The sequence below is a fragment of the Apodemus sylvaticus genome, chromosome 6, assembly GCF_947179515.1.
Source record: "Apodemus sylvaticus chromosome 6, mApoSyl1.1, whole genome shotgun sequence".
NCBI lineage: Eukaryota > Metazoa > Chordata > Mammalia > Rodentia > Muridae > Apodemus > Apodemus sylvaticus.
Genome location: NC_067477.1, coordinates 56459008 through 56531096, shown reverse-complemented (window position 1 = coordinate 56531096; position 72089 = coordinate 56459008). Strand labels below are relative to the sequence as shown.

General features: G+C 36.9%; 1 pseudogene; it reads left to right on the top strand.

Moving 5' to 3' along the window:
• The first annotated feature begins 29053 nt into the window (after positions 1–29053).
• LOC127687916 (RNA-binding protein EWS-like) lies at positions 29054–70726 on the top strand (annotated as a pseudogene).
• Positions 70727–72089: the final 1363 nt, after the last annotated feature.

The window sequence follows — 72089 nt, the reverse complement described above, 5'->3', positions numbered from 1 at the left end:
TATTTTTGCATCACTGCATCCCTAAAGAAAACTTGTAAGTGGTCCTGATGCATGAATTCCTCATTCTGATACTGTAGTATGCACATACTGTTTAACAGTGAGAGCGCTTAGCTCTATTTCCTTTGGTTTTATGTTCTTGGAAGTCTATCAATGTAGGTTTCAATACTATAGCTATTTCAATATAAATACTGCACAGATTTATTGATTTCCTATATCTGGAAACAATTTTCTAATGTTTGAAATAACAATTGTTTAAATTTAATTGTTAACACATCTGGGCTTCTGTGGATTATATATGATTGTGCTTGTGATACTGTTGATAAATTAATTTTTTCACTTCTAGATATTAATCTCAATATGTTTTATCTGTTAATACCTTATCTATTCTCTATAGTAGTGCATATTAATTATAGTATTAATTATTTTTCTGTTGCTATCATAAAACACCTTGGAAAGGACAACTTATAGCAGGAAGAGCTTATTTGATTTTACAGTTGCAGAGAATCATAATGGTTAGGGAGGCCCATTAGACAGCCCCAGGTTCAGGAGGAGGAGCAGGGAGCTCAGACCTGACATCCTCAACTACAAGCGTGACAAAACCCGAGAGAACTGGGAATGGGTGGGGATTTATATAGTGTCAAAGCTTGCCACAACCACAAGCTTCCTCTGGCAGAGTCACATCTCCTTAGCCATCAACCACAGACCTCTATGGGGATCATTTCTCATCAAACCACCACAATAATATTTTATTATTTTTTACATAAGTGAATAGTTTAATGAGAATATCTATATTTTTCCAGAATGTGCCACGGCAACCATATTTTTTCCAATCATTCTTCCATTTTTCTTTTTCTTTTTCTTTTTTTTTCTGAATTGGAATAGGAAAGGAATAGTAAGTTGTAAAAACACACTGCTTTGTTTGGAACCGTTGTCATCCACAGATTTGTTCTGGCATTAAACTCCCAGAACCCACATGGTAGAAGGAAAGAGCTGACTTCACTGAGCTCTCCTCTCATCTACATACATACAAACATCCTGCTATAAGCATGACTGCATACAAACACACACATATATACACACAAAAAATGAGTAAATATGTTAACAAAGAAATGTAAAACTTTCTTTGTGAACTTTATGTTCACTTTAAAATCTAGCAGAATATCTTAGTTAACTTCTAAAGTGTGTTAAAATCCCACCATTTATTTTCTGTGCTAGGTGAATGGTGGGGCCTTCGAGAGTCCACTGTGAAATAAGGAATTTACTAGAAGTTGTTAACTCCACTGACTGACAGACAGACAGACAGACAGACAGAGCTGAGAGTATCATGGGAATTCCAAGGAGTATTCAGACCTCACTGCCAGAGACAAACAGGACAGGGTCTCTAAAAGAAATCAGAGCTCTTGTGACAGAATGAGCCTCTTCTTATGGTTGTCTGGGGGAAGGGGTGGGTTTCAAGCAAATGTCTGCAGTTAGGCTCTGTGATTCCCACACAAGAGGCAGGAGAAAGAATGAAAAGAGGATGCATGGCTTTGAGGTACACTTGCGCTCTAGGTGAGGTATTTTTGTACCAGGACTGTCTATTAGCTAAGGACTTCCCCACACTGTCTAAGTAGGCTGCCTGTCGGTATCTCTAAAAGTAGAAAGGCTCCTGCTTGAGTGGCAACTAGATTGTAAATATTTTTTCCCCTTACAGTAGCTTGTTAAAACAGAAGTGCCTGGTCTGGGCTACATCTCATTGTCACCTCAGACTTTGACACTGAAATTTGGAGCTTGCAGGTGTGTCCATATTTTTGCTGAGTCAGTTATGTTAATGTATAACACACTTCATTAGAATACCTTAGTAAGAACATTACTTATTCTGACTGCGCACAAAAAATTTAAAGTTAGAGTGCTTAATCATAGCATATTTCACTGAGGTTAAATTATCAATTCTTTTTGAGTACTTTTCCACTTTTAAATTCATTGTAGTACTTCTCTCCCATATTCATATTGATAATTTAGTAATTTTATGTTTCATAATTTATCCCAGCATGTCTCAGTTGCAGGTCCATATTGATAATTTATTCCTACATTTCATGATTATGGGTTCACATTAATATATTCAGTGAGTTAATATTAAGATACTCAGGTTTTAAACTTGAAAATATTTCCTATCTTAATGCAACCTGAATACCATAGACATTTACATTCATGCAACACCTTCTAGAATGCAAAAATAAAAAATAAAACTCTTTCCATCTTTATTGATGCAACTTCCAACTGAAATCTTCATCATTTAGATAACTTTCTAGCTACATTCCTTTTATTAAATATTATATGAATAGTTAATATCCATGGAAGTCAGTAAATTTTGCTAATATAATTTAAACTAGTAAAATTCAGGATAAAAAATAACTTTTTTCCATTTACTTCCACTAGCATGAATGTTAAACAACTACCTCACTAATTGTCTTATATTCTGTGTAGAAATCTTTTATTTATTTATTTATTTTTTCTGTGTAGAAATCTTATAAGAAAAAGTTAAGAACAAGTAAACTTCTAAATAATCACTCAATTATTTTTGTAAATAACCAATTTTAATATAAAACCTTCATTGAGAAAATATTTTATTGGTTATTTTATTTATTTAGACTTCAAATTTTAGCCCCCTGCTAAGTTTTCCCATAGAATAATTAGATATCAGATGATCAGCTTAAGATTACATGAATTTAAATTACATATAACTCTTGAGAATATTTCATTCAATGCATATTGCTTCAGACATCAGCATAAACATCTAACTTATTTCCTACCTTTATTGAGATAGAATTAAAGAATAAATATTGCATTTACTCAGGGTATACAGCATGACTTGTACATCTATATTAGCAAATGATTTGGGTGATGAAATTGAGTAATATAGTGTATGAAATTTACCTATATAATAATTAATAACTATGCAGTTATATGTGTGTGTATGTGTGTGTGAATGAGTGTGTGTACATGTATGTATGTGTGCACAAGCACATTTGAATGGTTAGACACTTAAGATATATTTTCTCATACATAAATATCAATGTTTATCACAGCAGTATTCACAACAATCTTGTTATAAAATTTATTAAAGTCCCATAAATGTATGGATGGATAAAAAAAAATGGGAACAATATGAACAATATGCGTGGAACTGGAGATTGTTGTATTAAGCATAAGAAAGCACACTCTAAAAAACAACTGCTTCAAGGTTTCTTCAAATATGGAATTTAAATTTGAAATTTATACGATGAAATAGAAATGAAATTGTGGGAGGGGGAAGAAAATCGTTTCGGAGTGGCAGACAGGAAAAGGTAATGAACAGTTTAACATTACTATACAAGAATATTACATACATAAATGCAACTGAACACTCAAATTCCATCAAAGTTGAGATATTAAATATGTTCATTGTAACAGAAGTTTCTCTTATGAGCCTATTCCAGCAGTTATTTAATTGTTCTTTAAATAACTATCATAAAGGTTAATATATATATACATACATATATATTTGCTTGTATATTATATATATATAATATACAATAATATTAATATATATATAGTTTTTGGGGGGAATGTCGCATCATGCACCCCAAACATACTAATTTCCCTGTCATTCCTTCAGACTGCACCCACAAAAAAAATTTTAAATTAAATTAAACAAAAGAAAAATTTAAAAGCTCAATTTATACTCTCAGCATGGTCAAACTCTTAGTGGCCTACTCCATAAATAGAATCTTACTTAATCCATAAGTAGAATGAATATCTGAGTTCCTCCTCTGTAGCACGTATGCCAGAAGCCATCAATTGTGGAGAGCTAACATTAGCATCCTCTTCACACTTTTTGCCTTTCAAGTAAATGAGCATAAAAACTTACCTGCTTTTTCTGTTCAAATTTCTTTCTGCAACAATGAATCCCTGGATTTAACGGTGCACAGGTCAGTGTTTAATTTTTTAAAGTGTCTGAGTAGTATAAAATAGTTTGAATACAACAGTAATATATCTACTTTCTCCTTGATAAACATTGCATCTGATTCTGGTTTGACTTGCCTTAATGTAAAGTTTATAAATTTTTTAGTCTAGTCATTTTGTGAGTATTTGTGTTCCTATCTTTTGGACCAACACTTGGGTTTTATGTAATAAAATCAGCAATCTTTTTCCAAAATATACATAATATAAGGTTCATTAATACTCCTTTATTTCTGTTCTTCCATACGGTGACCAGCCTTGAATGCTGTTAATCTTTGAGTCATGTTCATGACTATGGTATTACATGTGAGCTTAGGTTGTATTTCCCTAATCAGTAAATTCTCTTATGATCAGACACAGATTTTTATAATTCGTAGCCATTTGCTTATTTTTATTATTAATCTTTGTATATTTTCATGTATCAAACATTTGTTCAAAACTTTTCTCATTTGTATCAGATTGTTTTCCATTACTTATTGATTGATATGTACATTTCAGTATCTTTTAATTGTCTTTTATCATATACAACAAGCAAATATGTTTTCCCAAATCATGGATTTTAATTTCTAAACTGGACTATCAATGAAAGCAAACTTTACTATTTACACTTTGTAGATTCTATTATTTTGTATTTGAGAGGTTATTTATGAATTTATTTCATCTGTCTGCATATTTGGGCATGCCATGCTCTACATGTGGAGGGCAGAGGAGCATCATAGACTCCAACTCAGCTTGTCAGCCTTGCCCAGCCTTGCCCAGGAAGCACTCTCACACACGGAACCAGCTCAATGGCCAATGCTTAGTGATTTGTGTGTCAGTGGATGGGTCAAGTCCCTTCTAATTCAATTTTACACAGGTTAGAAATTACATACTATCCAATTTAATTCTCTTAAAATGATTAGGATTATGTTATGACCTTAACATTTCCTATGCCATTCATCGTTTTTAGAACTACTGTTTGCACTGTGCATGTTTTACAGACATTTTGTGGAGCACTTTCTTCTAAGGTAGTGTCAAAATCTATTCTGTTTATAGCTGAAATGTTTAGTCATAAACCTTTGAGTCTCCTCTCTCCACTTTTCAAGTCCTGAGATTATAGATGAGCACTGATATGCCTAATTTACACAGTGCTGGAGAACAAATCCAAACTTTATCTTTAAATATAGTGCCTGATAATATTTGATTGTTTCTATTTCTTTTCATTTGTTTCATCTTAATTTTATTCTCTCTCTCTCTTTCTCTCTCTCTTTGTGTGTGTGTGTGTGTGTATGTGTGCACGTGTGTGTGTGTGTGCACGTGCGCACGTGTGTGTGTCTGTGTGTCTGTATGTGTGTGTGTGTGTGTGTATTAAGTGCCCATAATTGAAGTACCCACAAAAGCCAAAGTGTTGGGTCCCTTAGAACTAAAGTTACAGGTAATTGTAAGCCATTATACCTGGGTACTGGAAACAAAAATCAGAATCCTCTGAAGGGCTCATAACTACTGTGACATCTTCCTAGTCCCCATTTGCATCATTTCTATATTCCTTTGATTTTGTAGTACTATTTCCATGTTTCCCTATGCTTTGAGTAAGCAAAATGTCTCTTTAGAAATTAGATATTTTTATTTGCATTTAAAAAAATTTAGAGCTGTAGTGTGTAATGCAGTAACAAGGCTACATATACCTCATTTGAATAAACAAATTACTTTTATATAAAATCACTATTTAGCCTTTTATAGACAGAAACAAGGCAATCCAATTTTAAATTTAGGGTAAAAATCATATTATAATCACATAGAAGATGGAATTTAAGGCAGTAGAACATAGAAATCAAGAAAATGAAAGATTATCAAATATATGTTTTTAATTCATCATTAAGCAAGTTAATATAGTGAGAATTAGAACCATAAACATCAATAATCAGAGTTTTCCAAGGCATTTGAGGAATAGGAATAATGGGAATCACTAAAAGGTGATGAGTAGTGGACTTAAGAAAAATGAAGTTAAAAATTGTATTCAGATCAGATGGATTGCTCTTGCATTACTGGTCGACAAGCCTTTGAGATATGAGTAAATGAGATAAATTTAAATTGAGAAGCCAGAAAATGAAATTAATTTTGAAGGTGTAACTGGTCATGGCTTTTGGATACACTCAGTAGGAAGCATGAAATAGCGATTTCTTTTCATTTTGTGCAGATATTCACATAATACAAAAAAATCACTGATATTCTAAAAATCTTCATTTAGAAATACATAAAATCTTTATCATAATGGAAAAGAAAATAGGAGAAGGGCAAAACAATTTTTGGGTGGAGGGAGTCAGTCATAGAGTGCATATGACTTGAACGCAGAAGTGCGAAGCTGGGATTAGGGATGGAAAAAGCCAGAGGAAAGTGGGCCTGCTTTGGTTGTTGTTTGTTTATTTGTTTTGTTTTGCTTTGCTTTGTTTTTTGTAACAAATTCTCAATTACTTGATTTCACTAATGAAGACTCTGGTGCTAGATGCTGTGGTAAAAACCTGCCAGCTCAGAGAGACAGAAAAAGCACCCAGCTGACCTCCCCTCCACAACTGATGTCCCAAAAGGCCTCTCTTTTTCTCCATGACACCATAAAAACCTCTCAAACTGAATGTCCCTCTCTTCCTGTGGGTCTCTCTATCAACCCTCCTGACTTCTTCTTCTCTATGATTTTCTGTATGTTTTCTCTGTTCTCTGTAAACTGATTGCTCGCTACCCTACGGTTTATTTTATTTAATTCCATTTACAATAAGCAGAAAGACTGTGGATTAAAGATGTGCGTTAGGGCTAAGCCCACCACAATTAGAAACAGGTTTTTTTCCAGTAAACAACACAATCTCAGGGTTCACAGTGTCATCAAATATCCTGCAACAAGGCCCAGTGGAGGTTGGGGGAGGGGAAGTGAAAGAAAAGGAAAGAAAGAAGTGTGGCAGGAGGACCAGTGAAGATGAATTTCTGAAAATACTACAAGGAAACTTCCTATTCTCTATGCAAATTTTAAACTAATAAAATGAAATACTCATAGTAGAAGCAAATTGAACTATTCAAGAATAATGACATGACACCTCACAGATCAAACATTTCACTCCCAGATAAATATTTCCAAACTGGCTAGTGATTACTCCACTCCATTTTCACTTGTTTCCTCTGGTTTCTGTCTTAAGCAGCCTTTTGCTTGCCCCAACTCCCTAATGCATTCAGAAAAAGGAGTCTCAAGTTAACCTGTCAAATTCAATTAGCTAGTGCAAGCTGTCCATGTTGATATTTGCTGTAATTAATTGAGAAAACCAGCGTAAAGTCATCTTTAGAGTGCTTTGTATATGAGTGGAAAGTCTCACGAGATCCTCTGGTTAGTTCCAAGTACATGGAGGTCTGTGATGGGATGTCAGACATAGAAGTAATTTATAGGCATACTCTATACTGCATTATCCAAAATTCCAAACATCAAGTTTGTCCTAAAGAACCATGGTTGGAAAACACTGATAGTAGACTATGTAAGCAGATTGTTGGGTAGTTGGAGAGTTGGATACTTAGCTAGTTGGGTTGACTTTCTCTACTCATTTATCTCAATAAGTGTTTCTGGTTTTGCTTGTCACCTTGTTCCCACCTATTTTTAAAGACAATTATCCAACTTTCTGTAATACAATGAAAAAATGGCTTAAACAACTTATGTTGTAATTATATGATAATGGCATAAGATAATGAAAATAATACATTCTTTCACAAGTGGGAGGCAATATTGTCAATTAATTTTTTTTCTTGTCCACAAAATTAAGTAACACTGTTTTATCATGCATAGATTCATTAACACAAGTTTTCATAACAGGATGCATTGGAAAGTAGACTGCAAACATAGACTACAGCATCATTAATTAGAGCCTCATGCTTTTACCAATCAAGTATTCATCTTCATCAGTGAGAATTTTGTTGCTGTAGCAGAATTCTTCAGCCTCCTTCCCTTGAGAATATAAATGGTCCTGAGTTAACTGTCTAAAATTTAAACTAATCACCACTAGATGGTAGCCTTGTCAGGCACCGTTGATTCACATAAGCATTTCCTAGGGCTATAGTGATGGAGGTATATGGATTATACTCACAATAATTTCAGACACAGAGAAGAAGTTAGTAATGCCAGCAATTTATTTTTGAATTAATAAATATTAATAACTTGCTGAATATCAGTTATGATAGCAACCTAAACTTAGTTTAATAGTCATAAAAATTTTGTTTTTGCATTTTTAATTAATTTTGATATTTTGATACTTAGTTGGTCACATAGCAGCATGTTTAATTTTATTTATCACAGAAGATTGATTTAGACTTACTTATAATTCCATACTTTATCATAAGTTAACTGTTCACCTTATTCAAGTTTCTACTCAATTCTTGGTATTGTATGTTTCAAGTGTTTCTATCAATTTGTCTTAAGATTTTGTTTTTTTTTTAATTACATGTATTTGTATGGGGGCATTGTGTTGTAAGTAGAAGCAAGGACTTGGATCCTCTGGAACTGAAGTTACAGGTGTTTGTAAGCCTTCTGATATAAGTGCTAAGAACTGAACTGGGGTTCTCTTCAAGATCAGTACACACTTTATTTTCAAATTCTCTTATAAAGGCAGATGTTTTTCATGTAGTGTTTTCTGATTATAGTTTTCCTGCCCATTCTTCAAGATCTTCTTCACCTTCTATCCCATCTAAATTTATACCCTTTCTGTCTCTCCTTAGAAAAGAAACGGTCTTCTAAATAATAATAATAAAAATAAGTGAAAACAAAACCACACACACACACTGGAATAGAACAAAACAAACACAATAAAAGAATAAAAAAAAGAAACATGTATATAAAGACATTTGTGTAGAGTCTACCCTCTTAAGCACTGAGCCATCTCTCCAACTTATTCTTCCTATATCTTGCTTGTCAAAACTCTGTGTACATACATGTTTGGAAATACAAATCTCTACATAAGACTTTTCACCATAGTTACCCAAAACACTGATTTCATACTGTTATTGAATCAGTGCTTACATCTCATTGCCATAAAATACAAAAAATTCTACAAACAAAATGATTGAATTCATAGAATAAGAACTTCTCATTAGATTCTGCAGAGGATTCAAAAATGGACAACTCAATGGACACAGAAATGGATGATTCAATAGATAGATAAATGAATCTGAAATGGATGACTCTCTACTCAAACATGTACATAATTACCATATCTTTTTGGGACCTTAATAATGCTGCCTTTGAATATCTAAGTTTACAGCATATAAGCCTTATTAAAAATTTTAAAATCTTTGACAATTATATCTGAAAATTAACATGAATAAATCAGAATTTAAAAATGGATTCTAGTATTTCAACATCACTTTATTTTAAAATTAAAATAATATACCAATATGTTTAAATATCAAAAACTCATAAAAAGGAACATCACAGTGTATCATTATTTCTTTTTCTTCCTAGCATAGACCTAAAGAAAGCTGTTATTAGGTTTTCTCTTTCTTATTACATCTAAAACAGATACAAATGAACATATATATCTTAAAAATATTTCAATGTGGGAACAGCTAATTCTATTTATTATATTTTTGTACAGACAAAATTTTGTATCTTTAGCATTAAATACTCATTGGTTAATCATATATGTGTATGTATACACATATTTTGTACATGTTCAAATTTTATGAAGAGCATCTTTATTTATATTTTCTTTTATCAAAAATAGTTTTTGCCACACAAAGATCCAGCAAAGAAGGAAAACTTCAAACTCATTTCCCTTATGAATATTGATGTAAAACTCGTCTATAAAATTCTCAAAAACTGAATCCAAGGACACATCAAAATGATAATCAATTATGATCCCTGGGATACAGGGATGGTTCAATATATGGAAATCTGTCAACAGGCTGAGAAAAAAATTAGGGTAATAACACCCTTCACAATAGTCACAAATTATATAAAATACCTTGGTGTGACTTTAACTAAGCAAGTGAAAGATCTGTATGACAAGAACTTCAAGACTCTGAAGAAAGAAATCAAAGGTCTCAGCAGATGGAAAGATCTCCCATGCTCGTGGACTGGCATGATTAATATAGTAAAAATGGCCATCTTGCCAAAAGCAATCTACAGATTCAATGCAATTCCCATGAAAATTCCAACTCAATTCTTCATAGAGTTAGAAAGAGCAATTTGCAAATTCATCTGGAATAACAAAATACCCAGGATATGGAAAAGTATTTTCAAAAATAAAAGAACTTCTGGCAGAATCACCATCCCTGACCTCAAGCTTCTCTACAGAGCAATCGTGATTAAAAACGGAATGGTATTGGTACAGTGACAGGCTGGTAGATAAATGGAATAGAACTGAAGACCTAGAAATGAACGCATACACATATGTCCACTTGATCTTTGACAAAGGAGTTAAAACCATTCACTGGGGAAAAGGCACCATTTTTAACAAATTGTGCTGGTTCAACTGGTATTAGCATGTAGAAGAATGCAAATCGATCCATTCTTATCTCCTTGTACAAAGCTCAAGTCCAAGTTGATCAAGAAGCTCCACAGAAAATCAGATACACTGGAACTAATAAAAAAATAAAGTGGGTAAGTGCCTCAAGCACATGGGCACAGGGGAAATTTTCCTGAATAGAGCACTAATAGCTTAAACTCTAAGATCAAGAATTGATAAATGGGACCTCATAAAATTGCAAAGCTTCTGTAAGTCAAAAGACTCTGTCAATAGGACAAAGTGGCAACCATCAAATTTGGAAAAGTTCTTTACCAACCCTACATCTGATAGAGGACTAATATTAAATATATACAAAGAACTCAAGAAGTTAGACTAACCCAATTAAATAACCCAATTAAAAATGGGGCACAGAGCTAAATAAAGAATTCTCAACTGAGGAATACTGAATGGCTGAGAAGCACCTAGACAAATGTTCAGCATCCTTAGTCATCAGGGAAATGCAAATCAAACCAACCTTGAGACTCAACCTCACATCAGTCAGAATGACTAAGATCAAAATTCAAATGACAGCAGATGCTTTCAAGGATGTGGAGAAACAGGAACACTGATTTCATAGTAGCTGTATAAGCTAGCAGTCCCATCAGCAATGGAAGAGTGTTCCCTTTTCTTTGCATCCTACGCAGCATAAGCTGTCGTCATTTATTATACTGAGCTTAATCATTCTTATGGGTGTAAAATAAAATCTCAAAGTAGTTTTGATTTGCTTTTCCCTGATGGCTAAGGATGATAGACATTTCTATAAGTGTTTTCAATCTTTTGAGTTTTGTTTTTGGAGAATTCTGTTTAGATCTATACCTTATTTTGTAATTCTGTTGCTTTCTTAGTATCTAAGTTTTTTAATAATTTTAAGTATTTGGGATATTAGCACTCTACAGACTCTGTAGTTGGTACAAATCTTAACCTATTCTCTAAGTTGGCACTCTTTCTTAATGGTGGTGTCCTTTGCCATACAGGAACTATTTAGTTTCATGAGATCCCATTTATAAATGGTTGCTCTCAGTGCTTGTACTGTTTCCTGTTCAGAAAAGTCTTTTCCTATAGCAGTAAGTTACATTTATTGAACATTTTCTCTTCTATCAAATTCAGTGTATCTTGCATTTGAGGTCTTTGATCTAGTTCAATTTAATTTTATCTAGGATGTTAAGTATAAATCGTATTTGAATTTTTCTACAGGCAGTCACTCAGTTTGACCGGCACCATTTGCTGAAGATGTTGCCTTTTTTTGCAGTTAAGAATTTCTGGTTGCTTTATCAAAAATCTTGTATCTATAGGTATGTGAACTTATTTCTAGATCTTCAATTCTATTCCATTGATCAACATTTCTTATTAATCATTTTATTCATTTAAATTTCAAATGATATCCCATTCCTGGTTTCCCCTCTGCAAACTCCTGATCTCTTGATCCCTCCTTTTTGACTCTATTAGGATGCTCCTCCACCTACTCACCCACTCCTACCTCATGGCTGGAGCATCCCCCTATGCTGGGGCATCAACCCTCCACAAGAACAAGGGCCTTCCCTCACACTGATGCCAGATAAGGCCATAGTTTGCTCTACATGTAGCTGGAGCCATGGATTACTCCATGTAAACTCGGGTTGGTGGTTTAATCCCTGGGAGCTCAGGGTGGTTTGGTTAGTTGGTATTGTTCTTCCTATGGGGTTGCAATCCCCTTCAGCTCCTTTAGTCCTCCTCCTGGCTCTTCTATTGGGGTCTCTGGAGCATTGCTGTCTGCAGATTGGATGGATCCCTAGGTAGGGTGGTCTCTGGATGGCATTTCTTTCAGTCTCTGTTCGACCTTTTGTCCCTATTTTTCCTTTGAACAGGAACATTTATGGGTAAAATTTTGAGATGAGTGGATGGCTTCATCCCTCAACTTGGGACATGCCTATCTACTGGAGGTGGCCTTCTATCTCCTCTTTGTTGAGAATTTCAGCTAATGGGTCCTGGTTCTTTTAGGTCCTGGGAACATCTGGTCTTTTTTTATTTTTTTTATTTTTTATTATTTTTATTTTTGTGGGAGGGTAGGAGTTGGGAGACTTTTAATGACTACTTCTATCTCCTTAGTGTTTATGGGACTGTTTAGTTGGTTTATCTGACCCTGATTTAGCTTTGGTACCTGTTATCTATCTAGAAAATCACCCATTTCATCTAGATTTTTCAGTTTTATATATTAACTCAATATGTAACTCAGTAGTCTATAAGATTCTTCATATGTAAAACTTCATTAGATACTTAGATTTCATTTATTTCCTCAAGTATATAATTAAATATCTAAATCCTATTCAGCAAATAGCCCATTTTCTCTAGTAAATTTAAAAGGCGTATTTACTGAATATTAAATTTGAATTTGTTTGAGGTCTGGGATACTGATTCCCCCAGAGGTTCTTTTACTGTTGAGAATAATTTTAGCAATCCTGGGTTTTTTGTTATTCCAGATGAATTTGAGAATTGCTCTTTATAACTCTATGAAGAACTGAGTTGGGATTTTGATGGGGATTGCATTAAATCTGTAGATTGCTTTTGGAAAGATGTTTATTTTATTAACATAATTAGTCTTCAAATTTCAGAAATAGCAGAACTGTGTGCTTAAATTCAGTAGTATAAGTCTAAGATTAGACTTAGTTAATCCAAGAACTATATTAATCCAAGAACATGGAAGATTTTTCCATTTACTGAGGTTTTCTTCGATTGCCTTCTTCAGAGAACTGAAGTTCTTCTCATACAGATCTTTCACTTGTTTGGTTAGAGTCACACACCAAGATACTTTATATTGTTTGTGGCTAATGTGAAGGGTGTCATTTCCCTAATTTCTTTCTCAGCCTGCTTATCCTTTGAGTATAGGAAGGCTACTGATTTGCTTGAGTTGATTTTATAACCAGCCACTTTGCTGAAGTTGTTTATCAGCTGTAGGAGTTCTCTGGTGGAGTTTTTTTGGGTCACTTAAGTATACTATCATATCATCTGCAAATAGTGATAATTTGACTTCTTCCTTTAATGTAAACAAAGAATATAGAAAATAACAAATTAAAAAAAGAAATTATGCTGCAAAAAGATTGCTTATGCTTTTCCATGTTGCATGGATTCCTTAGTCTTATACTACTGAATTTAAGCACACAGTTCTGCTATTTCTGAAATTTGAAGACTAATAAATTCTGATATATAGAATGTATCTCGGGAACATCTAATACTTTGTAGTTTTAGCTATTAAAATAGGTTTTTAAATTATCTTAGAATTATAAATATCATGTACTATTATTGTATTTACTAACCTTCTTATTTCCCAAGGAGGCAAGCTGAAATTCCAAGAGTTAACAGATCCCAGGCAATTTTTATAATTTTAACTTCACTTAGAAATAAATGAAGATAACTCAAAAACACACAAGGCCTTATGGGATGTGAACTATGAAAGTTATTAAGCTACTGTTTTATCATTGTCCTACTTCTTGTTGTAAACAGATCATTTTAGAATCAACTGAATAAAAAGCAAAGTTGCAACCAAATAAAATTTTATAGTAATGTGAGCTAAAATAAGTGCAAAATTCAAAACTAAGCATTGATTCAAATAAGAACCTCATATACTGTAAAATAGTTATGTATAAATACATATTTATAACTAATAACATTGATAAAAACAGATCTTCATAGAATTTCTAAAGAGTAATAACCATGCAGTCTATATTCAGAAAGTGGATGAAAGGCTCGGGTTTTGTATTGTTTTTTGTTCTGTTTGTTTATATGTTTTATTTTTGGTTTTTGTTTTAATCTGAGGATAAAATACATAGCACTTTAAATGTCTCAAATTTGAACATTTGCAGAAATAAAATGAGTTACATGCAAATTTGGAGTGAAGAATTCAAGGAGCGTAAAATTTAAACTTTTCCATGGCTTGACAACTTTTCATGATAAAATTCAAGGTACTATCTCTAGAAATGTGTTTTTTAATCTTTGAAAATGTAGAAATATTGAATTTAATATCCTTAGTAAATGTATCTAAACTGCAAATACTGTATGGCTTAAAGTTTATGGAATCCATTCAATTTTGACAATAAAAATCAAGAATATCCCTAAATGTCAGTACACGTGGTTACAGAAGTGATGGTTGTACCACTGAGTTTCTATGATGCATTAATCTGTTCAACTGATTCCTTTTCTAGAATAGTCAATTTGTAACAAAGGAAAAACAGCTATTTAGAAGTTATCACAGAAATTCCCAGCTTATAGGAAAAACAAGCCCATAGATGAATAAAAAAATTCATTCTTCATAAACCAAAGAACAATTAAATAGTGAAATGTCTAGTGTTGCAATTCACTGATGCTTAGATGCCTTTCTAATGGGTTATTTTGACTTGGCCCAGGCCCTTGTGGGAGCACTTTAGTCCAATGTGTTTCCTTTACATGTAGGACAATGATAAGTAAAATGAAGTCAGTGAGTAGGACACTGCAATTGCATCAATCATCCCTGATAGTTTAGTCAACAACCTGCCCCCACTATGTTAAAGCTCATTGTGAGATAATTTATCAATTTTAAATTCTCATCACACACACACACACACACACACACACATATATATATATATATATATATGTGTATATATATATATATACATATACATATATATATATATATATATATGCCATCTAATTTTGTGTTTTGCTAGAGAGTGAGTCATTGGGCTTCACATGTGGGTTAAAAAGGAGACCATAGGTTTTTAAAATGTAAACGCAATTAGCTGGCTGGCATATGTATACAGAAATTTTAATTAGTTGCCTTAATGTTTTAATGTCAAAGAAAATGAGACTGGAGATTTGAGCCAAGAGATGTGTCTCTTCCTGATTTAAATCAGGTGCTTTCTTTACTTTCAATTAATAATTCTATCAAACTCAACCTCAGGTGGCTTGTAGTTTCCTCTCCATACTCAGTCTTTACATGATCATTATTTTTTATGCCAAAACAAGAACTATAATTAGTGATTAGCTAGTATGATAATTTGCTTAAATATACATCAGATATTACAAAGCTTTTAGGAAATATGACTGTTTCTATGACGAACAAGCTAAGCTTGTTGACTTACAATTAAGATGTCAATCAAAGAATATAGATTAATCTAGGCCAAGCCTTGCTAATATTAAATAGTAATGAAGAGAAAATACTTTCGCATATATACCTCACATGAAAACACTGTGGCAATGGTCTATGCATTGGTACTTGTTTTCTAATTCAACTTGCAGATTCATGGCGAGCGATTAGGTTTTCAAACAATTTTGGATTTTAGAGAACAAACATATAATAAACTTCTTTTGTAAATCCTCCATATCTTCACAGTATTCATTGAATTCTGTTTGAAAATACTAAGCTTAGGATAGAGACTTATGGGCTAGTGAGGGTCATTTAGCCATGCCAGTGCCACGGAATGCAGGCTGCACGGCATCATTGCCTCAGCCTTACTTTCCTTTATGCTTTTACCAGCTTGAAATTTTATATAAAAACAGGACTTTTCTTGACAAGGTCAGCTGTAGCTGTATTTTAGAAAATGGAAACATTTTTTTAAATGAGACTAGATCAATGTAAAAACACTCTGGTGAGGATATAAAATAGAGGAGAAAGTGAAATTTGGAATGTGCCTATCTTACAATGCATTAACAATGTATACTTATGAAACCAGAATGATAGTAATTACTTTGAGAGGAAAATAACCTCTATTTCTGGAGGTGAAAATCATTATGGATTTACATATTAGTATACTCTGTGCTCCAAAAACCTGTATTTTCACAGCTGAGTCTTTAAATTCACTTGAGGTTATGATTCCTTCATTTACTATGTGGTCATAATTTTATTTAAATGGGAAGTAATTAGAGTTCCAGGGTCAATTCTGGATCAGGTGAGAACCATGCTAATGAAGGTTATGGTTCAGCAGAGCTAGGTGGCAGTCTGTTTATTCTCTCAGACTCAGGAGGTAGTATTGTTGGCTTACTCTCAAAAGAACTGTGTAATACTAATATCCTCAAATCATTATAATTTCTAAAATTTGACTCAATAGTATCCAGACTATTTTCATTTTTTTATTCGATATATTTTTTTATTTACATTTCAATTGATTTCCCCTTTTCTGGACCCCCACTCCCCGAAGGTCCCATAAGCCCCCTTCCCTCCCGCTGTTCTCCCACCCACCCCTTCCCACTTACCTGTTTTGGTTTTGCCTTATACTGTTACACTGAGTCTTTCGAGAGCATGCCTCAGCAGTTAAGAGCACTGACTGCTCTTCCAAAGGTCCTGAGTTTAAACCACAGACTATTTTCTTTTTTCCTTTTTTTTGATAATATTTAATATTTTTAATAAAAAACTCAGATAAAATGATAGCCATACAAATGCATTTAGAATATAAAAGAAAAAGGAGGTGGAGACATTCATTGTCTGATAAAACTGAAGATTTTTATAAAACATATGTATGATGATATTGAGGATTACATAGTGTTATTGATAAAATTGAAGATTTATTTATAAAAACACTCAGATATAAAATAGGATAATTTATAATTTATAAAATAATTAATAAAATATTTTTCTTGAAAATGCTCTGATACAAATCTAGACATACAAATGCATTTAGAATATAAATGAAAAAAGAAGTGGAGGTATTATCTGAAAAAACTGAAGACTTTCATACAACATATGTATGATAAAATTGAGAATAACATAGTATTTTTGATAAAATTGAAGATTGATTCAGAAAAACACTCAGAAACAATTCTAGGCATACAAATGCATTTAGAATATAATTGAAAAATAAATTTAGATATTTTTGAATATAATGAAGATTTTCATCTTTCTTGTGTGTGAAAATTGAGGATTACATAGAATAATTGATAATATTGAAGCTTTTTTGAAAAAAACTCAGAAAAAATAATAGGCATACAAATACTTTTAGGATATAATTGATAAATGAAGTGGTAACATTTTGTGATAAAACTGAAGATTTTCATATATCATATGAATGATAAAATTGAAGATTACATAGTGTTTTTGATAAAATTGAAGATTTATTCAGAAAAACACTCAGAAACAATTCTAGGCATACAAATGCATTTTGAATATAATTGAAAAATAAGTTTAGATATTTTTGAACATAAGGAAAATTTTCATCTATCCTGTATGTGAAAACTGAGGATTATATAGAATAATTGATAATATTGAAGTTTTTTCCTCGATGTATTTTTATTTTATTCGATATATTTTTTATTTACATTTCAAATGATTTCCCCTTTTCTGGTCCCCCACTCCCTGAAAGTCACATAAGCCCCCTTCCCTCCCCCTGTTCTCCCACCCATCCCTTCCCACTTCCCTGTTCTGGTTTTGCCTTATACTGCTATACTGAGTCTTTCCAGAACCAGGGGTCACTCCTCTGTTCTTCTTGTACCTCATTTGATGTGTGGATTATGTTTTGGGTATTCCAGTTTTCCAGGCTAATATCCACTTATTAGTGAGTGCATACCATGATTGATCTTTTGAGACTGGGTTACCTCACTTAGTATGATGTTCTCCAGCTCCATCCATTTGCTTAATAATTTCATGAATTCATTGTTTCTAATGGCTGAATAGTGCTCCATTGTGTATATATACCACATTTTTTGCATCCATTCTTTTGTTAAGGGATACCTGGGTTCTTTCTAGCTTCTGGCTATTATAAATAGGGCTGCTATGAACATAGTGGAGCATATATCCTTATTACATGCTGGGGAATCCTCTGGGTATATGACCAGGAGAGGTATAGCAGGATCTTTCGGAAGTGACGTGCCCAGTTTTCTGAGGAACCGCCAGACTGATTTCCAGAGTGGTTGTACCAATTCGCAACCCCACCAGCAGTGGAGGAGTGTTCCTCTTTCTTCACATCCTTGCCAACACCTGCTGTCTCCTGAGTTTTTAATCTTAGCCATTCTGACTGGTGTAAAGTGATATTTCAGGGTTGTTTTGATTTGCATTTCCCTGATGACTAATGAAGTTGAGCATTTTTTAAGATGTTTCTCTGCCATCAAAAGTTTTTCAGGTGAGAATTCTTTGTTTAACTCTGTATCCCATTTTTAATAGGTTTATTTGGTTTTCTGGGGTCTAACTTCTTGAGTTCTTTGTATATATTGGATATTAGCCCTCTATCTGATGTAGGGTTGGTGAAGATCTTTTCCCAATCTGTTGTTTGCCGGTTTGTCCTTTTGATGGTGTCCTTTGCTTTACAGAAACTTTGTAATTTTATGAGGTCCCATTTGTCAATTCTTGATCTTAAACCATATGCTATTGGTGTCCTGTTTAGGAACTTTCCCCCTGTACTGATGTCCTCAAGGGTCTTTGCCAGTTTCTTTTCTATTAGCTTCACATTATGCATCCTTTCATGTGTTTTCTATAGAAAAACATCCTTTCATCTGTTTCTGCTTCAGAAAAATATTCTTTGTCTGTCCCAGCAAAGCATCATTGTAACCTAAGTCTCGAAGGAAATCAGAAATTTCCACTTTACTCTCTTTGCCCAAGAAGCCATCAACTGCTGATATCTCCATTGCTAAGGGTAACAGCTCTCAGATTATCTTCTCCACGCTAAAATGTTGATTTGTTTGTTCTTGTCTTCTATGTACCATCACAGTTGTCATAAGTTCACAAATGTAGAAGTCCTGTCATGTACAGGATAATGTTTTGCTCTAGTCTTCCACAATCTCGGGGGTCATATACTTCAGCCCTCTGTTTTATGATGACCCTTAATTCTTGTTGGTTCCAGACATGACACAATATAGATATTACATTTGTGGCTGAGCATCCCACTTGCATTTACTCTCTGAAGTTTGACCAATTGTGAATTTCAGCATTAATAGCTGTCCATTTCTCAAATGACTTCTCTGAGGAGGAATAAAAGCTACATTAATGTATATACATAGAGATATAGATTTAGAGGAAAATTTAATACTCTGTCCTATCCATTAAGCAAAATAATAGAAATAGGATCACCCTAGTACCTTTGAACTTCCTAAACATTGGCTCTTGGCAAATATTGCTGAATGAAACATGTTTCTTTCTCAGAACAAGGCCTAAAATCCAATCAGAAATCAGTTGTTTCCATAACATCCATCCTTTATTACACCAATGGGAATATCTTGCCGCATGAATTATTGTAGTTAACAGAGGCCACAGGTAGTTAAGACCAGTAATGATGTCCACCTTGTCCCAAGAAATTGCATTGCATTTTCAGGTGCTGTGAACGCTTTAAAAGAATATTTCTCTGGACACAATATGGCATCTGTATATAGAAACTGATAATACTGTGACAGCCTACACTGGACCTTCACAAGTTCTACACAGATAAAATTCTAGCATGGAGAGTATAGATGGACATGCAGTCTCACCATTGGCTGAGGAGATATTGGCAATTGAGAGACATATTTCTTTAAAAATGTGGCCCCTGATAAGTCAACTGCATTCAAGTGGATGGCCAAGCATCTAAGTGTATATGAGCAGCACAATTTGGACATGATAGTCAAACATAAAAACAAGGGATGTAGAATTAGATGGTTAGTGAAGGTGGGTAGATCTTGCAGGAGTTGTGGAAACAGGATGAATATGATCAAACCACATTTTCTGAAATTTTTTAATAAAAATGAGAATAAAAGAGAAAGCAAGTTAAATAATGTTTTAAATGGAGTTTTAACAATAACTATTCTGAATGCCAGCAATAATGAGTTATAAAAGAAGATCCACCATAATCTTTGTATGAAATATTAAATACTAGAACTTTAGGCAGAGCCTGAATGTAGATAATATGATTTTATTGATATAAAAGCTTTCAGTCAATGAAGAGAAAAATCATGTTTATGAAGGAGAATGACGAAATGGCTGAAAATCTTGCTTCTGCCAATATTTACCTAGTTGATTTGTAATAATCACAAAATGTCATTTTTCTTAAAATTTTCTAATACTCTTAAAAATTGTTCTCAGAAGGGAAAGAAGGAATGACTATTGATAGTCTGTAATATAAATGGAAAATAAAATTGCTTTACTACATCTTAAAATGTGTTTATTCATTATCATAGTCAAATGAGAATAAAAGTAGAATAAGCAGGTAGATTAAAACAAACAAATGGACAAATGAAGATGCTATTATCTGCACCTTGGAGGTAGAGTCAGAGCTGCCTTTCTCAGACCTGAGTGAGGAAAACAGCACAAAACTGTACAGAAAAAAAAATCACAAAGAAACCATATCTGTACACTGTAAAATACCAGCAGTCTTACTACGAAAATTCAAAGGACTACCCAGGTAGCTCAATCCCATTAGCATTCCTGATTGTTACTCTAAATTACCCGGTAATCTGCTGTATAGGTACAGACTACACTGAACCTGGAGATGGAGTATAGGGGCACCAAGATGCCTGGCATTTTAAATGAACTCACTGGTGTTACAGTTTAAACACCAGTCATGAGTGATTCTGCGTTAACCTCAACATTCCCAAATGACAGCATTTTTAATCTCTTCTGAGATCAGGGTTTAGATGATCTAAACCCAGGGCAGGAATAGAGGACAGACCATAAAGGGCAGCACTCTCATCATACCTGGAAATTAGTATTCTGAAAGGAAACACAGTGGCTTTCTACTAATGAGATATAACACGACTAGTGGGAAGATGAGTTCTTCATCTGTGAATTCTCACTTTATATTTGATAGTTCATAAATGTCAGAATTCAATGGTGAAATTATTTACAGTGTATTGAAAATAGATTATTTCATTTAAAATATCAACATGAATATATTTCTCATGCACTTTCTATTATTTGCCTTACTTCTGAATAATTATTCCTCTTGGGGGAACATGAGGTCATGAACACCAATTGATTACTGCTTAATTAATATTCCCTACCACCAATAATATTTAGCATGATCTAAATCATCATCTAGTTTGTTATAAGACTCATCATTTTAAAATCAACCATAGAATCACAAAAGTAATATAATTTCTGCTAGACTTTTCTAAAAATGTTCTACAGTGCAGAGTTAATGAATTTTAACATGTAAAATTGTGTGGCTCAGTTCTTGATTGTTCCATTAAAGACCATACATATTTTTAGATAATGTGAAACTATTCCTGGGATGATCAAAGTAACTTTGGGGGTAATGGATTTGCTGTTTAGGTAATCTCATTATTTCTAACCATATAAAACAATCATTAATGTATATAAACAGATTTGTTTTGGTATATATCAATTTACTATGCTTTACTATGTTTATGTTACTATGGTAAAGGAAACATAATTTTATCTTATTTAATGAAAACAATTCCATGTTCCACCAAGAAGGAAAAATAGCCCATGCAATAACACTGGTTTCCAATATAAAGGTCTTTTTCAATCACATATTTTTGCCCTTAATAAACTGGGTAGATCTATTGGCAGGCAATATTCCATAGGCTGAATACAATTAATAATGGAAATACTAGACTAATCAAACTCTTTAGACATAGTTACAAGGTGCTCTGTATTAAATATGGGCAATCATTTGCAAAGGAAAATGAATAAATAACAGAACACACCAAAACATCTTAAAGAATTATCACCAATAATTGTGTCTAAAATTAGCATTACTAGGGAGTATGTAATATATTGACCTGAAAAACAAAACCCTCATTTTTAACTTCTAATTTTCCATTTCTCTTGTTCATCATCGATGGATCAAAGAAATATATCAGAATTCATTGTTATTGCTACAATGTATGAATTTTAAAATTAAAAACTCTGTCTATCCTGTTGTCAGGAATAAACATCTTATATATATACTTATAGAATACTGTATTGGATAAATATTTACAAGGTAAACATAAATAAATATTTTTCTATGTAAAGAAGTTTCTGCTAAAATAAAAAAAAAAATGGCAGCAAATGAGGTGCTGAGTTCAGTCAGTGAAGTGCCTGCCTCACTGTATGAGGACTTTAGTTAAATCCTCAGAGCTGTGTGTAACCAAGACACCAAACAAAGCCTGAGTTGGTGGCATGCATTTCCTAACTCCAGTCCTGGAGAAACAGAGACAGGAAGATCCCTGATGTCCCTTGGCTAGTCATCTTGGTCTCAGCAGCAATTCCCAGACCAATGAGAGACCTTGTATCTGAAACAAGATGGATACCTCCTGAAGACTGTCACCTGAGGTTAATCTCTGACCTACACACACACACACACACACACACACACACACACACACACACTCACACACACACACACACTCATACATACACACATACTCACATATGCATGAACACACACATGCTCACACATATATACACACACACACAAGAAATGAAATGTAACAATTAGTGCAAATCTGGCTCTTCTGGCTTTTCTGCAATGAAGGGTAGTGTCACATGGTACAAAGTGGAGATGAAGAGCCAGTCTTTCTTGTGAAGCTGACTTCAACTTTCCAAGGAAACACCCAAAATATTGCTCTTTTTTATAGACGCATAGTACTTTCTGTGGTTAAATTATGTGTTTACTTGTCATTTCAATAATAAGACTATGTACATTTTGTAAAAATATCAGCCTATTCTATTTATCCTCCTCATCAGTATACTTATATAGAGAAGATGGTGACGAGAGAGAGAAATAGAAAAGAAAGAACACAGGACATAAAAGAGAAGATTACTAATGATAAAAATTTCCTATATTTTCTGCAAGATATGAGATAAAGATATAGAGTACAAACAACCATGTCATGTAGCAAATGCGTCAGTTAGAGTCTGGCTGGCTTTCTCCTCTCTTTTGTATTGCAAACCTCATAAACAGTTCACTTGTATCAGGCTTTCAAAAAGAAAAAAGAAAAAACCCTACATACTTTGGGAAAAGAAAATAATGTGGTGTCTGTAGCAGGTGGGAAGAAAAGGAATATGATATTAATTAGAGTTTTGACTAGATGAGTGACACACTCTAATCTTGTAAATGATTGTTCCAAATAATCACTATGCTATAGAGTTCTAAAATATTTGTTTGAAACTAATTGTGAACTTATCTGCACTCAATGAGCTGCCTATGAATTATTAAAAGGCTAAGCCAGGGGAAGTTGTTTAGTTAGCAAATTAATCTATAATGCATAAAATACAAAGCATCTGAAACACAACCTTTTGGTTCAAGCTTTAGGTCACCAAATTCCCTATTTTGATCTCTCTGACATTCAAATAGCCTGTTGAAATGTTAAAAATTCAGTCAATGCTGAAGTTGTTTATACTTATCTTGTGCCAGACATCTAGTTTGACATTTTGGACTGAATTGTCAGAATTGATCCTTTGTCTTGACATCAGGATTATACACTGATGTGATTCATACATACACACACATACACACACACACACACATGCACACACACACACACGCACACGCACACACACACTTGTGCATATTTAAATAGCATTTTCATTTACCCTCTGCGGTGTAACTCTGACACCTGATAGGAAAATAGAAATCCAAGAAACTTACTGTTTTATAGCCAGAGATTCTCTCCTTATGCTACAGGCTAAAGGGGCATTTAACATCATCTTAAGATTCGAGACACTTTGAATGTTATTTTTAAGAATTACAAACTCCATAGGTCCCTATTAGTTGCGAAAAGAGTTCCATTTCAGTCATTAAACCCCATCAAGTTACAAACAATTTCAAGTCTACAAGTCTCTTGCAGGGCTCCCCCACCTAAATAATACAGTGAAAGGTTGGAAAGTGCCCAGTATTAGTGTGCTAGTGGGAAGTGGACAGCAGGTCATATGGCCCAGCTCAACCAGCTGCTATCTCACTCTGATTTCTCTTTGCTAAGCTGCCACTGTTTCCAACACCAAGAGACTCTGTTTAGAACAAGTATTAAAAATGCCAAGCGAATACTTCGATGCATCAGCTCCCAGTTGGGATCTGGTTCCTGTGGCTCTTATGAATAGTTCCTATCTTGGTCCAGTAGACAGACTGACTGTTGTGATGTCTCTAATGTCTGCCAGCTGCAAAATTGCTGCAACCCTCTCCTCTCTTCTCTGGCTGGCCTACATCCTTTATCTTTCCTTTAGTACCTAGGAATCCTTGTGGATGATGCTTCTTCCAAGATGACTTGAGACCCTATTAATGAGTCTCAAATTTGGACTTGGGGGAACTCAGGTTGCTGCCTTCCCACACACATCAACAGCTCCCCTTCCCTTTTCTTCCCTGTTAGACACAAACAGACACATATCACACACATCACACACATAGCCTTGCCTCTTGGCTCTACAATGTAGGCCATACGGCAGTCCCTATGATCACATAACGTAGGATCAAGGGAAGATCCTGTCTTGAGTGGAAAAGAAGCTGACTCCATGTGCAGAGCACACCAACAAATTTCGGGGTAGTTTCATTGTCCAGTGTCTATTTCTTTACAGGTAGCTCCCAAGTAGGTCAGATCATATAGAACTCCATTTGGACTCTGCCCATGTCAAACCCAACCCCTAAAGGTACAGATGTGTAACCAACCATTACCCTTGATGGCCTCCCCTACAGTCTCATTCGAAACCATCAGGGAAGAGTAACCCTCAGTGTTCACCTCAGGTTTTATAAAGAATAGTGCAAGCACAAATGTTGCTAATTTTTCTTTTTTGCCATAAAAACAAACAGCAGAAAAGATAGAACATATTTTTGTTAAGGACAGAGAGAGAGACAGGTGATTTGTTTCTCATACACCCAACTCAATAATGCTTTAAAATTATTGAAGTAATCCTATTTTGGATGGGTGTTTAATGACATGGAACAATGTTCCTCCCTGCATGTCACAAACAACGCCCAATGGGATACGAATGATCTGACTCACAAAAACTTCCTGAATTCTCATCTTCACTGCCTCTATTCATTCTACATATGTGTGCTCAGCTGCATGCAATATGTCAGGATTGTAGCATGTCCATTAGCTTAGAGTTCACAGTAGCTACCATTTCCTACCCTGCTTTACAACTGATAACACTACAGTGTGATGGTCCTAAGATATGGGTTTTTTTCAAATCTGTTTCTATTTCATATATTTATAATTATGTTTTCATTTCTTTCTTTTTCTCAGTTCATATAATTTATTGAAGATAGCATACAGTTTTAAAATATACACAAATACACCAATAGTACAAAATTAAGCAGCATTATACATTATCCTTCTGTTAGAAAATAAAACATACTATGATTGTAAAAGCTAATGTCAATCTAAGATTTAGAACAAAGGTAGAATGTGAAATTAAGAAAAAGAAAGCAATGACTCACAATGACTACAAAAGAAAAATAAAAAAGTTTGTTGTTTCACAGACATTGTCTTCTCTAAATTAATACAAATTATTTTAACATAAACTGTATTTAAAAATGAAAACCTAGAAACTCTTCAAGTAACTAAAGAAAATCCCCCAGGGTCATTTTCACAGCTTTTTGTTTGTTCATTTGCTTGCTTGCCTAAATGCCATTACAGCCAAATTTACAAATATTTGATGAAACATTTCCAAAACAGTCCAGCAACACACAATGGAGTTTTCCATTCAGTATCTTATGCACAATAACAGTTTATGTTTACAGGAGTTGAGGCGATCAAATTTGAAGCAAAAGCAATTAAAAAAATGAAATGGGAGAAAGCAACAACCATTTTTCATGCTACTCCCATAGACCTTATTTGTAAGTGCAAGACAGGAAACCAAATTGTGCAAAATGCTTCTGCCCTGCATGCTGGCCGTTCAAACCACAGGTCAATCTGCAGCCTGCAAAGCTGGGCTCTTAACTTTAGAATAATGGCATGAGAGTCTCACTAACAGCATTCTGATAAAAGAAACTAGAGCAAGACACAAGTAGAGAGTTGTCTTTCTTTTGAGGGTTAGCCCAAGTTAGCCAACACAACTTTCTCCACAGATGGGTCTGTCCCAGAATGCTTTCATATGGCTTGTTTTTGGACGCACTGCATCATCTCGAGCACTTGTCTTGTGCTCTACGCTCTTCTGTTTTATTTCCAGAGTAGAAATTCCCTCCAGTTTATTAGCCTTTTTATATGTCTCAGTTTGCATGAATATTTTCTGGCTGTTGGCAACATGAATGATTTTAGACCCAGATGGAAAAATTTTGAAATGCTAGATTATCTATTTTCAAACAAGCAGCTGATTTAAATCTTTCTGTGGTAACGTCTGATTTTCTGATGGTACCAATGAGAGAAATCTTACAATATACTGGGTCACTGGGACTGTCTCTGTGAAGTTTGTTTGAGATGAAAAAGAATATTGCAGCTTCAGCAGTGTTGAACTGGGTGTTCAAAATGTGAATTATTATTCTTGTATACTCTAATTGATTACATGGGCTGGTGGCAGGCATCAAATAACTTGGTGGTTATGTTCATGCACTTAGTTGAGTCTTGAAAAGTAAATATTAATGCTACAAAGAAAGCATGAGTTTCACTATATTTTTGTCTTTGTTTGCATTGTATAACTTTAACAAGTGAGTTTAATTATTTAATTTCCTTAGAAAAATAGCACCATTTGGGAAAAAAACTGGTGTTACAGAAAACATAAATGCACCATTTTTATTATTTTAATTTTATATAATTTCAATTGACTTTTCCCATGTCTTTAAGTTAGAAACTGTTAAGCTGAATAAAAACTTAAGCTGCAAATTGATAACCTCACTACAAGAATCATATAAACGTTTACAAATGGCTTAAAGAATTGCATGTGTAGTGTGCATTCACATCACACTTGTAATTGCACAGAACCCATGCCATTCAAAGTTTAGGAGTACACATGAACCCAGCCGAGTGTTTTTTTTTAAATAACTATTGCACAAATTGACAGCAGGTCATAGGTCATTCTCTCTCTCTCTCCTTTTTTGTCTCCCTTTTCTTTTTCCCCTATTTTCTTTCTTTCCCCCTAACCCCATAACTCATGAAAAGATTATATGGGCTGAAAAAGCTCCAGGTCGAAAAGACTGAACCACCTTGACTGACATATTATCATTACTTATTCTCTGATAAATTTAAAATTATTGGGCTTTTATTTTCAAAGTTTTGCTCTATTTCCCCTTTTCCATATTCCCTTCAAACACTCCCATATACCTCTCCATGCTCTCTTGTAAATTCACAGCTTCTGTCTTCCTTTAAGTCCACCAGACACTGTAATCATAGCACGTAGGATACTGAAGCAGTAGGATTGCAACAAGTTCAAAACCAGTTTAAGCTATAAAGGAGTTCCAGGCTAGTCCATACTACAGAGTAAAATCATGTCAAAAAGAAAAGAATCCAAACAATATTAGTAACAGAACAATGAAGAGTTTCACCCACTTGTCTTTGTGCTGGCTGCTCCCCGACTGTTATTTCTTCTAATCCTACACAGTTGAACACATTGTCTCACCCTGGTATATCTTGATGTTCTGGCTTTTCAGCTCTAGAAATGAAAAGACTTCTAGGTAGACTTTCTCAGTGCCTAGAAACAGATCTGAAGAATGAAGAAGCATGTCACATCATGCAGAAAGCAATACAAACTTTGAGTCAGCTGTCATCTTACAGCCATTTAGTTGTATCTCAGCTGTATAAAGGGATAGGATGGTAATCTTGAAACTGTAAACTTTGTCATGTAAAATAGTAGAGAATTGTACTTATACTCTTATTTCTATGATGCATGGGATATAAAACCAAAATGAATGTATGATTGAATTTGAGTTTGTCTGATGTAGAGGGCTTCAGTAGCCCATTTCTAACTGCATATCATCCATTCTGGGCCTGCCATCATTTTCGCCTTATTAACCATAGCAGCAGGACAAGTTAGCCTGTAATACAATACTGCATTAAGTTTACAGATGCTGATTTCAAAGGAAGAAAATGTAAAGGAAATTAAGGACAAAAGGACACCCTCACCAATAAAAAGACCCAGGAATAAACAAATGCCCAATGCGATAATAATATTCTTTTCTACACTATATCTTTTTGGTAGTCATCCTTGCTCTGATATCAGGAGAGAAATATGTGTAAGCTTAAAGAAAAAGATTGTGCCTTAAGAAGTGATCTTGGGCTAAAGATACACCTCAACATCTAAGAGCACTGTCTGCTCTTCCAGAGGTCCTGAGTTCAATTCCCAGGAACCACATAGTGGCTCACAAACATCTGCAATGGGATCTGATGCCCTCCTCTGATGTATCTGAAGAGAGCTACAGTGTACTCACATACATAAAATAAAGAAATATTTTAAAAAGTGAAGAAAAGGAAAGGTCATCACAGCACTCATTACAATTGTCCCACTTTCAATTGCAATCCTTATGTATTTCTTCTAAAAAATGTTCAAAAACTAGCTGCAAAAGAAGAAAAATTAGATTTTTCATGGGAACAAATGCTAGGAAATGGTAAAAATTCAAAAAACCAAAAAACAAACACACACACACACACAAAGAAGAGATTTTGTCTCTCTCACCATAGTAGTCATCAGGGCATAAATAATCTAAATATGAACTGAGAATATTGTCATTGATATTTATCCTCCCACTGAAAACAGCTGTAACCACTGGGAAAACCAAAGAAACATGGAGCTGCAGCAATGGTGCAGCAAACACGAGCTCCTTCAGAGGACTGTTGTTCAGTTTCCAGTGCTCATGGTCATTTGCTCACAAGTATCTGAAACTAGCTGCAAGGGATCTAACACCTCTGAGACCGTGGTACCTGCACTCGTATACACAGACACACCCATACACCACATAATTAAGGGTAAGATCGTTTTTAAAATGGAAGTGGGAGTAGTAACTCATCAGGAGTGCTTGTGTTCACAGAGGACCAGGGTTTAATTTCCAGTGTGCACATGGGCAGCTCACGGCTGTCTGCAAATCCAGTTGCAAGAGAGCTGTCAGCCTTTTCTGATCTCCAGGGACTCCCAGTACATGCATGTTACATAGACATACCTATGTACAGGATATATGTGTGCTATTCCTGGTGTCTTTCACATTTATGTTCCTTAGTTTTAATTTACACTGGAAGAGAGCTATAGACACTGATAGACAATATCTTTTCTATCCTATTTTTTGTTCCTACTGTCTGACTCACAGTTTGGTTCACAGTTCTAAAATTTACCATTAAGGCTTTATCAGTATAGTGCAGACCCTTAACATAGTCTTGCTTACAAGCCCACCCCCATTTGACACAACATTCATAATGCAAATTGCTTTCTTAGCATGGGAATCGCTGCATTGTATTTCAATGCCTTTTTGTGGCATTCATTACAGCAAAACTCCCATTTACTGTTTAGACTGTTGCTGCTTAACTCAAATTCTGGTAGAGGAATATTTAGGATTGCTTTCACAAAATCCACAAAAAAATATTAACACATAATTCTTCATTCTTTACTTAAGTGGTGACAAATAACATTTGATCCTCACAGTTCTAGAAGCTGGAATGTCCTAGTTCAAAAAGCTAGCTAGTCATTGTTTTGTAATAGCTCATTTCTGGCTGACAGAGATTAATCTCCAGCTTTAACTACAAGTCAGTAGAAAGTGGCAAATTATCCTCCTTCAAGTTTCTTCTGTAAGGATCCTAATTCCATATCTTTACATTCCACGATTCCCAACTCACAATGCCATCACATTATTAATTATGGCTCATCACAGAAAATTTGAGGGGCACATGTGCCCAAAGATTATTAGTGACTAATGCAGTTTCTGCATGCCTGCTGTCCCAAACCTGATCACAGCACTCTGAAAAATGGAGAGTAAAAAGTCCAAGGACTTAGAATCCCCAGCTTTTCAGTAGATAATGGGAATATTATATTCCTTCTTCTTTCTTAGTCTTCAATATAACCTCTAATTGACTCTAAGTAACAACCTCCATATAATATCAATTCTTTTGAAGGGTGACATGGTCTCACCATTGTTTGGTTTTTATGTCTCTTAGAACCTTACATTTTAATTGAGAAATCTTAATTCAATATGCTAGTTTACAAATGAATGTTAGGAAGGCACAAGTTGCATATTGTGGAAAATACATATTTTGTGTTATTTGGTATAAAACAGTAATAACTGTATTAATATATCTATTCAATTTATAATTTCACCCAGTACTTTCCTAATGGAATATGGTAGAATCATGCAATTAAGCATCTACACCATACAATTCAGTGGACTTTAGTGCATTAAGAATCATGCATCTATCTTTGAATTGCATTTTGCTGTGGCTGCTTGGAAACATAGTAAATTTCATGCCCAAACACAAAAACAGTCCTTGTTATCATGCTGTACTTAATTAGTTAAATTATGGCCTCTTAAGTTATAATTACTTTCTACTTCTAGTCTACCCATGTTGTTGAAAGCCTTTATAAAGACACCTGACAGATCTGAAATCTTGATTTCTACAGAAGGCCATTGTGTAGGAAGGAGCTTTGTGGCTATAATAAGTTGCAAATGTACACCTTTCTGTGATTTAGATTTTATTTCTTAGTTCAGCTGCTCTGTTTACATAAATGGCTTTGCAAAATACATAAAGATTAAGGCTGGCACAATTGCTCAGTAGCTAATGTGCTTCCTTCCAAGTTTAGCAATTTTAATTCAAGCCCCAGAGCCCATGATGGTGGAATGAGGGAGCCAACCTCCCCCACATTGTGCTCTGACATACCTATGAACTGTGTATAACAAGGATGCTCACATACAAATGTGTAGCTTACTCCCATGCACACTACATAAAATATAATTTAAATTTTTAAAATATATCAAAATCATATCATGCCAATTATGAAGAAGAGATGCCACATTTTACTCAGCTCAAGAACTTGGAGCATAAATATTCAGTGGTCCATTTCTTTTTCTGTTAAATTATGCAGTGTTTTTGAAGATTAAATTAGCGCCTGCAAAATACTTAAAAAGAATCCATGGCTCACACTATTCACTCAGTAAATATTGGTGGTGGCTGCTGAAATTGCTTTTTTGCTGTTATTTTTGCTGGGGCGATTCGTGTGAACTTGGGTATCTCGGCAGTGAACACAAGTTTAGTGATAAAACATTTCTGTCAGCGTGAATTCTGATTTTAAAATATAAGAAGAGTTTCATTTTCTTTCACTCTAACTATTATATGTTTCCTGGGAGAGCAAAGATATAAAATTAGCATTGGCTCATATTCAATTCTTCACAAAGGGCTGCTTTTGATACCCTCACCCTCTGATTTAAAGGCTCACTTAAATTCAAAGGAATGCAGTCATGTCTTTGATTCCACTTCCCATCACGAAGCCATCTTTTGAGAGATGCCATTGCTTAGCTTTGCAGCTGAATGGAGCCACTGTCTGAAAGCACTCCATCCATGTTTCTAATCTGTTTTCTATACTGATCTCTTTGAGATTAAACAATTTTAAATCAAAAGCATTATTTGTTTGAGGTTATAGAATCGGCTGCAATTATTTAAGCATCACAGACATTTTCTGTATTCAGCAACCGGAACTAGTTTTCAGTAAAAGAATCTGTGAGTACAAAGGAATATTACAAGTATCAAAGATCACAATAAACTTGGCTTCTCTTCAACTTTGATATTGAATTCCCAACAGTTTGCTTCCATATGGTATAATATTAGTGGTTTTGTTTCTACAAACATTACTGTATAGAAAGTCAAGATAGCTGGTTCAAATATTGAAAACCATAACATTTTAATTATTATTTACATGTATGAAAGTAAGTAATTTTGTCTTTAAGGAATAGAATGAGATTTGGGAGAAACTTCCCACTCTACTAGATGCTAAAACTAATCATCTCATTTACTTTTATTTCCTCGGAGGCTATGTTAAAGATTCTGTCTTCATCTAATATTTTAAATGCTTTATTTGATTTTTTTCTTCTTTCCCAGGACTCAGCTCTTCCATTTTTTCCTCTTACAGAAGTCTTCAAACTTCTCTAATACTTTGTTGCTTACAGATCTGTCCAAGTATAGATGAGTCTTACAATCTTGTTCTCTGACTGAATTTTATGTATCTTATATTTTGTGTCCAGTGGAATTAGTTTCATAATTCTTTTCAGAAGTGATCATTGTTTTAACCTTTGTTCAAATACATGGCTTTGTACACTGTGAGTATTCCTTATTGTGGAACAAGAGCTACCACCTTGGAGCTGGTTATTCTTGGAGATTGATGGTTGCTCTTCGGAATCATTTGGATTTTAAAGTATTTGTTTATTTTCATGTGGTTATTTATTTCTTTAATAATTGTGGGATTTTTCCCAAAAGGAAAATAGACATGACACTTTTCTAAAGACAACAAACCAAGCTTCTAAGTCTTACAATGACAGCCTAAACATGACCTGAACAAGGGTGACAATGGCCATATCAAAGTGGATGAGGTAAAAGCCTTTGGCTCTCAATTCTGAAACTACAGTCAAATAAGAATGGGTGGGAGTAGGATAAATAGTCTTTCCCAGGGAGAATGCACCAGTTGGTTACCCAATACCGAATGGTCAGTCCCGAAAACATACATACAAGTAACTTTATGTCATCTGAACTGATTATATTTAGAAATATATGTATATGTGTGTGTGTGCATATGCACACACACACATATGCATATAATAAGAATGTAATGGGAAAAAAGCAGCCAAAATTTGAAAGAGAGCAAATAAGCATATGGGAGAATTTGGAGTGAGGAAAGGCAAGAAGATATATTATAATTATATTACAATATCAAAAACTAGAAAAAAATGAAAAAGAAAACCTGGTTAAATAGTCCTATGTATTTTAATAAGAATTATTCTGAATTTGTTGTTCTTTTTACTATGGTATGCCTATTCAGTATTTTATAACATGTTGTTAATAGTGTTATAAATAGTTATTTCACTAATGTATTTTAATGAATTTTCTCTGAAGGGAGGTATAGTGTGCCCATTCAATCTCTACCCTCTTTTTCTCACACACATCATCTCTCTTCCTCTCCCTTCTTCTTCACAGACTGTGAAATATCTATAGACTAGCCCTGGTCAATAAGAGCTTCATATGATTATCATCACTATAGGGAATTTCTGTTTTAATTCTATTTGAATCGACAGCGATGAGAAAATGTGTTATATCGATATCCCCAACAAAGAGAGAACAGTTTTAGTCACTTTTACTTAAGAGTAAAGAATGCTTACTGCTGAGAAGATAAAGACGCAAAGTTTTGTCTGTTGATATAATCTCTTCTGTGGGCATTTTGGCATCTTGAACTTACAAATGATGTTGATTTTCTCAGTTGAAAATGCTGTGGATTCCAACATCGTATTTTGCTTTCCAGGAAGTAAACATGTCATCATGATTTAGAAATTTTATCAATCAAGGCACAGGGAAGAAAACAGAAATATCCTTCATGTTTCCAACAAAGAAGTGTCTAAACAGACAATTGCTGTACAGCATTAGGAGGCCTGGTACAGCAAAGACACCTACAGAACAGCAGAGTGAGTGTGCTATCCAAAAGCCGACCAATACTACAGAACAAACATTCATGAGCTTGCAGTTCCTGCTAGGCTGCTGGAAGCCAGTGTTGAAAGCCTCAAAACTGTTAAAGAATTGCCTTGGACAGCAGGGCTTAGAACAAGGAGCAGAATTCAGCCACTAACAGGACCCACACAATTCTCAGTCACCTTGTTTCATGTAGGCTCTAGTAACATAAGCAATTACCAACAGCGAGCAGCAATAGCCACTCTAGCTGAAGCTAAAAGCCTCTCTATTTTTCTAGCCTTCTGATTACCTGCTGAGGCTCCATATTAGCCGAACACATATATCAAAAGAATGCTTGTAAGGGAATCTGGAAAATGTGTCTGGCAAACCCATACATATAACATCAGAATAGAGAACCTGGGTAGTAAAGAAATATAGATAACAAAATTATTCACCTTTTGGCTACTTGAAACATTACATGTAAATTGAGATATATTTTTAAAAGACAGTGTGACTCATAGTAAATAACCCTATTTCTAGCATATAACAGAATCAAGGAGTAAAACTATGATGCTTCTTGTTATATTAGTACCAACTAGTAAGAGCTATGTAGTGCCCAAAGACAGAGGAAGACATGATACCTCCATTGGAATGATTATAATATTCATGGTGTAAAGTCTCAAAGACTTAACAAATTATTTCAAATTAACATAGAAACTAGCTTTGTATTTGCTAGTTTATTAGTTCTCTGTGCTTAGAAAGTCGTTCCTCCCAGGGATTTATTGCCTTTTCTACAATATACAGAATTTAGATTAACATGTCTCTGAAGTCAGTCTAGATTCTTAATTTCTTTGTGTTCACTGAATACTCGAATATAATCTAAGATCTTGAGTTGAACTTAGTACTAAAACATAAGTCACATTAATGTTTTCACCACTAAGTTGATTTTAAAAGGACCCCCTCCTGAATAGGCTCATGTATTGCAACCCTTTGTACTCTTTGGAGACATCATAGAACCATTAGGAAGTTAAGCCTTACTGAAGGAAGTATGTGTTTTGAGACTGGCTTTAAGATTGTATAGCTTTGTCCCATTTTTTGTTCTGTTTCTGATTCCTGTGTGTGGATCAACAGTGATGTCTCTGCTTCCTTACAGCCACGCCTGGCTCAGGATTCTGTAGCCATGTCTTTCCTAACATGATGAACTATATCCTCTCAGGAATGGTAACCTAACATGACCCTCTTTTTTCCCTTAAATTGGTTTTGATCATGGCATGAAGTGGAAACTTCTGGTTTCTTTGGAAAGTTATATCAAATCATGTTTTGCTGGGCACACAGGTGAAAGGATGTCTCGCTAAAGCACACACTTGAAAGAATGGTTTTCTGAAGCAGACACAGGTGAAAGGATGTTTTGATATAGCAAACACATGAAAGGCCCTGTGAGGAAAGAGTATAAATACGACTCCACAGTCAGCGGGAGATGAGCACTGAGCATTGGCTTGATTTCCTTCACCTCACTATTCTTTGTTAACAACATGCGTGAATTGGTTCGCCTTACATAGCATTATTGAGCTCAACTTGTGGTAACGTTGTCACTAAGAGAAACTTGCCCAAAAATTGCTTGTGAGATGCCTGCAGCAGCTTGCAGCTTCCACAGCCTCGCTTGAGGCCAGTTGGATGAGGTGGCTTCAGGATTGAACTTCAGCTGCTTTGTGTCTAATGTCTGCCTGCCTAGAGGACTGGTCTGCAGCTGTTGAGTAGTATTTGATATTTGCTACCAGGACTGAACTGTTGCCAAAGAAGATCAAGATCACCCCCAAAGAATTATTGCTGAACAGATACACTTCCCCCATATCCTAATAATTTTTCTCTTCCACTACCTGTACTGGGTAGTGGGCTAGAGAAGAGGTTGAACCCTTGTTAAAAGTAAGTTGCAAAAAATGTATGCCTACGACAGAAAGGTAACCAAAATCCCATTTACTGTACTTTTGAAAATGCAATAACTTTTTGAAAGAAAATACTTTCTCTTTTTCTTTCACTAATTTTCCAGATCATTTTTTCCTGTAGTCTTTACAATGAATCTCTAGTTATCAGCCAGATTTTCTACTTTGAAGAATTACATCTCCTTTGCCTTGAAGAATTGCTTTCCTACCAGTTGATTGGTGTCTGTATGAGTCTCTTCATGTAGACTTTTATTCCTATAAACTTCACATCAACTGGGCTTTCCTAAAGTGCTTTGTTACATTTTCTTGTAAGTGATCTTCTACTTTTTTATTTTCTTTATCTTTCAATTCTATTTTCAAATATTGAACAGCTCTTCCGGAAAACAGGATTTATTTTCTATTTGTGACATTGCTGTCTTGCTTTGGTTTTAAATTAGATTAGTGCCTGTTACAAACCTTGTTAAGATAGAATGGCATCTACACAGCAATACTTTGAAGTGATTTGTTCGCAATCTAATGTGTTTTTATTATTTCTTAAAGTTGAAAGACCTAGTTTTCAAATAAACCTGCATTTAACTCTTGTGATGGGGAGGTGACACAGAATTGCCATGTACATTTCACTGGGAGGCTTTGTATAAAGCAGTGGGTCCTGTTACACACCAAGAAGCACTGACATCCATGACCAATACAGATACTATATCTGAGGATCTCAGACTCAATCAAAAACAAAGAGAGGACAAATCAGAAGTCAAGGCCAGTATGTCTTCCTAGATTATATCCAGAAAATTATTTCCCAAACCTATTCATCCATCGAATTCCTCATCGAAATAGAAAATCCAACAATAGATTACAGAGTTCTGTCCTCAGGCCTTTGTTCCTTGAGCTTACTATTCAGAAATGCCTTGCCTTTCTTCAGCATCTGTGTTTGAAAATTACAGCTAAATATCTAGGCTTCAGTAGAAAATCCTGCTGTTCATCAATGTATCCAAGGATAAGAATGAAGAATTATATATTTTGTTGTGTGCACAGAAGTGTGTGAGTGTGAATGGCCATGGAGACTAGGACAAGACTCTAGGTGTTGTCCTTTGCTTTCTATGTTACTACCTTGAGAGAAGGCATCTCACTGATCTTGAAGCTAACCATGTTGTGTAGGTTGTCTGTCTACTCAGTGAATCCTTTGGATCCACTTTTTTTTCTTCTACTAAAGCAAACAATGCTCAACTTAAAATTTTTCTTTTACTTTAGTTTCATTACGTATATTTGGGTGGTAATGTGATATTGGATACAAGTACCCATGAAGACAGAGGAGGCTATGAATCCACGAAGCTGGAATTATGGTGGTTGTAAATCATCCACCATGTATGCTGAGAACTAAACTATAGTCTTCTGCAAGAAACAGCAAATGCTCATAACTGCTCTCTTCAGCCCATCTTTTTATATAAATGTTGAAGATTTAAACTTAGGTCCTCATACTTGTGAGATGAACACCCTTCCTTATTGCAGCATGTCCATAGACCCCAGTGCTATGTATCTTGTAGTTAACACATAGGTATTGGACCTGGAAATTGCTAGAGGAAACCTAATACTTTGCCCATAGTAAGTCTTAGTAAATATTTAAAAAATTTACAATAGGGGACAAATATCAAGTTTTGTAATTTTAGTATCTTGGCTAGATCTAAGAACTAGATAGATATATGAGAGAATAACTGGATCAAGCACTCAAATCCATGTTTCACATGTGTTTTCTAGGACAGTTGCCCTCAGAATGCAATGAAGACCCTCAAATAAAAACATTGGGTATTTCTTTGGACAACGATTTGTAACATGGTTATGTAAAGAGTTACATGGACATTGACTAGGGTCTTTGTTTACAATGAGAAGTAGATAAAAGAAGAGTATTGATGCTACAAGATTTGTTTCTCCTCTTTGTTATAAGAACACATTTTTCTTCCTAGTACATGGAAGGTATTGGTTGTTTGGGACATTCATTTTGCCCTTCAAGATATAACATGAAGCTCAGAGTGACCTTGAATGGCTGCTGCTTACCAAACACCTTTGGTTTAATCAACCTGTCAGTAGAGAATACTTCAGATGGAATAATTTTTAAATCCTTAATAAAATATGTTAGGAATATATCCTATTTTGGGAAAACTCTTGTCTCATTCATGTGCACAGGATGGTTATTGTTCTATAGCAGTGTTGAAGAGAACATTTTGTTTCTGAATGTTAGTCTGTGTTTATATTCATAACTATATGTATGTCAATAGCTATAAAAGCTATCATTCAATTCAAAATATTTGAAACTGGTTTTTATAAAAAGAAGAGCACTGACCTGGAATTCAGATGTTTTGAGTCTTGGCTCTGTTAATGCAAGATACATTAATTTGGATAAAGCATTTCAATTTGTTGTGCTCAATTTTATGGCCAGTAAAATAAGTGAGGTGAACAAAAATAATCTAATAAGATATCTCAGCAAATTCCATATTTCTTGTTGACTTCTAAGATATAACCATATGATATGTAAAGCATATTAAGAAACCAAAGTATATAACAATATAAAAAATTCAATTGTGAACAAATGGAATTAAATTGTAAAATTTTAGTATTTTTAAGAGATGGTGAAAAACTGTGGAAAATTAAGTATGCAGAGTTATAGTTTTAAAAAGTGTTAAAAAAGAATATACAATGGAAAACATATCGCCAAGGTATTATACCTACACATAATACATGCATGAACACACACACCATTATGGTTAACAAAGCTTTTTTAGTTTTTATAAAAAAATTATAAATGTGATATCCTCCTATTTATAGAAAACACACTTTAAATTCTTAGAAAAAATGGAAAATAGGTGCCTAAAGACATTATTAATTAATCACAGTTGCTGCACATGAAGAGGACCTGAGTTCACATCTTATATCCACAGCTTACATCCACTTGTAACTCCAGCTCCAGGTGATCTGACACCCTGTTCCAATATCCACTAGCACCCATATTCATTTGTGCATATGCATATAGACATAAATATAAATAAAAGTAAATATTTTTTTAAAAGTTGAAAATAGAAGAAGAAGAAGAAGAAGAAGAAGAAGAAGAAGAAGAAGAAGAAGAAGAAGAAGAAGTAGAAGAAGAAGAAAATGTATGCAAGAAATAAAGAAAAATCTAGGTGCTGTCTCATCCGTATAGTAACCAGACCTGATCTTGCTTGGCTTACCAGATCTGGCACTTTAGGAGTTGGCTTGGTTAAAGACTAGAATTGTGCTAAGAATGCTAAAGGGGGGGAGGAAAGGGGAGGGGAGAGCACGGGAGGGGACGGGAGGAGAGGGGAAAGGGAAGGAAGAAGACAGGAAAGGAGTGGAGGGGAGGCAAGAGAAGGGGAGGGGAGAGGAGAGGAGAGGAAAGGAGAGGAGAAAAGAAAAGAGGAGAGGGGAGAGAAGGGGAGGGGAGGAGAGAGGGGAGGGAGAGGAGGAGAGAGAAGGGGAGGAGAAGAGGAGAGAAGGGGAGAGGAGGGGAAAGGAGGAGAGAGGAGGGGAAAGGAGGGGACAGAAGAGGAGAGGAGAGGAGGGGAAAGGGAGGGAAGGGGAGATGAGGGGAGGAGAGGAGAGGGAGGGAAAGGGAGACAAGGGGAAGGGATGGAAGGGGAGAGGAGGGGAAGGGGAGAGGAGGGGAGATAATGGGAGGGGATGGAAGAGGAGAGGAGAGGAGAGAAGAGGAGAGGCGGGGAAAGGAAAATAAAGACAATGCAGGCTATGTTGGTATTCTTTGTCTGTGCTGTGGTCCCAGGCCTTGTTGAAGCCAGAGGTTCATGTAGATTTCCAAGCACTGTGCTGCTGCTAGAGACCATGTTGATGTTTGGTCTGTGCTGGCATCAAGGGCCATGTTTAGGTCTGTGATCCTATTGTACCTGGGAGCCTTATTGATGTCTGTTGCCATGTAGCTACTAAGGGCCCTGTTGACTTGAGTGATCTGAGCTAATACCTGAGGCATGCTGAAACCTATAGGTCCTGATGCTGCCAAGAACCATGGTGATGTCCATGGTCAATGGTACCCCCAAAGGCAGTACTGTGGTCAGTACTGCCACCAGTGCCCATACACAGACCATGTGATCATGGTTTATGCTGTCTTTGCAAACCATGTGGATGCCCACGATCCATGCTCCCACTGACTGTAAAAGGCAAGGTAGCTACTTTTGCAGTGGTATTGAGGACTACAGACTCACAGTTGAGAAACAGAGTCATAGAAGACTTCTGTGAGAAATACCTACCCCCACAAAAAACAAAAGTAACAGCGTAGACAGGAAGCCATCAAACAGAACTCTTTTTTTTCCTGATGTGTTCTTTATTTTCATTTCAAATGATTTCCCCTATTCTGGGTACCCACTCCCCGCAAGTCCCATAAGCCCTCTTCCCTCCCTCTGTTCCTCCATCTACTCCTTCCCACTTCCCTGTTCTGGTATTCCACTATACTGTTGCATTGAGTCTTTCCAGAACCAGGGGCCACTCCTCCATTCTTTTTGGACATCATTTAATATGTGGATTATTTCTTGGGTATTCAAGTTTGTAGATTATCAGTGAGTGCATACTATGATTGATCTTTTGAGACTGGGTTACCTCACTTAGTATGATGTTCTCCAGCTCCATCCATTTGTCTATGAATTTCATGAATTCATTGTTTCTAATGGCTGAATAGTACTCCATTGTGTAAATATACCACATTTTTTTATCCATTCCTCCGTCAAGGGACACCTGGGTTGTTTCCAGCTTCTGGCTACTACAAATAGGGCTGCTATGAACATAGTGGAGTATGTGTCCTTATTACATGCTGGGGAATCCTCTGGGTATATGCCCAGGAGTGGTATAGCAGGGTCCTCCGGAAGTGCCATGCCCAGTTTTCTGAGGAACATCCAGACTGATTTCCAAAGTGGTTGCACCATCTTACAATCCCACCGGCAGTGGAGGAGTGTTCCTCTTTCTCTACATCCTTGCCAGCACCTGCTGTCTCCTAAGTTTTTGACCTTAGCCATTCTGACTGGTGTGAGGTGAAATCTCAGGGTTGTTTTGATTTGCATTTCCCTAATGATTAATGATGTTCAACATTTCTTAAGGTGTTTCTCATCCCTCCGAAGTTCTTCATGTGAAAATTCTTTGTTTAGTTCGGTACCCCACTTTTTATGGGGTTATTTGGTTCTCTGGGTTCTATCTTCTTGAGTTCTTTGTATATATTAGATATTAGCCCTCTGTCAGATTTAAGGTTGGTGAAGATCCTTTCCCAATCTGTTGGTTGACGTTTTGTCCTTTTGACAGTGACCTCCAATTGAACCAGCACCATTTGTTGAAAAGACTATCTTTTTTCCACTGGATGCTTTCAGTTCCTTTGTCGAAGATCAAGTGACCATAGGTGTGTGGGTTCATTTGTGGTTCTTCAATCCTATTCCGTTGATTCGCTTGCCTGACATTGTACCAATACCATGCAGTTTTTATCGCTATTGCTCTGTAGTAAAGTTTGAGGTCTAGGATACTGAATCCCCCTGAAGTTCTTTTACTGTTGAGAATAGTTTTAGCTACAGTGTAGCTCTCTACATTGATGACTTCTGGGCAGGTCATGGGTGGGTAAGTATTCAGTTTCCTTTTAAGGGCTGCCTTCTAGGAGTTTTACTATGCTCCATTGAGTGCATGAGCAACACAAATTGGACTTGGCTTTTTCTTTTCTTTTTCTTTTTCTTTTCCTTTTCTTTGACTTTCTTCTCCCTCTCCCCCTCCCTCTCCTTCTCCTTCTCCTCCCTCTCCCTCTCCTTCTCCTCCTTCTCCTTCTCCTCCTCTTCCTCCTCCTCCTCTTCCTCTTCCTTCTCCTCTTTCTCCTCCTCCTCCTCTACCTCCTCCTCCTCTTCCTTCTTCTTCTTCTTCTTCTTTTTCTTCTCCTTCTTCTTCTTCTTCTTCTTCTTCTTCTTCTTCTTCTTCTTCTTCTTCTTCTTCTTCTTCTTCTTCTTCTTCTTCTTCTTCGACAGTGGGAGGACACAAGGGTGAGGAGTGGACCTGGGAGGATTGGAAAGTGAGTGTGTTCTGGATGCATTATGTGAAATTCCGAAATAATAAAAATATTATGTTGAAAAATCACATTAAAAATCTACACAAAATTAGGACAATATATGTGCATGATAGTGTTTATTTCAAACGGAAATGCCACAACAATTCTGAATTTCTATGTGCCTAAAATCTAAAGACCAAAATATGAAGGAATAAAAGGAGATATAAAGAAACCTCCAGCTGAAGTGTCAATTTTCACATCACTTCACTATCTCTGGCAGAATTGGCAGATCAGAGAAACAAGATCTATGTTTTGATTTCTACAGCATTAGTTGTCACATTCAGAACAAGGTGAGTTTCTGCATAGCACTGCACAGTTAGTTAAATCATCAGAAATATTTACAAAGATCTATGATGTGCTGAAAATAATAAAATTTAACCCTTTTTAATGTAAATTAAAATTCAACTTATGAAATGATAGACAACCCTAGAGAATTAGAACTTAAAGAACACTTTCCTAATGTTTGTAGAGGTCAAATAAGAAAGCACAATGACACCATTAAAGTGCATTGGCCTGAATAATAAAGGACATGGGCCCTCAGGAGTAGTTTCACTGAAGTAGTAGAGTTAATTGGTAAAGGTGATTCATTAGATTATAAATGACATTGCATCCAGATTTATTTTTTTTATTTTTAGAAAAGAAGTTAAAAATAACAGCAGAGTAATAATAACCAAGGCAAAAGAAGGCCTAGAGAGGTTTGCCCAAGTTGTCTCCCCAAAAGAAGGACATTCTCTCTCAGAACACATTGATGCTGGGAAGCAGCAAATGGACACTGGATCAGGGCATCCTAAAATTTCTGGTCATGTTGGTGTTTTCATGCCACATGGAGAACCTCTAGGGTGGTTCAAAAGGAAATTTATTACTAGAAATATAAATCTCAATTAGACCTCAATGGCATATATATACCATATCTCTCTTCCAAAAGCTCAAGAATCACTTTGAAAGAAGGGGCAACAGGGGTATAAAAGCCAAAAGTAGTAGTACAAGAAAACAATTTGGTGAGGACTCAATAGGGAAACTGTATTATGAAGCCACAGCAGTTGTGACAACATGCAAAAGACCTATGCAAGCTCAAGACAGCAAATCCCAGAGTTCAGTTGAGAGTTGGGCAAAGTCTCATCCTAGATGAGATACTATTGCTGATTGTTAGCTATTAGGAGAGAAAAGCATAGTTTTTTTTTTCTTTAAGAATATATCCCTATTCTCAACAACAAAAGAAATTCTGGGGGAATCAGTATCCCTGACCTCAAGCAATACTACAGAGCAATAGTGTTAAAAATTGCATGACATTGGTACAATGACAGGCATGTGGATCAATGGAACAGGATTGAAGATCCAGAAACGAACCCAGACACCTATGGCCACTTGATCCTCGACAAAGGGGCTGAAAATATCCAATGGGAAAAAGATAGCCTTTTCAACAAATGGTGCTGGTTCAACTGGAGGTCAGCATGCAGAAGAATGCGAATTGATCCATCCTTGTCTCCTTGTACTAAGCTCAACTCCAAATGGATCAAGGACCTCCACATAAAGCCAGACACTCTAAAGCTAATAGAAGAGAAACTGGGGAAGACCCTTGAGAACATCTCAGTACAGGAGGAAAGTTTCTGGACAGATCACCAATAGCGTATGCTCTAAGATCAAGAATTGACAAATGGGATCTCATAAAATTACAACGTTTCTGTAAGGCAAAGGACACCATCAAAAGGACAAATCGGCAACCAACAAATTGGGAAAAGATCTTCACCAACCCTACATCAGATAGAGGGCTAATATCCAATATATAAAAAGAACTCAAGAAGTTAGACTACAGAAAACCAAATAACCCTATTAAAAAATGGGGTACAGATGAAATCTTAGGGTTGTTTTGATTTGCATTTCCCTAATGACTAATGAAGTTGAGCATTTTTTAAGATGCTTCTCCGCCATACACCAGTCAGAATGGCTAAGATTAAAAATTCAGGAGACAGCAGGTGTTGGAGAGGGTGTGGAGAAAGAGGAACACTCCTCCACTGCTGGTGGGGTTGCAAATTGGTACAACCACTCTGGAAATCAGTCTGGCGGTTCCTCCGAAAACTGGGCACCTCACTTCCAGAAGATCCTGCTATACCACTCCTGGGCATATACCCAGAAGACTCCCCACCATGTAATAAGGATACATGTTCTACTATGTTCATAGCAGCCCTATTTGTAATTGCCAGATGCTGGAAAGAACCCAGGTATCCCTCAACAGAAGAGTGGATGCAAAAAATGTGGTATATCTACACAATGGAGTACTATTCAGCCATTAGAAACAATGAATTCATGAAATTCTTAGGCAAATGGATGGAGCTAGAGAATATCATACTAAGTGAGGTAACCCAGACTCAAAAGGTGACTCATGGTATGCACTCACTAATAAGTGGATATTAACCTAGAAAACTGGAATACCCAAAACATAATCCACACATCAAATGAGGTACAAGAAGAAAGGAGGAGTGGCCCCTGGTTCTGGAAAGACTCAGTGAAACAGTATTCAGCAAAACCAGAACGGGGGAAGTGGGATGGGGTGGGTGGGAGGACAGGGGAAGAGAAGGGGGCTTGCGGGACTTTCGGGGAGTGGGGGGGCTAGAAAAGGGGAAATCATTTGAAATGTAAATAAATTATATCGAATAATAAAAAAAAAGAAAAAAAGAAAAAAAAAGATTAGAATATAGGAAAATATGGACATTAATAAAGACATCAGAGCTTAGTGAATAAAAAAAAATGGGGTACAGAGTTAATCAAAGAATTTTCACCTGAAGAACTTCGGATGGCAGAGAAGTATCTTAAAAAATGCTCAACTTCATTAGTCATTAGGGAAATGCAAATCAAAACAACCCGGAGATTTCACCTTACACTAGTCAGAATGGCTAAGATTAAAAATTCAGGAGACAGCAGGTGTTGGCAAGGATGTGGAGAAAGAGGAACACTCCTCCACCGCTGGTGGGAATGCAAATTGTTACAACCACTCTGGAAATCAGTCTGGTGATTCCTCAGAAAACTGGGCACCTCACTTCCAGAAGATCCTGCTATACCACTCCTGGGCATATACCCAGAGGATTCCCCACCATGTAATAAGGATACATGCTCCACTATGTTTATAGCAGCCCTATTTATAATTGCCAGAAGCTGGAAAGAACCCATGTATCCCTCAACAGAAGAGTGGATGCAAAAAATATGGTATATATACACAATGGAGTACTATTCAGCCATTAGAAACAATGAATTCATGAAATTCTTAGGCAAATGGATGGAGCTGGAGAACATCATACTAAGTGAGGTAACCCAGTCTCAAAAGATCAATCATGGTATGCACTCACTAATAAGTGGATATTAACCTAGAAAACTGGAATATGCAAAACATAATCCACACATCAAAGAGGTACAAGAAGAATGGAGGAGTGGCCCCTTGTTCTGGAAAGACTCAGTGAAGCAGTATAGGGCAAAACCAGAACAGGGAAGTGGGAAGGGGCGGGTGGGAGAACAGGGGGAGGGAAGGGGGCTTATGGGACTTTTGGGGAGTGGGGGGCTAGAAAAGGGGAAATCGTTTGAAATGTAAATAAAAAATATATTGAATAAAAAAGAAAAAAAGAGCTATCAGAAAGAACAACGAAAAAAAGAAAAGTATATATATGCACCCCACCATATGCAATAGAAGGACACAGATCCAGGAATATTTGGACAGGGCAAATTGTCTTTGATGAGGAAAAAAATAACTGGATAGGTATGAAAAAGAGAGTAGATCTGGCAAAAGTTGTAAAAAGAAGATGAATATTATCAAAACATATACATAATTGCCATTGTTTGAATAAGGATGGCTCCTATAATGTTATATATTTAAATGCTTAGTGACCAGGGAGTAGAGCTCTTTGAAAGGATTAAGATTATGATTTATAGCCTTGTTGGAGTAGGTGTGTCACTGGAGGTGGACTTTGAGGTTTCAAAAGCCCATGTCAGGCTCAGTCTCATTCTCTTTGACTATCCATCAGGATATATCTCCCAGATACTTCTCCAGTACCATGGCTACCATGCTCCCCACTATGATGGTAATGAAATAAACCTCTGAAACTGTAAGCAAACACACCATTAAATGTTTGCTAAGTGTTGCCTTGGATATAGTGCTGTCTTTTTACAATAATAGAATAGTGACTAACACAAAAATTCTCAAGGAACTAATAAATATTTAGGGATATATTTAGAACTAGACAGCTAGAAATAAAGGATAAAAATTAAATATAAACAAATCAAATTTAAAATTAAATTGAATTTCTGTCTTAAGTTATAGCAAAACTTTGCTGAAACACCTCACATTTTTCTTGCATACCAAATAGAAACCAACCTGAAACCAACCAAGAACTCTTTTCCTATTGGCTTGATTTTATAATACTAAAAGGTACTATCCAGGGTGCTAATGGAGATTACACATGCATGGTCTTATTGAAAGTTGGCCCCTGAATGCTACAATACAGATGTGCCAGAAAATATACGACCTAGTGTAATATGGAGTAATTAACCACTTTCTGACTGGAAGAAATTTCATTCCTGTTACAATTCTGGTGAAAATCTTATGGCTGAATTGATCATAGGTTCCACGGTAGCACCTTTATCGTCATTTCACTAAATGATCAAGCTGTCAATTTACCTTTTAAGTAGTTATATTCATGAGTTTGAGAGGTTTCAAACCTCAGTCAGAGTAGTTCCTTTTTATAGTGGGAAATTGTCAATAAATAAATGCATCAATAGTCAACGTTTTGTGAATATAACACTGGATGCTCAGCCCCAAACAGGATACCTGTTTTAATCCCCTCTCTCTATCACCAAGGTTCAGGAAATATCCTAGAAGAAAAGGTAAAACTGATATAAGAGCTATGCAATCTTGTCTTCTGGATGGAAACTCATGGCTGACATACTCACGAACTCACAGCAGTTCATTTTATCTGCACAAGATCAAGCTGTCCCAAATTCCCAAATCTCAGACCGCACACCTTACTGATAACAAGCAGCTGATAACTTCTGGGAGAGGAGAACTCACTCTTTTGGAGAATATGGCAAATATAGGTTTCCAAGATCCAATAGGTAGTTCCACAAACATGCAATACAGGTACTGCTAATGAGATTTGTAAATCTTAAAAAATAAAAAAATGTGAAGTTGGAAAAGAGGCATATATTGTGGTCAAAGGGAGAGAATTTTAATGAGAAGAATATGAAAGGATAGATGTAATCAAATTGCATTGTATTCATGTATGATATTCTTAAAATACAGAAAACTTTTCAGAGAAAACACATTTCAATGATTTTCTGTTAAAGCAATGTAGAGTGTACAGCTCAGAAAATTATACTATACCAGAAGAAACATGGGAAAAATTGAAGCCTAGATGACTGCATTGGCAAAGAATTCCATTATCAAAGAAAAGTGATCCAAACATTCAAATCCGCATTCACTATCCCTGCTTCCAAAGAGCAAACAGTAATAGTAGTTTCATAAGGCTGCATATAAGAAAAAGAATAAAACACACCCAAACCAGAAAACCCATTACAGAGATTTAAGCCAAAGTTACATGCATGTCCAAAATAATCAACAAACAAAAAAATGGTCTGTTTTTAAATACTTTCAAGTTCATCAGAAGAATGAAAAGCATAAACCATCAAGAGGGGTATCATTGTAAAAATCAAGTTAAAAAATAACTCTTGTTAATGAATATTATAGTTTGACAAAGATGGAACAATTATTTTGCAAATAACATGTATTATAACTAACACAACAAGAAAAATCCACATTTCAATGATTTTCTGTTAAAGCAATGTAGAGTGTACAGCTCAGAAAATTATACTATACCAGAAGAAACATGGGAAAAATTGAAGCCTAGATGACTGCATTGGCAAAGAATTCCATTATCAAAGAAAAGTGATCCAAACATTCAAATCCGCATTCACTATCCCTGCTTCCAAAGAGCAAACAGTAATAGTAGTTTCATAAGGCTGCATATTTTTTGCTGACACCCAACAAGAACACTGAAAAGAAAGGAAAATTACTGGCTAGTATTTTTTAGTACAGACACTGGGTCTGGAAGATGCTGTGTAGCTGAACACAATCTCTGGGACCTGTGGAGGGTCCTTGCAGTCTTTGCAACAGGCAGGGAAATGATCTGAAAAGAAACCAAAATGAAACTCGATTCAACCCAGTTGTAGTACCAATTCTGAGCCAGGACGTCTTGAATTTGAAATGAGTTTGTATATTTTCGCTGCATAGCACAATTATGGCAAAAGCTTTCATTAACTCAGCCCAATGAGTTTAACAAAGGTTAAAACATGTTTATCTTGAAGTTCTTTACAAAGTACTTATGTCTTCATTTGTAAGATAGGTTCTTATTGATTTAGAAACAATGCTCAAGATAAAAGTCTAGGGAAAATGACTGAGATAAACATAAGGTTGGCCCTCGGATTACACAGAGGTCTCTTAGGCTGTTGTAAAGTAAAAATTGTCTTTCACAAGTGTGCCTTTTATGCCCTAGAAATAATGCTCCAGGTTTTAGGGGAAGGGGCCTGGGATAAGCAAAATATAAAATCAGGAATATATGACCAGAACCTGGCTAATCAGACAGCAAAAGATCATCAGGTTGTAAACTACATCTGTTCTCATTCTTACATTAGGAGGACAGGTTAAACATCTCTTTCCTTTCAAGAATGCCTGAGAGTTTAACTTTTCTGGCTTCTCCAGTGCTTATGCATGTCCAAAAGCATGTTTTGCCCTTTACAGAGACACATATAAAGATCAACAAACTGACTCTACAAAGTTGTCTTACGTCTTCAAAATGTGTACCTTTAACTAAAGCAGACTCATAGGAGACATAAGTAGATATATGGGAGATGTTTTACAACAACGTCACCAAAATATTTGTGGGACTAGATTGGAAGTTCAAAATCTCACTGAAACATCCAAAAAAATAAATAAATAAATAAATAAATAAATAAAAAAAACCAAAACAATCTTATTAGCAAATAAAGTCTTTAAGTTGAAAACAAGAGCTGAAGTTCTAGTCCAAAAAATACATATCCATAATGTGTATTGAGCTACTTCAGATAATTAAAAATTTAATAAAATCTAGTGTGGATATTATACAGAAACAAATATACAAATAACAAATAAATATGCTCATTCCACTAGTCATTAGAGAAATGAATATTAAAATCACAATATTCTACACAGCCTCCTGAGTTCTAAAATTAAAAAGGGGAAAAATGCCCAATATAGGAGAGAATTTGATGACCCTGCTGATTGTGAGTCTCCTGAGGCAACCCTATGTTCTTGCCACAAAGTGATTGCCATGAAGCCTTGTGACCTAAGTTTGATCCCTAGGACCAACATTTGATCCCTTGGATCCCTATGAGTCTTTCTAATTTAGCAATTCTACTTCCAAGACAACATAGAGTGGTAATACATTTGAACAGCAAAGACATTCCTAAAAATGTTCAGAATAATGTAATTTTTCAGTTGTATCAATTAGAACATTTATCAACAGGAGTGTCATCATAGTATACACTGTGCTATAATCATTTTATTATATGCTTCACAGTAATATGGTAGGATGGCTCTTCTTGAGGTTTAATCTGGGGAATTTCACAACTGATGTTAAAGAACAAGCTGCACTTGGTATGCTTTCATAAAGTTAAAGGACCAGTAAATATAATCTACTCTGCTGAGGAGGAGTGGATATCAGCAGAGACTGATACAAAAAAGATTCAATAATGTTCACTAGATTCTCTATACATAGCTAAGTATCCCCTGACTTGATTTACAAAATTATTGTACTGTCCAGTTTTCTTTGTCACCTAAAGTCCTTGTATTTATTTTTAAATATTATCCTTAGGATGAGAACAGGTCCTAGACACTGATCAAACAGTTTATAATAGGGACCTGAAAATCACACTGAAATGTATTTGGTTTTGTCCAGGCCAGGGGCCAGGAATGCAGAAATGGAGCTGTGGTTCCAATTTTCCAGCTTCTTATCGTCTCCTTTCATATCAACTGAATAGCCATCACTCCTCAAAAGCTATTCCTATGGACTTCCCTGAAATTGGACCCCTAATGGGTGGGCCACGTGGACGGGCCAACCACTCTCATGTCTGTGCTTTACCTCGGTTTCTCACACAGGTCTTATGATCAGCCCCTAACCTTGTAGCTTGATGACAACCCTTTCCTTGGAAAACACTCTTAATAGTTAGGAGCTCTGTTTATTGTTTTTTACACTTTCATCCATACACTAGGTTTCATCCATACACTTGGAATAAATTCTCTTCTAAAACTCACCTTTAAGTATGTATATATGTATGTATTATGTATGTGTGTATTATGAATTTCATTCTTCAGATTGAGAAGGCAAAGGGCCCAGAAGCCATTGGCTTGGAGTGGTTCTGGGGGCTGATGAGTCATCCAGCACCTTAACTCTTCATATATTCACAACTCAGATGAGAGGTATCAATTGCTCTCAACAACTCCCTTTTGCCCTGTATCAGTTGTTTGATGATATATAACAATGATTCTTCTTGATAGTGAGATTCTATTGCTAGAAATAAGACATATCTACATCAAAGAAGACAGAGAAATCAAACTGGTCCTAACTTGAAAGCTTCATCCTTATTGTCTAGATTTCATGTTGATGAAAGATTCTACAGATGCTACCAGGGGTAAAAGGTCATCAGCAGTTTTACCCAGCTGGAAACACTATAATTACTGGCTTATGAGTTCCTGAAATATTGGCATGAAAGTTAGGAGAGTAACCATTCTGATAAAAAGCCAACCCCGTAAAATGAAACCATGGTTGGTACAATGAACTGAATCAAAACATTCTTGGCTAGCTATGTCATCAGACCTCTAGTAAAATATACCATTATTCTGCTAAATGGACATATCTTTATAACCATAACTTAGTGTATCTCTCAAACCTAAATGAGAAGTGGTGATTAATATGGAGACATAGTGATTAATATGGAGACCCACGACTGTTCAACGTTCAAAGAATAAAAGGCTATGGAGTACTCAGCTCTAGATGGAACATCTATATCACATTCCATCCCCTCAAGGCTCAAGGATCATTACAGAGACATGATCGGAAAGACGTTAAGAGCCAGAGAGATTAGCTGTCTGTAGCAAAACATCAGTTCCTAGATTCAATCATGCAGTTACACATATGATCTTATAGTGCTGGGACTACCTGAAGAAGACCAAGCCTCTCAAAATCCCAACATGAGTTGGGAAAGAGCTGATGAAGTTCACCTCTATCTCAGAACCAATTTGATAGCTGCTGAGAAAAAGAGACTGCTTTATTTAATAATAATAGAGCAAATGAAAAAAGTGGTAGAATGATATGAAAAGGACTCATGGGAGGTAGAATGGAGTGTGGATTTAATCCAAACCCATTACAGTCATGTATGAATATTAGATAATTTTTAGAAAAGAACAAAGCTTCTTGGAGTCAAATGGTTGCTTGATCTAATCTGAATCATATCTGAAAGGTGTGATATTTTACAAAACACCTCTTTTCTTTTAGTTTTCCATAATAAGACTGTGAAAAACAATACAACTAAATAGGTTTATAATGATGGAATGATATGCACATACAAAACATTATGGTAAACATGTATATTTGCATATTGTTCTTATATAATCTTATTTATCTCATATACTGTGTATATTTATGTTTTTTTTTTGTTTTTTGCTTTTTTTTTATTATTATTATTATTCGATATAATTTATTTACATTTCAAATGATTTCCCCTTTTCTAGCCCCCCCACTCCCCGAAAGTCCCGCAAGCCCCCTTCTCTTCCCCTGTCCTCCCACCCACCCCTTCCCACTTCCCCGTTCTGGTTTTGCTGAATACTGTTTCACTGAGTCTTTCCAGAACCAGGGGCCACTCCTCCTTTCTTCTTGTACCTCATTTGATGTGTGGATTATGTTTTGGGTATTCCAGTTTTCTAGGTTAATATCCACTTATTAGTGAGTGCATACCATGATTCACCTTTTGAGTCTGGGTTACCTCACTTAGTATGATATTCTCTAGCTCCATCCATTTGCCTAAGAATTTCATGAATTCATTGTTTCTAATGGCTGAATAGTACTCCATTGTGTAGATATACCACATTTTTTGCATCCACTCTTCTGTTGAGGGATACCTGGGTTCTTTCCAGCATCTGGCAATTATAAATAGGGCTGCTATGAACATAGTAGAACATGTATCCTTATTACATGGTGGGGAGTCTTCTGGGTATATGCCCAGGAGTGGTATAGCAGGATCTTCTGGAAGTAAGGTGCCCAGTTTTTGGAGGAACCGCCAGACTGATTTCCAGAGTGGTTGTACCAATTTGCAACCCCACCAGCAGTGGAGGAGTGTTCCTCTTTCTCCACACCCTCTCCAACACCTGCTGTCTCCTGAATTTTTAATCTTAGCCATTCTGACTGGTGTAAGATGAAATCTTAGGGTTGTTTTGATTTGCATTTCCCTAATGACTAATGAAGTTGAGCATTTTTTAAGATGCTTCTCCGCCATCCGAAGTTCTTCAGGTGAGAATTCTTTGTTTAACTCTGTACCCCATTTTTTAATAGGGTTGTTTGGTTTTCTGGAGTCTAACTTCTTGAGTTCTTTATATATATTGGATATTAGCCCTCTATCTGATGTAGGATTGGTGAAGATCTTTTCCCAATTTGTTGGTTGCCGATTTGTCCTCTTGATGGTGTCCTTTGCCTTACAGAAACTTTGTAATTTTATGAGGTCCCATTTGTCAATTCTTGCTCTTAGAGCATACGCTATTGGTGTTCTGTTCAGAAACTTTCTCCCTGTACCGATGTCCTCAAGGGTCTTCCCCAGTTTTTTTTCTATTAGCTTCAGAGTGTCTGGCTTTATGTGGAGGTCCTTGATCCATTTGGATTTGAGCTTAGTACAAGGAGACAAGGATGGATCAATTCGCATTCTTCTGCATGCTGACCTCCAGTTGAACCAGCACCATTTGTTGAAAAGGCTATCTTTTTTCCATTGGATGTTTTCAGCCTCTTTGTCGAGGATCAAGTGGCCATAGGTGTGTGGGTTCATTTCTGGATCTTCAATCCTGTTCCATTGATCCTCCTGTCTGTCACTGTACCAATACCATGCAGTTTTTAACACTATTGCTCTGTAGTATTGCTTGAGGTCAGGGATACTGATTCCCCCAGATTTCCTTTTGTTGCTGAGAATAGTTTTAGCTATCCTGGGTTTTTTGTTGTTCCAGATGAATTTGATAATTGCTCTTTCTAGCTCTGTGAAGAATTGAGTTGGGATTTTGATGGGTATTGCATTGAATCTGTATAGTGCTTTAGGCAAAATGGCCATTTTAACTATATTGATTCTGCCGATCCATGAGCATGGGAGGTTTTCCCATTTTTTGAGGTCTTCTTCCATTTCCTTCTTCAGAGTCTTGAAGTTCTTGTCATACAGATCTTTCACATGTTTGGTAAGAGTCACCCCAAGATACTTTATACTGTTTGTGGCTATTGTGAAGGGGGTCATTTCCCTAATTTCTTTCTCAGCCTGCTTATCCTTTGAGTATAGGAAGGCCACTGATTTGCTTGAGTTGACTTTATAACCTGCCACTTTGCTGAAGTTGTTTATCAGCTGTAGGAGCTCTCTAGTGGAGTTCTTTGGGTCACTTAGGTAGACGATCATGTCGTCTGCAAATAATGATAGTTTGACTTCTTCCTTTCCAATTTGTATCCCTTTGACCTCCTTATGTTGTCGAATTGCCCGAGCTAGTACCTCAAGTACAATATTGAAAAGATAAGGAGAAAGGGGGCAGCCTTGTCTGGTCCCTGATTTCAGTGGGATTGCTTCAAGTTTCTCTCCATTTAGTTTGATGCTGGCTACCGGTTTGCTGTATATTGCTTTTACTATGTTTAGGTATGGGCCTTGAATTCCTGTTCTCTCCAAGACTTTAAGCATGAAGGGATGCTGAATTTTGTCAAATGCTTTTTCAGCATCCAATGAAATGACCATGTGGTTTTGTTCTTTGAGTTTGTTTATGTAGTGGATTGTATTGATGGATTTCCGTATATTGAACCAACCCTGCATTCCTGGGATAAAGCCTACTTGATCATGGTGGATGATCGTTTTGATGTGTTCTTGGATTCGGTTGGCAAGAATTTTATTGAGTATTTTTGCATCGATGTTCATAAGGGAAATTGGTCTGAAGTTCTCTTTCTTTGTTGGATCTTTGTGTGGCTTTGGTATCAGCGTAATTGTGGCTTCGTAGAAGGAATTGGGTAGTGTTCCTTCTGTTTCTATTTTGTGGAATAGTTTGAAGAGTATTGGTGTTAACTCTTCTTTGAAGGTCTGGTAGAATTCTGCACTGAAGCCATCTGGTCCTGTGCTTTTTTTGGTTGGAAGACTTTCTATGACTCCTTCTATTTCTTTAGGCATTATGGGACTGTTTAGATGGTCTAGTTGGTCCTGATTTAATTTTGGTATTTGGTATCTGTCAAGGAAATTGTCCATTTCCTCCAGATTCTCCAGTTGTGTTGAGTATAGGCTCTTGTAGTAGGATCTGATGATTTTTTGGATTTCCTCAGTTTCCGTTGTTATATCTCCCTTTTCATTTCTAAGTTTGTTAATTTGGATACTTTCTCTGTGCCCTTTGGTCATTCTGGCTAAGGGTTTATCTATCTTGTTGATTTTCTCAAAGAACCAGCTCCTGGTATTGTTGATTTTTTGTATGGTTCTCTTTGTTTCTACTTGATTGATTTCGGCCCTGAGTTTGATGATATGATTTCCTGCCTTCTACTCCTCCTGGGCGAAATAGCTTCTTTTTGTTCCAGGGCTTTCAGGTGTGTCATTAAGCTGGTAATGTATGCTCTCTCCATTTTCTTTTTGGAGGCACTCAGGGCTATGAGTTTTCCTCTTAGCACTGCTTTCATTGTGTCCCATAGATTTGGGTATGTTGTGTTTTCATTTTCATTGTGTTCTAAAAAGTCTTTAATTTCTTTCTTTATTTCTTCCTTGACCAAGGTATCATTGAGTAGAGTATTGTTCAGTTTCCACGTGTATGTGGGCTTTCTGTTGTTTCTGTTGCTATTGAAGACCACTTTTACTCCATAGTGATCAGATAGGAGGCATGGGATTAGTTCGATCTTCTTATATTTGTTGAGGTCTGTCTTGTGACCAATTATATGGTCGATTTTGGAGAAGGTACCATGAGGTGCTGAGAAAAAGGTATATTCTTTTGTTTTAGGATAGAATGTTCTATATATATCTGTTAAATCTAATTGGTCCAAAGCTTCAATTAGTTTCATTGTGTCCCTGTTTAGTTTCTGTTTTCCTGATCGGTCCATTGAGGAAAGTGCAGTGTTGAAGTCACCCACAATTATTGTGTTAGGTGTAATGTGTGCTTTTAGTTTTAATAAAGTTTCTTTTACAAAAGAGGGTGCCCTTACATTTGGGGCATAGATGTTCAGGATTGTCAGTTCTTCTTTTTGTATTTTTCCTTTGACCAGCAAGAAGTGTCCCTCAGGGTCTCTTTTGATGACTTTGGGTTGAAAGTCAATTTTATCTGATATTAAAATGGCTACTCCAGCTTGTTTCCTGAGACCATTTGCTTGTAAAATTGTCTTCCATCCTTTTACTCTAAGGTAGTGTTTGTCTTTGACCCTGAGGTGTGTTTCCTGTAAGCAGCAAAATGTAGGGTCCTGTTTACGTATCCATTCAGTTAGTCTGTGTCTTTTTATTGGGGCATTAAGTCCATTGATGTTAAGAGATATTAAGGAATAGTGATTGTTACTTCCTATCATTTTTGACGTTATTTTTTAAATTTGAATGCTTAACTTCTTTTGGGTTTGATGAAAGGTTACTATCTTGCTTTTTCCAGGGTGAAGTTTCCCTCCTTGTATTGGTGTTGTCCTCCTATTATCCTTTTTAGGGCCGGGTTTGTGGATAGATATTGGGTAAACTTGGTTTTGTCATGAAATATCTTAGTTTCTCCATCTATGGTGATTGAGAGTTTTGCTGGATATAGTAGTTTTGGTTGGCATTTGTGTTCTCTTAGAGTCTGCATGAGATCTGCCCAGGACCTTCTAGCCTTCATAGTCTCAGGTGAAAAGTCTGCTGTGATTCTGATAGGTCTTCCTTTATATGTTACTTGGCCTTTTTCTCTTACTGCCTTTAGTATTCTTTCTTTGTTTAGAACATTTGGTGTTTTGATTATTATGTGACGGGAAGTATTTCTGTTCTGGTCCAGTCTGTTTGGAGTTCTGTAGGCTTCTTGTATATTCATGGGCATCTCTCTCTTTAGGTTAGGGAAGTTTTCTTCCATAATTTTATTGAAGATATTTGCTGGCCCTTTAAGTTGTAAATCTTCACTCTCCTCTATGCCTATAATCCTTAGGTTTGGTCTTCTCATTGTGTCCTGGATTTCCTGGATATTTTGGGTTACAAGCTTTTTGCATTTTGCATTTTCTTTAACTGTTGAGTCCATGGTTTCTATGGAATCTTCAGCATCTGAGATTCTTTCTTCTATCTCTTGTATTCTGTTGTTGATATTTGTATCTCTGTCCCCTGATTTCTTCCCAAGGCTTTCTATCTCCAAAGTTGTCTCCCTTTGAGTTTTCTTAGTTGTTTCTACTTCTGATTTTAGATCCTGGATGGTTTTGCTTAGCTCCTTCACTTGCATGTTTGTGTTTTCCTGTAATTCTTTAAGAGATTTTTGTGTTTTCTCTTTCATGAGCTCAGCCTGTTGACCAAAGTTCTCCTGTATTTCTTTAAGAGATTTTTGTGTTTCGTCTTTCATGACCTCAGCCTGTTGAGCAAAGTTCTCCTGTATTTCTTTAAGTGTTTTTTGCATTTCCTCCTTGTTGGCTTTTGTATTCTCCTGGATTTCTTTCAATGATTTTTGTGTTTCCCTTGCAAGGGCTTCTACCTTTTGATCCATTGTCTCCTGAATTTCTTTATGTATGACCTTCATGTGTTCCTGTACCAGCATCATGACCAGTGATTTTAAATCCAAATCTTGTTTTACTGGTGTGATGGGGTATCCAGGACATGTTGGTAGAGGAGAATTGGGTTCAGATGTTGCCATATTGCCTTGATTTCTGTTAGTGACGTTCCTGCGTTTGCCTTTTGCCATCTAGATCTCACTGGTGTTAGTTTATCTTGTCAGTGCTGGACTCACCAGTGCAAGCTGCCCCTTCCCAGTTGGCCTCTGGTGCACAGCTTACCTCCTGCACTGCTTGTAGACAGTGTGCTGCTGCCCAGGCTGTTCAGATCCCAAAGCAGGCACCCGAAGGCTCCCGCTGGGGCCCGCTGGATTCACTGGAGCACACTGACTTCTCCCAGCTGGCCTCCCGGAAGCCCAGCTAGCCACTTGCAGGACTTGGAGATGTAATGCTGCCGCCCAGACTGATCTGGATCCGGAAGCGGAGAGAGTAGAGCTAAGGGCTTCTGCCTGAGGCCTTGCCCCAGATTGTGTCTGTGGAGCAGATTGAGCCCGTGTGCACTCCCAGGGAGTGCCGACGGTGTATGCTACTGTGACCTCCCCTGAGTTCCGCTCACTCCGCTGGGCAGCCGATCTGCCAACCGGGCTATCGCACACAAGGGTAGCCTGGCCGCCCAGTCCCTGAGTCCAGGCAAAAGCCTGGGAGGCCAAGGTCCGAGCAAAGTTCCCCTACGGCTTTAACTGTTAATTGGGTTTGCCAGGTGACTAGGATGGCGGGCGTGTGCGCCCGCGCTCCCTGAAAGCGCCGGGAGAGTCTGCTTTGCTAACAATCACCTGGGCGGGTTGACTCACAGATGGCCCACCAAGCCGCCCAGTTCTTGGGGTCAGTCCTGTGCCTTTTGGGGCCTGGACCCCCGCTTTGTTAGCCTTAGGCTATGCCTGTTACAGGTCTGCCCGCCTGAGCTCTCTGTTGTCCTGCAGGCAAAATGGCGGCGGCGCGCTCGCAGGCCTGGGCAAAAAACCTCCTGGTTGGGTTGGCACCCCGATGGCCCCCCGACCCGCCCAGGGCCTGGGTGCAGGCCAACGCCCGTCGGGCTCAGACCACCGCGGTGTTGGCCTCGGATTATGTTTGTGTACCTCAGTCTGTCCGATTCCTGGAGTACGGAACCAAGATGGATCCTCCTCTCCTGACTGGTGGGAGGCCGAGTTCTGAAGTGGCCTCCGTGCAGGAAAGGCGCCGCACAACTGCAGCTGCTTGCTGTCCGGCTGGTCAGCGAAGGTCAGTGGTCGTGGGCGCAGGGCCTAACTGGTCCCTGTGACGCCTTGGTTCCACTGCTGATGGCCCTTCAGCTGGAGCAGCCACTGCTGCCGCTGCTGCCGCCGCCGCCGCCGCCCGATCCGTATATTTATGTTTTTGATGAACATTTCCCCTTTTGCTTCATTTTAAAAAACTCAAAACCTTATCTTCTATTACCTTATTTCACTCTTGCAGTTATGTACATAAAAATATGGTACTAAAGTGCACTTTACGACAGTGCTATGAGCAACAGACAGTAATAGAGCCCTTTATTTCCTTTTCCAAACAGAACACTAAATTCTGTGTAAAAGCCTAAAGGATAATGTTGTGTCATTTTTAATTCATATAACTGGAGGATTAAGCCATATCACTATTGCAAAATCCATCTTTACTGCTTCTAAACAATTGACTGGCTTGTTGTCCTGAGGCAAAAACCAGGTGCTGTTGCCATATTAAGTATTATTTATGACTATTGTAGAAATTTTGTCATTGGCATGATGTTAGGAGAAAACAAAACTTCAACATCAAACTTCTTAAAAAGGAATTGTTACTTGAAACTCCGGAACACAGCAGGAAAAAAAACGAGAATATGTTATTATGATCCTCCCTCCATACTTCAAGACTAAATAATGGACAGAAACACAATATAATTTGTATATTGATCACATAATACTTTTGAACAAGTCAGATCACTTTTCAATGTGAAATGGAATGCTATTGATAACTTTGACACTGCTATAGGCATACTGGAAATTTATCATTCTGGGTCCATACATTCTTTGAGGATAATTTAATCAGTATGGGTGCTGGAAGTGGGATCATGTGCATCACCAGTTGTGGTGGATAAATTGCCACCTACAGTCTAAATGCAGCTGACAATCAAAGGCAAAGAGTAGCATGGATGTGTTTCTTAAAGCTAAGCATCCTCTTGGTTTATCCATCCTCCAACTTCAAGTTACATGTCAAACTGTGCAGCATTTGTATTTTTTAATTTAACCTTTATATGTATGTATACATGTGTACACGTGTATATATGTGCAACATTTTAATGCTGTATGGAGACCACAGAAGGTGTTCGACTTCTTAGAATTCGACATAGACTATGGTAAGCTGCCTGATCTGGATGGTAGTACTGAACCTGAGTCCTTTAAAAGAGCCTTCTCTCCGGTCCTTAATGCATCATTTCAATGAAACTAAAATTTATTTTCCAAGCTCCTGTCTGTAAGCACATCATAGCTTCAGTAATAGTGTCAGACTTGGTTCTACCCTTGGCCCCATGAGATAGATCCTAAATTAGACTGCCTTTCCCTCAGTATTTTCCCCATCTTTGTCGCTGCAGTTCTTCTAGAAAGTACCAGAGGTCTAGGGGGTGAGAGACTCTCAGGACTCAGTGAAGGTGACCTTAACCCAAATGCCCAACACTGGAGAGAAGGAACTTGAAGAGTCCACCTCTAGTAGACAGACAGGACTTCAAGTGGGGGTGGGGACAGGGTTACCAACCCACAGTTAAAATATCTGACCTAGAATTGTTCTTGTCAAGAAGAACTGCAGCTGCCTGAAAAATTCATGATGTCCTAGGTGTTAGTAGCTGAATAGTATTCCATTGTATAAATGTGCCATATTTGCTGTATCCATTCTTTGGTTGAGAGACATCTGGGTTGCTTCCAGCTTCTTGTTATTATAAATAAGCCTGCTGTGAATATAGTGGAGCATGTGTCCTTATGGTATAGTAGAGCTTTTGTGTATATACCCAAAAGTGGTATAGCTGGGCCTTCAGGTAGAACTATTCCCAATTTCCTGAGAAACCTCCAGATTGATTTTTAGAGTGGTTTTACCAGCTTGCTATCCCACCAGCAATGGAAGCACATTCCTCTTTCTCCACATCCTCGCCAGCATGTGCTATCACTTGAGTTTTTGATTGGCGTAAGTTTTTGATGGCATTTGATTTCCATGTTCCTGATGACTAATGCTTCTTTAAGTGCTTCTCAGCCATTCGAGATTGCTCTGATGAGAATTCTCTGTTTATCTCTGTACCCCATTTTTAATTGGATTATTTGTTTTTTTTTTTGGAGTCTAACTTCTTGAGTTCTTCATAGATTTTGGATATTAGCTTTCTATCTGATACAGGGTTAATGTATCAGATATTTTCCCAAGCTGTAGGTTGCCATTTTGTCCTATTGATAGTGTCCTTTGCCTTACAGAAGCTTTGCAGTTTCATGAGGTCCTCTTTGTGTATGAACAATTCTAATAGGGTTATGGTTGTTCTCCATGGATTTTTCCAACTAAGATCAGAAGTCCTGTTAGAAAATAATCTTGAAGAGCTGTGTTTGCTTTCTAGAGATCTTCAGACAGCTTAACTATCCCTGGAAAAAAATTCTCAAAAAGAACTGCTATCACTTTTTGCTAGCTCATCTCATGCAAACTAAAATCTCAGGTTTTTAATTACACATCAATTAAGTTGCTTATTCCAGGTTCCCACTTGACCATCCCAGGCATCCCAGGAATCAGCATTCTATGACATTAGCCTCTTATGACAAAGACAGCAAAAGAAAGCATAGACAATAAGATAATTGGGTGGGACCCTGCCCTGGAATCACCATTCTGACTATGCCTGGAACTAAATTTGTTCTGTCCCAGGCTGACCTTGAACATAGGAACTTCATGATGGTCTGCTTTGCTATTTGCCTGTCTTTCTATCTTTCTGACAAGCTAGCTCACAGCATAGCTGCCTCTGTTCCTTTAGATCTGTAACTCCTTTTACAATTCATAGTTCATTCTTGTATTTTTGATTTGTTGTGAAATTATATATTTTCAAACTCATGTTTTTAGAGTTCTTTTTCCACAGCCTTATGGGCTGTCCTGAAGGTAACAGAGTTTATCATTTTGCTCAGATATTAGTCATACCTTTGTCTTCCGAATCATGCCATCTCTGGTTATCATGGAGTCATTAATATTAACTAGGAGGACATTCCTCTGAAGAATGTAAAAACATGTACATTGTTATGCAAGCAAGTCTATTCCCACAGTGGCCATCCATACTCATGGTGGCCCATGCCTGCTGGCCCTGCCCCAGGGGCAGGAACCATGTCATTCTGTCCCTACCAAGGCCATGATGAACTTGGCATATTGGCGTCCAAGATTTAATCAAAACAGCAACAAAGGTGCTACATTTTACAAAATACTTTCATGGTGCTCTATATTTTATATATTTAAAAAAGATACTCTCTGGCTGGAGATATGGCTCGGCAGTTAAGAGCACTGTCTGCTCTTCTAGAGGTCCTGATTTCAATTCCCAGCAACCACACGGTGGCTCACAACCATCTGTAATGGAATCTGATACGCACTTCTGGTGGGTCTGAAGACAGCATTAGTGTACTTATATACATAAAATAAATATTTTTTTAAAAAAGAGTCTTTAAAAACTCTCAAATGGATGTTCAGTAAATATTTTAGATGATACTGTTATAATGTATTAAAAGTGATGCAAACGCTTGGTTGAATTTCTACTTCAATAAGTCATTACCCCTCACATCTAAATTAAAAGTTTAATAGGTTGGTTTATTTGCTTGAATCATCTTTGCATGAAAGATCTAGAAAAGGAAGTTATTTAGACTTTCTATGACCTTGTGGAATGGCAGCTCAGTAGCAGTGACTAGGAGACTGTGAACCATATTCCAAAATTGCTGCAAAATCACAGTACTGAACACCAACAACTGTCTACTGCCCTGTAAATGTTATGTTTCATACACCATATATGTCATAGCTCAGTCTAGACACATTAAAGTTGATAGCCTACCATTAATAAACACATTCATTCTTTTGTGATACCTTGCAAAAAAATCTTTTTACTGATTGTCTTATTTAACTTGCCCAGTGGGAAGTACAGTGGTGTGTGTGTGTGTGTGTGTGTGTGTGTGTGTGTGTGTGTGTATGGTGTAAAAGACAGAGGGTGAGAGTGAAAGGAGATATTTATTATATAAACTGGAGTGGCTAGAAACCAGCAATGAGTGGCCTCAAATGCATAGACATTTGCCTATGTCTGCTCTCAAGAACTAGGATTAAAGGCCTTGGACACTGTGTCTGACAAAGGTTTTTTTATTTTTAATTATGTATACCCTGGTGAATGGGGATGTGTGTACGTGCATGAATACATGCAGGTGTCTAAAAAATGTCAGATTCCCTAGAGCTGGGAAGTTGTGAGCCACAGTTGTAGGTACTGGAAACTGAACTCATGTCTCCTTCAAGACCAGTGCACATTCTTTATCACTGAGTCAGCCCCAGGATATTCTGTGCCAAAATCTGGCTTCAGCATATCAACTCCTCTGTGTGCCTTCATTTATAGAGGCGTTAAGAACTTAACATTTATTCTTACATATATAGTTCCAATTAACCATTTTCAAGGATGATTAATATAGAAATTTCAGCAAAGTGGCAGGTTATAAAATCAACTCAAGCAAATCAGTGGCCCTCCTATACTCAAAGGATAAGCAGGCTGAGAAAAAAATTATGGAAATGACCCCTTTCACAATAGCCACAAACAGTATAAAATATCTTGGGGTGACTCTTACCAAACATGTGAAAGATCTGTATGACAAGAACTTCAAGACTCTGAAAAAGGAAATGGAAGAAGACCTCAAAAAATGGGAAAACCTCCCATGCTCATGGATCGGCAGGATCAATATAGTTAAAATGGCCATTTTGCCAAAAGCAATATACAGATTCAATGCAATACCCAACAAAATCCCAACTCAATTCTTCACAGAGTTAGAAAGAGCAATTATCAAATTCATCTGGAATAACAAAAAACCCAGGATAGCTAAAACTATTCTCAGCAACAAAAGAAAATCTGGGGGAATCAGTATCCCTGACCTCAAGCAATACTACAGAGCAATAGTGTTAAAAACTGCATGGTATTGGTACAGTGACAGGCAGGCAGATCAATGGAACAGGATTGAAGATCCAGAAATGAACCCACACACCTATGGCCACTTGATCTTCGACAAAGGGGCTGAAAACATACAATGGAAAAAAGATAGCCTTTTCAACAAATGGTGCTGGTTCAACTGGAAGTCAGCATGCAGAAGAATGCGAATTGATCCATCCTTGTCTCCTTGTACTAAGCTCAACTCCAAATGGATCAAGGACCTCCACATAAAGCCAGACACTCTGAAGTTAATAGAAAAGAAACTGGGGAAGACCCTTGAGGACATCGGTACAGGGAGAAAGTTTCTGAACAGAACACCAGTAGCATATTCTCTAAGATCAAGAATTGACAAACGGAACCTCATAAAATTACAACGTTTCTGTAAGGCAAAGGACACCATCAAAAGGACAGATCGGCAACCAACAAATTGGGAAAAGATCTTCACCAATCCTACATCAGATAGAGGGCTAATATCCAATATATATAAAGAACTCAAGAAGTTAGACTCCAGAAAACCAAACAACCCTATTAAAAAATGGGGTACAGAGTTAAACAAAGAATTCTCACCTGAAGAATTTCGGATGGCAGAGAAGCATCTTAAAAAATGCTCAACTTCATTAGTCATTAGGGAAATGCAAATCAAAACAACCCTGAGATTTCACCTTACACCAGTCAGAATGGCTAAGATTAAAAACTCAGGAGACAGCAGGTGTTGGCAAGGATGTGAAGAAAGAGGAACACTCCTCCACTGCTGGTGGGGTTGCGAATTGGTACAACCACTCTGGAAATCAGTCTGGCGGTTCCTCCAAAAACTGGGCACCTCACTTCCAGAAGATCCTGCTATACCACTCCTGGGCATATACCCAAAAGATTCCCCAGCATGTAATAAAGATACATGTTCTACTATGTTCATAGCAGCCCTATTTATAATTGCCAGAAGTTGGAAAGAACCCAGGTATCCCTCAACAGGAGAGTGGATGCAAAAAATGTGGTATATCTACACAATGGAGTACTATTCAGCCATTAGAAACAATGAATTCATGAAATTCTTAGGCAAATGGATGGAGCTGGAGAACATCATACTAAGTGAGGCAACCCAGACTCAAAAGATGAATCATGGTATGCACTCACTAATAAATGGATATTAACCTAGAAAACTGGAATACCCAAAACATAATCCACACATCAAATGAGGTACAAGAAGAACGGAGGAGTGTCCCCTTGTTCTGGAAAGACTCAGTCAAGCAGTATAGAACAAAATCAGAACAGGGAAGTGGGAAGGGTTGGGTGGGAAAACAGGGGGAGGGAAGGGGACTGATCGACTTTCGGGGAGTGGGGGTCCAGAAAAGGGGAAATCATTTGAAATGTAAATAAATATATCAATAAATTAAAAAAAAAGAAAAGTAAAAAAAAAAAAGAAAGAAATTTCTATTAGCTAACCATAAGAGATCTTCATTTGGTTTAGAAGTTACTTTTTGTATTTAATTTCATATATATATATATATATATATATATATATATATATATATATATATATATATATTCAAAATGTACATAAATGCACATACATAAGACTACACATAACACACAGTAATTTATTTATTGTGTCCATTTGCATACACATGCTTATGTATGTCACCATATATATGTCACTAAAGTGAGTGGAGCTCAGAGAACAAGCTGTGGGCAATTGTTCTTTCCTTCTTCCACATGGGTTCCTGTGAACAGAAATTAAAGCACTATTTTTCTAATATTATAAAGTGACATTTAGTTGTGCTGAGCTTTATAATTTTTTTAATTTTCAGTGTTAAGATTTGTAATTTTAATTTTTATGAAGATTGATATAGTTTATATATTAATTAAATATTATAAATAAATATTAACAGATATTTTCCTATAAGAGTTTTTCTCCAGTATTTTAATTTACTCTTAACCATTGTTTGAATAAAGTAAGACAAAAAAAATGCCAAAATTAGTTTTACCCATAAGGAATTTTCTTAGGATGTCTGAACAGAGAAAAATGCTAACTACATATGTCATGTATCCAAATATGTACAGGTCTGATATAGAAGAACTGAAGATGCTATCTAATAGCTACAGAGGTAAAGCTATGTTTATATATATTCTAATTACATTAAGAAGATTTTCTGCAGCTGAATTTGAAAATCATTTAAATATATACTTAAACTGCACATTGCAAAGAAGCTAGGTCAAAGTTTATTGGCTGAAAGTAATAAAATGCCTACAATATGAAAGGATGTCTAAAACAATCTCAGGAAAGGTATTCAATATTGAACGGTAGAATTTTATTTATTTACAAGATGGCTAATGTGCAAATATAAAGACATAAACTGGGCTGGAGAGATGGCTCAGCCATTAAAGGCTAGGCTTACAACCATAAAATATAAAGACATGAACCTGAATTTCCAACACCAATGTTACAACTTCTGTATGTCAACACTTGGGAACCATAGACAGGGATCACAGAAGGTGTTGATCACATGGCTGAAGTAATAATAGTATTAATGGTAAATAGTAATAATGGCGTTGATCACACTAGCTGAAGTAATGAGTCCCAATTTCAGCAAGAGACACTGTGAAAACATGAGTTAGAAAAGCAATTGAGGAAGGAAGGCATCCTGACATCAGCCTATGGCCTACATGTATGACAACTCACACATATTAAACACCCCCCCACACACACACACAGAGACAGAGACAGAGACAGAGATGGAGACAGAGAGACATAAAGGCATACAGAGACAGAGAGAATCATACAGGGAGACATACAGAGACAGAGAGAGAGAGAGACAATAATAGTCAAAACTTCTCTAGAATTTAAGGTCTCACACCATAGAGGATATATTTTAATGACTTTGATTAAATATTTACACAAATTGATTTATAGATATTCACACATCTGGTCCATACTACTCACAAACATTTTTTATCTAGGTAGTATCACCTTTATGAGTTATTGGAGTTTCATTTGAAGTCATAAACTAAATAAGACAAATTAAGGTAAGTTTTACATTTAGTTAAATAGCCAAGTATTGTAGCTTTCCTTGAACTTCATTTAATATTTATGGAAAGAATTTAAATATTTAACAACTTGATACCTTTTCTAATACCAATGATTAACAAAGATTTGTGTTCATGTCAAATTAATCTTCATGTTTCCTAAAATAGCATCCATTATTTCTATTTTATTTTTCTAAACTAAGTTGCTGAAAGCTTAGTAGAATGTCTTATATGTTAGAAAGATGGTGAAAGAAATTGTTTTCTTCGCTTTGTACAACAAATATATCCACAGATAATTTTCTAATACAAAACACCACACCAAGCTGAGGGCACAAAGGGACCAGAGAAATAAATGGTCAGTGGTGAAAAACACATACTGCGTGCCCTTGCAGAGAACCAGAATTTGGCTACGAAGACCCACTCAGTTGGCTGATGGCTGCTTGTAACTCCAGCGCAAATAAGCTGAGGGCTCAAAATAAGATGAAAGAAGAAAGTTCATGTCTTAAGATACTTGACATAGAATGTTTGTCCTCAAATCATATGTATATTTAGTGATAGTGAGTGTGTGTGTGTGTGTATTCAAGTGACAGCCAAGACAATGGCAAGTGAAAATAAAAGCAAGTAGTCACCTATTTTTTTATGTTTGCCACACAGACAGGAAGACACTCTATTCCTTATCCAGGAGCAACAATCCAAGACAGACTCCAGCATCTAGTGTGATGCCCTGTTCAGTTTGCTCAGGATCTATGCAGCTCCACTGTGCTCCTGACACACATATATTCATCTACATCTTGTGCTTCATACTTGAAGCAATATGTATCACTTTACTAAAATTTCACCCAAAGATATCAAATTTCTCACTTATTGCTAGAAACCATAAGAGTTATTTAACTATTTATTTTCATTTCATCAAGGTAGAATCCAATTACGTTGAATGAAATAATGAATACACTTTGATTGGACAATTATAGATATTATTACAAGTGGTAAGAATGTGTCCCATGTTACAAACCTAGTTTCAGGAAAAATATTGTTTACTCTTGATGTATACCTTATGCAATTATGAAAAAGAACTTAGCTGTATAAAATATACATTTTAAAAACTCTTGACTTGATTGAACTTTTATTTTAATGTTCATATAATTAAACTGTAATTAGATATAATTTAATTTTAATACCTCATTAAATTTCCCAGAGACATATCATTTTTGCCCTATTTAAAAGAAACTATTATAATTAATTCAGAATAGCATTAAAGATAACTTCATACAGGCCCTGGATATAGATATGGTGCAGCTTTTGTGTAGCATGTGGGAAGATCTAAACTTGATTCACAGTACTGCCAGTGGAAAACAAATAGCGTCATACAGATAATGAAAATGAACAAAGTTCAATTATTTTATTAGCCTTTTTATGAAGAGCAATCCCGACAAAATTCTATGTGGTCCAATGTAGTCTCAGTCCAGACTATCCATGACTGAAGTTTTGGTTGGGATATCTATTTTGTTATGTATTAAAGGAACTGTTATAATATCAAATTTTTATTTTTATTTTTAAAAATAATACACTTTATATGTCCTAACATACACTATGGGGTTAACTGTTTTGTGTGCACTTGAGAAATAGTTTATCTCGAGATGGACATTGAGAGAATGAGAAGGAGGAAGAGAAAATGGAGAAACCATTGGTGAGGCTGGGGAGATGCCTCGGTGGGTACAGGCGTCTACCACCAAGGCTGAGGAGCTGAGCTACACCTTAAGAACCCACAGTGGTTGGCGGATGTTGACCGCCAGCGGCCACATACGAACCGGGTTACCTGGAAGAGAATTCTGAGGTTAACGGGAAGGGGGCGAAAGAGAAATGAGTCAAGAGGACAGTTGCCCATAGAGACCGACTTTACTATCATTAAGCCAATATTTATAATCTTAGGAAAAACCACCCTGCCCCCCAAATGGCTGAGAGTTCATTAGATCTTCTTCTCGGCCGGTTGTCTGCTTTCAGTCGCAGTTTTCTGTTGGTCTCCGGGTGGAGCTGTGCTGAGGTGAAATCAGCTGTATTGTTCCCAAGGAACTAGGGCAGGGGATAATACCAGGGAAGGGTGGAGGCTGTAGGCCAGGAATTCCCCAGCCTCACCAATGGTTTCTCCATGTTGAACAATCCTATCTGCTGGGGCCAGAAAGATAGACACCTCAGCTGTTCTTCCAGAGGACTCCAGTTCAGTTCTTAGTATTCTCATCAGGTAGCTCGCAACTGCCTGCAACCCCAACTCCAAGAGACCCTAAGTCTCAGAATCATGTAAACAACACACACGCACACACACACACACACTTTAAAATGTCTTTTAATATCTAATCGCTAAGTTAATATATAGCTAAAGATGACCTTGATATTCAGATCTGCAAGCCTCCACCTCACAAATGATGGGATTACTGGTATAGAACACCACTTAATGTATGAAGTGCTGGGGATTGAACCCAGGGCCCTTATTCAATATAGGCAAGAACTCCACCAACAGAGCTCCCCCAGTCCCCCATGTGTGCGTGTGTATGTGTGTGTGTGTGTGTGTTCCTCTCAATCTCTCTGCCTCTGTCTGTTTCTCTTTCTATCTCACTCCTAGTTCTCTCCTAGTATTTCTCATCCATGGCTGATTATGTCTCCAAATCCTGTCCCTGCTTCCCAGACCCCTCTGCTCGACCAGATGCACCTACATTCTCTGGCCTCAGGATCCCACCCCGTGAGGCCCAGAGCATGGTGGCACTGACTGGGCCTGGACAGCCCTTCAGATTTTCTTTGCCTCTTTTTCAAGCTAAGTAACCATGTGGTGGCAGACGAGGTCCCCCATATGTGACTTCTTAAGGACAGCCTCACACTGGTTATACCAGTACAATTGCGCCCCTGTTGTACATACAGCCAGCCTGTCCAAGGATATGACAGTGGTGCTTATGACACCACTACTGCTAAATTCACCACAACACAGGCCTCTTACACAGATTAGTCTGCTTATGGTACCCAGTCTGCTTACCTAGCCTATGGCCACCAGCTAGCAGCCAGCAGCCATCACATCTACAAGACCTAGGATGGTAGCAAGCCTGCTGAGACTAGTCAACCTCAGTCCAGCATAGGGGGTTATAACCAACCCAGCCTAGGCTATGGACAGAGTAACTACAATTAACCCCAGGTACCTGGGAGCTACCTAGTGCAGCCAGTCACTGTGGCACCTCCATCTTACCCTCCTACCAGCTTCTCCTCTCTGCAGCCGACTAGTTCCTATGAGAGCAGAACAGCTGTGGGTAACCAAGCAGCTATGAACAGCAGAGTAGCTATGGTCAGCAAAGCAGCTATAGGCAGCAGCCTCCCACTAGCTACCCCCCTCAGACTGGATCCTACAGCCAGGCTCCAAGTCAATATAACCACAGAGCAGTAGCTATGGGCAGCAGAGTTCATTTTAACAGGACCACCCCACTAGCACGGGTGTTTATAGGCAGGAGTCTGGAGGATTTTCTCGACCAGGAGAGAACCAGAGCTTGAGTGGCCCTGATAACCAGGCAGGGGAAGAGGAGCATTTGATCACGGAGACATGAGCAGAGGTGGTCAGGGAGGAACACATGGTGGTATAGGTGCTGGAGAGCAAGGTGGCTTCAATAAGTCTAGGGGACACATGAATGAAGGACCAGACCTTGATCTAGGCCTTCACATAGACCTTAATGAAGACTCTGACAACAGTGCAATATATATGCAAGAATTACATGGCAAGGTGACCCTGGATGATCTGGTCTCCTGCTCTAAGCAGTGTTGGGCTGTCAAGATGAACAAGCGAACTGGACAGCCCATGATCCATAACTACCATAGGAGACAGAAAAGCCTAAAGGTGATGCCACGGTGTTCTATGAAGATCCACCAACTGCCAAGACTGCCGGTGGAATGGTTTGATCGGAAAGATTTTCAAAGACGCAAGCTTAAAGTTTCTCTTCCTGAAAGAAGCCTCGTGAGGGCAGAGGGATACCACCACCACTTCATGGAGGTCCTGAGGGCCCAGGAGGTCCTGGAGGACCCATGGGTTGCATGGGAAGCCATGGAGGAGGCAGAGGAGGCTTCCCTCCAAGAGGCCCCCAAGACTCCAGAGGGAAACCCTCTGGAAGAGGAAACGTCCAGCACCTAGCGGGAGACTGGCAATGTCCCAGACTGGGCTGTGGACACCAGAACTTTGCTTGGAAAACAGAATGCAAGCAGTGTAAGACCCCTAAGCCCGAGGGTTTCCTCCTGCCACTCTTTCCACCACTGGGTGGTGATCGTGGCCAAGGTGGTCCTGATGGCATTTGAGGAGGAAAAGGTGGACTCATGGGCCGTGGCGGTCCTGGAGGAATGTTCAGAGGGGGCAGAGGTGGAGATAGCAGAAGTTTCTAAGGTGGCCGTGTCATGGACCGAGGTGGCTTTGATGGGGAAATAGGAGGTGGTCCTGGGGGCTTCCCGGACCTTTAGTGGAACAGATGGGAGGAAGAAGAGGCAGATGCGGAGGACCTGGGAGAATGGATAAAGGCAATCACTATCAGGAACACAGAGACCGGCCCTACCAGAGACCTGCAGAGCTTCATTGACAACCAGATTTATTTTTTAAACCAGAAAGTGTTTTAAATTTATAATTCCATATTGATGATGTTGGCAACATTATGATTATTCCTTCTCTGAAGTATAGTATTTTCACCATTTGTGAAGAAACATTAAAACAAGTTAAATAGAAAAAAAAAAGTTTATCTCAGTTTGGATACAGTTCACAAATACATAGACATCCTTAATAAGGCTACTTTCTGTAAATGTAATTTAGCACTTTTTCCAATGATGTATAATGCATTAAGTTAATTAACGTGTGTTTATTAAGTCTTAATAATGTCTAGTTGTGGAAGACCTCAATATTTTAGTAAAGTAATTTCTTATCTGTGTGGGTGGAAGAATTCCTTCACATTGTAGGATGTTTCAAGTCTCTGAGTTTATATACCAAATGTGTTCAAGTGTCTCTACCCAGTTGTGACTATTTGTATCTCGAGCTGTAAAATAACCACTGAGGGATAGGTTTTCCCTAGTGGAGAAACATTGGGTGTCTTAGTCAGGGTTTCTTTTCTTGCACAAAGCAAGTTGGGGAGGAAAGGGCTTATTCAGCTTACAATTCCATATTGCTGTTCATCACCAAAGGAAGTCAGGACTGGAACTCACACAGGGTAGGAACTTGGAGGCAGGAGTGGATAAAGAAGCCATGGAGGGATGCTGCTTACTGGCTTGCTCAGCTTGATTTCCTACAGAATCCAGACTACCAGCCCAGGATGGCACTACCCACAAGGATGGTCCCTTCCACCCTTGATCCCTAAGTGAGAAAATGCCTTACAGCTGGATCTCATGGAGGCATTTCCTCAAGGGAGGCTCGTTTCTCTGTTATAACTTCAGCTTGTGTCCATTTGACACACAAAACCAGCCAGTACATTGGGTAACACTGAAACTACAAAGACAAAAACCCCAAAGGACATAAAGCAGTGGATACATGTGAAGTTAATGGCTCTTGGAGCACTCCTGTTCAGAAAACAAATTGCTGAGTCATCCTCTCTCCTTCAGTTTTTCCGGTCCTGAGACCCAAGGAGACTTAGTTTGTAAAGACTCTTAATGTCACCTTTTCTATTTCAGCTAAGCCATAGAAAAGGTAAAAGAGTATGAAAGGGCTTCTGAAATAATATTCACAATTTCAGTATACTTAAGCATTAGCAAGAACAAATTGAATGGCCAAATCTAGCTGGGGAAAAGGGTAGGAAAGTGTCACAGTTCTAAGAAACAAAGTTCAGTCACAAGTTATGACACACAGTTCTTGGTTCCTCAAATGAAAATGATTCTGTAGAGTTTATGAATATCTGGGAGGTGGGCAATATATTTGTTGGATAGTGTGATCATTTTTCCTATCATATTCCAAATCTAGGT